Source organism: Malaclemys terrapin, chromosome 14, assembly GCF_027887155.1.
Source record: "Malaclemys terrapin pileata isolate rMalTer1 chromosome 14, rMalTer1.hap1, whole genome shotgun sequence".
Classification (NCBI taxonomy): domain Eukaryota; kingdom Metazoa; phylum Chordata; order Testudines; family Emydidae; genus Malaclemys; species Malaclemys terrapin.
In genome coordinates, this window is record NC_071518.1 from 42,148,108 (window position 1) to 42,219,015 (window position 70,908).

Genomic DNA, 70,908 nt, shown 5'->3' on the forward strand with positions numbered 1-70,908 from the left:
CCAGCGACCCAAGAATCACCAAAGTCCCAAAAGTCCGACAACCCCCCAAAGTCTCTGTCCCTGATCAGTGCAGCCCCAGAGTTCACAAGGGGGGGGGGGGGGTGAGCAGGGTGTTAAGGGGCACCTTACGTGATCCGAGGCCAACCGGCTGCTTCTTCGTGGGGTTCCACCCAGCCTTCACCACGAACTGCTCCACTCCACCCGCAGTCCCACTCCTGCCGTCCCACGAACTGCTCTGGCAGCCGCCCCGCTCCGCTCACCGACCTGTGAGCCGTGCCGCTCCGCGCCACCCCGCTCCGCTCCAGCCGTCCCTTGGGCCGCTCCCACAAGGCTCTGCTCTGCTAGCTGCTCCTCCAGCCGCTCCACTCACCGACCTGTGAGTCGCTCAGCGCCACTCCAACCGTCCCACAAGGCTCCACTCTGCTAGCTGCTCTGCCAGCCGCTTAGCATTATAGCTTCAGGCTCCCCCACTAGTTAACACCGCCTCAGTGATCTCAGCTCTTTTGTGATTTCAGCTCATAGTAGGGGAGCCCCAGTGCTAGTGCACCACTGGCCCAAAGTGAATTCAGTTCAGCAGTCTGTAACTAGACTTCTAATGGAATCAAAAGTTAGCTCTGATATTCAACAGTGGAGAGAGGAGGTAGTGCAATTGGTGTTTCAACCCCTCAGAGAGGGGCCCATCCCATCAGGTACAAATACCTGTCCCCATCCTCTCTCCCTTCACTGGGTTTTGTAACCCATGCCCCTTGTCAAGCACATGCTACTTAGGTAATGGTGAATGACTCACTCAGTCCTTCTGTCATACACAGTTCCACTGGCCTTGATTCACAGAATCAGGGTAACAAAACTTTATTCTTCCTGCCCCAATAACAGAGAAACTGGGGATCCCACACCAGCCAAAGTAACCACTTTGAGTTGCTGTTGTTTCCTGCCAGGCGAGTGGGTGTGCCTATGCAAACAAGATCAGCCCCTGGAGTTCTTTTCCACACTCGCCATAATTCACCACCAGATGTCAGGGTAGAGCTCATCCTGACTCTGCTTACATCAGTTTGATTCTATTTCACTGCACCCCCACCCCCAATGCTGTTATCTCCTCCCTTCCTTGGTGCAACAAGAGAACCCGGAAACCTTCCCTGAGTCGGTGACTGACCCCTAGCCCTTGATAGCCCCCCATCCACCCCCCCTTTTTTTTGGCGCCCTCCTCCCCTGCCTACAGCCTAGCGGGGAGGAGTGGTCAACCTGTTTCCCCTTTCCCTATCCCCCCCTCCAGTGTTTGCTCTCCCCCCGTCCTCCATTATGGCAGGGGATGAGGAGAGTGAGACCCCTCGGGCAAACCCTGCTACCCCTCCTCCACCCGTCCCACCATCTTCCCCCCCTAGCCTCTACCTCAACCGCCGCTGCCGAGCCACCTACTACCATCCCTGCTGGAGCGCCGGCAGCGGTGGGTAACGAGGTGACCTCCGCTGCTGCCACGTCCCTTGCCCCCTCTGACTCTGGGGGAGTCCCCCCAGCCGGCAGGAAGGGCCAGGGCACGAAGAAGGGTAAAGGCCCCGCTAGAAAAGCCAGGCCCTCCATGGCAGGGGGTGCCCCTACTGCCGCAGCCCCGCAACAGGCCGCAGCGTCCCTCCCTGCTGTTCCCTCCACCAGCTCTATGGGTGTCCCACCCCCAGCTCCCAGGGCATACGCCCAGGTAGCGGCAGCCCCCCCGCCTGCCGCTACGTCATCTTCCCCCATCCACCGTTTCTGCTACCATCTGTAGCGGCTGGGGCCCCTTCCCCACCGTGACCAGGAAGCATGGAGTCCGTTGCCTCGTGGTATCCACCTCGCCCCACGTGGAGACCTACGTGCGGGCATTGGCGAGGGTGGTGGGGCCTACAGCCATTGTGGCGGCCTCAAAGATGTACGGAAAGGTCGTCTTCTTCCTAGCATCGGAGGCCGCCGCCCAGGAGGCAGTGGAGAAAGGCCTGGTGGTGGGGGGCGTGTATGTCCCCCTGGAGCCGCTAGAAGACGTGGGCGCCCGACTGGTCCTGACTTCTGTCCCCCCCTTCCTTCCAAATGCCGCCCTGTTACCCGCCCTCTCTACCCTGGGGAGGCCGATCTCTGTGGTCAGCCCTCTCCCATTGGGCTGCAAAGATCCCGCCCTCCGTCACGTCCTCTCCTTCCGCCGGCAGGTACAGTTACAACTACCGCCGGCAGCACGTGACAGTGAGGCGCTCGAAGGGTCCTTCTTGGTCCCCTACCAGGGGGCCCGCTACCGGGTACATTATTCAACGGGGGAGGCCCGGTGCTACCTCTGCCGGGCGATGGGACACGTCCGGAGGGACTGCCCTTTGGCCTGGCATGGAGGAACATCCGGGACCCCCGAGCCCCAGCAGGGCGCCGGCCCCGTCATCGCCGGCGCCCCTAGCTGCCCGGCGCCCGAAGCCGCCCCTCCTCCTTTCCGGTCCACCAATTCTCCCGCTCGGGCCCAAGGGGTATCTCCCCCAGTGCGCCCAGACGAGCGAGAGGGCCCCGTCTCTGCCGCCTGCGATCTGGTGGGGCCTGTGGAGGAGGGTGAGGTAGGGATATCGCCGGGCATAGAAGAGGGCATGCCCCAGAGAGAATCCTCCTTCCTACATGCTGCCCCACCATTGCCTCCCCGAGTCCCTAAGCCTTCGCTCTTACTCCCTGACACAACTCCTGTTAGCCAGCCCCCGGATGATGCCATGGAGGGCTGGTCCTTAGTGCAGGGGAAGCGGGGCAAGCGGAAGGCTCGAGCTCCGCTCCTTCCATCTGATGCGGTAGCCCCCCGGAAGACCAGGAAGGGGGGAACCGATGCTGAGCCTTCCGCTTTGCCCCCGGTGGGTTTTGTCCACCATTGCCGGCTAGGGAAGACGTGGCAGCATCGGAGGAAATCACTACCCCTCCTCCGGTGTCTCTTCCTATGGAAACCCCTGATGGAGCCCCTCTCGCTCCCTTACAATCTGAAGCCCCTGCACGCACCAAGGCGAGCGTCGCTTCGGGTGCAGGAGGGGAGAGCCCTGGGGTGGTGGAAGGTGATCTCCCTTCCATTTATGAGGAGATCGAGGCCCTGGGTCTGACCCTGGTTACCCAGGGGGAGGACGACCCTCTGCCAGCGGGCCTCGATCTGAGCGACCTCGCCTCGGCCCCCCTTTCCCCGTATTCCGTCCCCTAACCCACTGCTTCCACTCCCGCCTCCGAGGAGCCCCTGGACTCTTCCACCATCCCAGCTGCAGATGGCACCCTGCTAGCGGCGGCCGAGCCTCTTGAGGCGATGGACAGTGCCACGCAACCGGGACCCGAGTCGCCAGGGGACTCTCTCATGGCTGAGGGACAGCCGACCTCCTTTCCGGGTGGGGGCCCCATCGTTGATTCTCCACCTACGGATGCCATGGCCTTACCATCTGCCTTGGAGCACGAGTCCGGCATCGCCGAGGGCCCACCTCCCTCCCTGCAAATCCCTGAGCCCCTTTGTGGGGTGCCACCCTCCCCACCCAGTGGCCTGGCTGCTGAGGCCCCCGATCCCACTATCGCCCCTTCCCTTCTCCCTATTCCTGACTCTGACCCTGCCCCTGTCACTGACTCCGCCCCTGTCCCCTCCACTTCCCATGATACTATTGCCGCCCCTGGTGCCATCTCCTTCCATATTCCAGAGGATGACCCCCAAGGAGCGGCCTTTGTTTTTCCCTGTCCCGACCTACTAGGGGCTGCTATTTTCCCTCCGCCGCCCCCCATAGAGCCAGGGGTTGCGGCGGGCCACGTGGCGCCAGCCCATCAGACGCCACGTCGAGGGTCTGCCCCCTGCTTGCCCATCTCGGTGGGCCACGGGGCTGTGACAGGGGCCCCGCTGGGGGATAGCCATAGATCAATAACCCCACCCCCCCATACGCTGAGAGAGGAGCTACGGGACTTCCTTGAGGACGTCCGTGGCTCCCGCAACAAGGTACAGCTTGCACTCCAGCGATGGGGGGATTTCCATCAGATCCTCCGTGCCGCGAGGGCCCTCATGGGGGAGGGTTAGAGGCCTGGGAGGCAGGCCGCCGCGGCCTACCAACGGGTCCGCCTCTTCCGTGACTCCTTAATCGCTTATGGGGTAGGTCACGGATTGTTGCGCGGCCCGACGGAGGCCGTGGGTGTCTGCTAGCGAGGATCCCTCCCAGCCCTCCTCATGGCACCGATCATCTTTGCAACATTAAACACCTGGGGCTGGAGGATGGGTCTCCGCAGGAACCAGGTGCTCTCCTTCCTTCTGGAGGGGGGGTACTCTGTGATTTTCCTGCAGGAGACCCATACGGATCCGGCCGCTGAAGCTAGCTGGCGGCTGGAGTTGGGGGACAGGGTCTATTTTAGCCTCCTCACAGTTCGTACGGCTGGAGTGGCGACCCTGTTCTCCCCCGACCTACGGCCTGAGGTGCTGGGGGTCACCGAGGCTGTGCCGGGCCGCCTGCTGCACCTCCGGGTCCGCATGGAAGGGCTTGTGGTTAATCTCGTCAACGTTTACGCCCCGACAGGTTGTGTTTTTATCAACAGGTTTCTGCCTTCCTCGGCACCTTGGAACCTCGCGAGTGCCTGGTCTTGGGCGGGGACTTTAACGCCACCCTTGAGGAACGGGACCGCTTGGGGACCGAGCAGCACTAGGCCGCCGCAGATGTCCTCCGGGAGATCGTCGAACATCACTCCCTGGTGGACGTCTGGCGCGACCACCACCCGGATGATGTTTCGACATTCACTTTTGTCCGGGTGGAGGTCCATCAGTCGTACCACTCCGGGTTGGACCGCTTCTATATGTCACGCTTCCATCTTTCCTGAGCCCACTCCTCCAGCGTCCCCCATAATTTTTTGGTCTCCAGGTCCTGTGGACCCCCCCTTAGGCTGGCGGGGATCCTGGATCCCAATAGGTCTGGTCACTGAGGGAACAGAAAACTACTCATCCAGTGACCAGTATATTTGCCCATTACCAGACTCCTGTACCCCACTGGTCTGGGTGTGTCACACCCTTTACAGGTAATAGGATTTTGGTGTCTCCTGCCAGGAGGGATTTTATAATATTGTATACAAGAGGGTTGTTACCCTTCCCTTTGTAACTTGCCCGTTACTAACACTCAGTGGGGGGGTTTTGGTTGCTCGCTCCCAGCACTAAAAGGGGAAGGGTCGATGGGAAATCAAGAGCCGAGACTGACAGTTCCCAGGAACAATGGAGAGAGGCCAATGCTCCAGGTCAGCCTGATTGACAGGGCAGGCAGCTAATCAGCATGACAGGAGGCCAGGGTGGGTCCCGTCCTCCGTGTGAGTTGGAATTGCCTGGGTCAGACTGAGTGGGGCCGAGCTAAGGAGAGAGCAGGGGCCCGAGCTGAGCTGGGGAGCAGAGCCGGGCCAGATCCAGAGGTGCAGCCACAGAGCCAGAGACCCGGCCCAGGGAGAGCAGATCCGGTGCTGGGAGCAGAGCTGCAGCCTTAGAGCCAGGTGTGGTGAGCAAGTGGGGCCAGCCAAGGGGGGACCTTGGGCAAAGGGCCCAGCACAGAAAGACACGCCCAGACAAGGGCCCTTGCAGGCCAGACCGGGAGGGGGACTGTAACCAGACAGGGGGCTGACGCTGGGAAGAAGGGTCCCACCACTCAAAGCCCGGAGGTGTGTGGCCACCACCACTGCAAGTGTCCAACCCGCAGCATCTCTGCAGCACAGCCAGGGCCTGAGAAGGAAATCTGGGACCTACAAGGAACAGACTGCGAAGTGCCCTGATGTCCAGAGACACTGGTTGTGATGTTCCCTGCCACAGAGTAGGGTGATGTGTTTTCCTTTAACCTTTCCCATTTTTCCTTGTTCTTTTCTTTAGATTAATTGTTAATTAAACAACTTGTATTTGTTTTAAATTGTATGGAATAATCAGTGGGTCAGGGAGGTGCCCAGTGCAGAGAGAGTACCCCGGAGTGGGGACACTCTAGTCCCTGTCCTAGGTGACCACAGCAGGGTTGGGGGTTGAGCACCCCAGGAATCCTGGGCCCAGCCTTGTTGGGGTTACGAGGACTCTGCCAGACAAGAGAGTGGAAGGGGAGTCCTCAAGGGCAGGGAGGCCTCTGGGTACAGGGAGTGGGATCGAGGACTCAGATCCTTTCGCTAGTCCACTTCACTGGGGTAGTGCAGAAGCCAGGAAAGTTCCCCACAATAGCGGGACCATTCCCCCGCTTACATCTTTATAGTTATGACAGAGCCAGTCACCCTCTGACAGTTTCCTTTCTCCTAAGCTAACCCTGGGGGTGTTCTTTTCTCCTCTCCCGCCACGCTCCTTCCCCACACTCTCCTTTGCCCTGTGCAGGCCCCACTGACGGTGGATGCGAGTGTCTGAGGGATCCCTACACACTCCGAGAAGGAGAACGGGGTCTTTGTGAGCTGGGAAGGGAAAGTTCTTCCCTGGTGAGACGCCCCCCGGCCACGCGATAGGAGCCCTGGGCCAGGTCATTCCAGTGACCATGCCATCAGCTGTGCCAGTGTCCTCAATAAACCCACTGTTCTAACGCAACAGCCTTGCCTGGCCTGGCCTCCACAGGCTGGTTTTGTACCATTTAGCCAGCCTGAAAGCTGGGCAAGCGCTAATCCCCCTATGCCCAGCAAAGCAGAAAGGCTGGACTCCGAACACCGCTGCTGTGCCGGTGCCAGGATCATGGCGAGTGAGATCAGGGCAGCTCAGCACCTGGAGGGCAGCAGGAGCCAGGTGGTCAGGAAGCTGGTTTCAAACTTTCTGCTGAAAGCGTCGGAGAGACAAAGCGGGCTGCAGGGAGCCAGCGAATGGCAGGGGTGGGGTTGGGGATGCCGCTAGAGAGCAAGTTGAGATGCCAGCTGCTGCAGGGGCAGCCCTAAGCGTATGGAGATCAGAGCCCGGGCTCAGTACTACGGCAGAGCCAGGGGGCTGGAGTGAGAGCGGGAGCTACGGGGTCTCTGAGACCTGCCCACGAAGGAGGGGCTGGCAACGCTGGGAGAACCATTCTCTGTCTAGTGCAGCTCGGCTCCTGCCCAGCAGTCTGTGGGGTTAGAGCTGCTCTCTTCCTGGCTACAGCTGGCTGCCAAGGACCTTGTGCCAATAATCGAGCGCCTCTCCGTTGTAACGTCTCTGCCCAGCGCCTCGCCCCTGACACCAGGCGGAGCGTCCATGCCAGGCAGGTCCTCGACCCCTGCACCACGGTGCAGCCCCTCTGGCTTGTCATGGAAAAAGTTACCCATGCATTGATTTTAGTTCACAGACTCAAACCTGAGGCCAGTTTATTGCAATACATACCAACGCGTTGGGGTAGCAGTCTGAAAACTAGCACAGTATGCAGGCTGCCTTTATTCCGTCAAACCGCAAGCATAGTACAAATAATACATCATTTATGTGAAAATAAGAGTAGGGGTCTGTCCCTTTTTCCCAGTAGCTCTGTCATTATTTACGAGAATTGGGTGCCTATTGGGTGGGGGGGGGTTCTTGGTGGTTTCTGACATGGGTAGTACTTGGCACCAGTTGTAGTGTTGTTCTCGTCAGGGTACATACTGTTTTTTCCGGGGTTCTATGGTTAAGGGCCTGGGGGTTTGTTACAGGACACCCAAAGATGATATAGGATTAGCTGGTTGGCAGATAGCTGGAACTATAGGGGAAGTTGACCTTTACTAGAAGCAATTTCTTCATATAGGCGGTTATTATGTTTTATAAACAAGCGGTTATCATGTTCTTACAGACAGGCAGTTATCATGTATTTCAGAAACAAGCAGTTATTCTGTTGCTAAGGCCTATTGCATTGCTTCCTTCCCCTCCCTCCTCTGGTCAACGCCCAGGACCGTATTTGGCAGGGAATTGTACAGCTTAATTTTGTTCAGGCCCTGGCCTGTACTGTTTTATGTAAAGGCCGTCTGTATAGTCAGCTTCTGTCCGAGGGCCTGAATTTGGGCCTTCGGTGTTACTTTGGTTGTCATAAAGAAGGCCACCCAGTTCTTCTTCCCCACAATTTCCCTCCTCTGATGCCATGTAGGCATCATTATTATAATTTGCTAAAGAGGCCATAGTGCAGTATTTAGGCTTAATTTCTTGTAAAAGGAGATCAGTGGACACGAGACTGGCAGTACCGGAGGGGTGGACACTAAGGTGACTAATTTCTGGGTCTGTAGGAAAGTATAGTGTTGTGTTGGGGGTATCGATGGGTGATTGAACCTGTAGCTGGGGTAAATGACACACCTTGTACAGGCAACAAAGGGTGGTAATTAATAAAACGCAACAGATTGCAACAATTAGACCAGCTAGTATTTTTAAGACTGAGGATGTGAAAAGGCTGGGCGAGGCTTGGGTGATTTCTTTAGAGGCAAAACAAAAAACGTCGTGGGAAGAACATAGGGGACCCACCCAGTAGGCAGTTTGGAATGCTTTGGCCTCTCTGTTGTATTCGACCTCTATTAGATGTATTTGGTCTTGGAGGTGAGATATGTTGGAGAGGAGGGAGATCAGAAAAGTCAAATTTAGGAAGCGATTCAGGATGAGGGAAGTCCAATCGAAAGTAAGGGGGATGGGTTACGTAGATTTGGGGATTAGCAGGCCATGTGATAAAGTGGCTACCCTGGGTAGTAGTTAAGTTAAGGTGAAAGGGAAGAGGGGTGTGGGGATTTGATGGCAGGGCACAACCATCCTTTTTGCTAAATAGGAGTTCTCCTCCTGGGGCCTTACCTACTGCTTCTCTTTCCCAACAAACTGTATTAAAGATGTTCAGTAATTCCCCAGGGTGTAACTCATGGAGACAAAACAACGGTGGGGGTTCCAAGGGCCATAAGGACCACAAGGTTGCGATTCCCACCAAGACGTGTTGAGCAGCGAAATCATGGGGAGTGGTGATAAAATGGCTAGGTTCATGGGGTGGCTTGACTTTCCATACCTGCCGGCCAATAACTCAGTCCCATAGACAGCCCACCCAGGGTCCCGGCAAAAGTAAGTGCACTGGGGCCCATGTGCCATTGACAGGCCCCGAGGCCTGGAAAGAGCATTTTGAGGAGTCGCAGGCCCACCCTGACAATGTCCACGTATGCCTCCATTTCCACAGCTCGGGTGGCACTCCTGCAGTAGTGTTAAGGGCTTTGGGCCATCGCTGACTGAGGACATTGCTCCGTATTTCTGCTAAGAGACCATTAAAGAAATCCTGCATCTGGCTACAAGCTGAATCCCATCCGGTGTCTTTTCCTATTAAAACGAGGGTGTTTATTAATTTTGTTAAGAGGGTTTGGGTTGTGGCTCCCAGTCCTGACAGGGCATGGAGGGTTTCTGTATTTGAGTGGGTGTTGGTTAACCCTGCCTCAGTAAGGCGGCCCGATGCCCTTTTCAAATTTCCCAGGCGTTGTTCATGGTCTTGGGCCTTGTTTATTGTCCAGATAGCGGCTGCTCCAGTTAGACCAGCAAGGCCCCTTTTAGACTTGCCGATACTTAATACAATTTTTGCTAGAAGTTTCTGGGCCACTGCACCAAGGGCGGAGATAATATGTCATTTGAAAACTGGATAAGGACAGCGTGAACTTAAGGGTCCCTAATGTGGCATTAATTACAGTTTATCAGTGTTTCAACACACTAACGCATTTTTCCCCTGTGAAGAATTATACCACATTTGTTGGCTAAACACCTTTACAAAGGGCAGAGAGGCACTAACATTAATGGTATAAGTAGGGGTATATTGCAATATGATACAGGCTAAATCGGAGGCTACTAATTGGCTAAGATTTAGAAAAATATTACTTTTCCCTCCCCACCCCAAGCCCGCCAAGGAGAAGAGGCTGAGGAACACCAAAAGTTTCATCTTCAGGTAGTTTTGGCTAGCTTCCGCAAGCTATTCTTCGAGATTTCGTAGTCTTAGTTCACTTAACTGTCCGGCAATGAGGCTGCAAGGGAGGGGTTACTAGCACAATCACCTTGCTTGGTTGGAGGCTTTATTATGTCCTCAGGTGGAGAGGTTGTTTTCTTAGCAAGATCCAAAGGCTCAGTGGGTTTGTCAGTGGACAAAGGAGAGGTTACCAGCTTTTCACCTTGTCCTTCACTTTTGTCGTCCAGAAGGAGCAACAACGATAGACCGATCAGTCGAAGAGCCATTTCAATGAGAAACATGGGTGGGTAGTCAATTCTCAGTACTTTACAGCAGTGTTGATAATTAACAGGACTTAATAAGAGTCCCTTAGCATGGGGCCAGGGCAGTTCTCTGCTGATGGACCTCTATGTAGACCCAGTCTCCTGGTTTCAGTGAGTGACAGGACTGCGGTATATAAAAAGACCTAACACATTTCGTTAGTGCCTGACTATTGTGTAACTTATTAAACGATTTTATCTGAGTCAGGGCCAGCAGGGCACTGCCGGTAGTCGCATCGGGCGATTCTGTTAGAAATTTATGAGAGCTGAGTTTGGTCTTTTGATTTAGAGTGGTTTTTAAAAGCATTTGGCCATATTGGTCAAGCTTCACATAACTTGTTACAATTTGTTTAGGTATGCCAAATGGTGATATAAAATTCCTAAACCAAGCTCCACAACAGCTTCGGCAAACCAAGAAACACCTTTGCCCAAACTGCTGCAGCAACTCGTCCAAGAACCCTTCCCATTTTCCTGGCTTTGTCTGCCCTGCTGCAGCCACAACTTTGGTTTTATTTAAAACAATTTAAATTTTGTAAAGCATTAAGTTACTTTAAAGATTAAATGCTAAATACCAAAATCAAACAACACTAGTTTACCTTGTTTGGCAAAAGTATTTTTTGGTTTGACAACCCCAAAGCAACACCAATTGATTTTAAACTTATAAAACAAAGATTGTACACACCAGGAGTGTTTTTTAGCAAATTTGAATAACTTGTTTATAGTTAAATGATTTCACTTAAATAATTCTTTTGCCTGGATTCCTTACAGACACTCCCAAAGGAATGGCTGCAAAGAAACCAAGAATTTTTTTTTCTTTTATAATACCTTCCTTTAACATTTATGTAGTGTTACTGCTTAATTTTTTTCCAGTAACTACAGAGTTAACTCTTTTACTTTCTTTCTTTTAACTTCCTTAAACTGCGGTTGCCTGCTTGTCTGGGCCCGATCCTTTTTTCTTGCTGGTTCACTTTTTTTTTTCCCCCATGGGCACAAGCATTGTTTTACTACCAATTCAGCAAGGAGGGTGGGGTTTTGGCCACTTAAGGTTGGTTTCTGAACACATTTTAGCAATTTTGTTTTTCAGCACCCCGTTTACTCATTCCACTGCCCCAGCACTTTGGGGATGGTGAGCGCGGTGGAAGTGCTGAGTGATCCTTAGTGCCTTGCAGACTTGCTGCATGATTTGCCCTGTGAAATGAGTAACCCGATCGCTATTGATAGAAAGGGGCAGTCCAAACAGGGGAATGAATTCATGTAGCAGTTTCTTTGCCACCGTCAGGGAGTCAGCTTTGGCACAGGGGTAGGCCTCAACCCACCCTGAAAATCTACAGACACACACCAAAATATATTCAAACGAGCAGCATTTAGGCATGCTGACAAAGTCAATTTGTATATTTACAAAAGGGCCCCATGGGGAGGGATGGGCTGCAGGCTTCATTTTCACAGGCTTTCCCACATTATGAGCAAGGCACACCGGGCTAGAGGGGGTATTCCCGAGTATTTTGGAAAAAGAAGGGCTTGTTAAACTTATAAAATGGTAGGCGATTCCATGTAACCTTGTGGCAGTCTGGTCCAGGTATACTGCAGGCCCTGGAAAGTAAAGGCAAACAGATACTGGCTTTCTGGGTGAATGGGGTTAGAGAAAAAGGCTGAGCATAGATCTACTACTGTGAAGTAGGTAGCTGAGGGGGAATGCAAGAGAGAATGGTTGCAGGGTTGGGCACAACCGGGAACAGGGGGTGGACTACTGCTCACAGGTCTTGAACAAAGCACCATTTCCCTGTTCCTGGTTTTTAGACGGGCAGGATTGGGGTATTACATTGACTACTAGTTTGAACAATAACCCCCTGTTGAATCAGGGATACCAAAACTGGTCTGATCCCCTCCTCAGCTGCTTTAGAAAGGGGGTATTGTGGGATCCTGGGAAGGGGCTTAGTCGGGTCTAACCGAATTTTAACAGGCTGCACCGATTCTATACAGCCCACTTGATTTGGATGATCCTCCCACAAAGCTGGGGGAACTTGGGCCAATATTTCTTTCTGTACTGGGGAGAGATCTGGGCTTGTTGTTTTGTCGGGGGAGTGTGCCTGCAGGACCCCCAAGACCTCGTGCTGTGCGGTTTCTGGAGCCTCCAGGAACACCCCTTTAGGAGTACAAAAGATAGAACAGTTTAATTTACATAACAGGTCCCTTCCCAGGAGGTTGACGGGGGAACAAGGGCTGAGGAGGAAGGCATGTTGTTCTGTCAAAGGGCCTATTGATATCAACAGTGGGGTTGACACAGGACGGGGGATAGGGACATTACCGACCCCTACTGCGTTAATAATTTCCCCAGATAAGGGAAGGGAGGGGAACTCCTCCACTCGCAGTGTGGACGGAGAAGCCCCGGTGTCAACTAAGCATTTTACCGGGGTTTTGTTAATGGTACAGGTAACATAAGGGCCAGATTGATCCAAGGGGATAGCTGGGGCAATAAGGTCACATGAGGTCTCACAGCAGTCCTATCTATAGTTCACCTGTGCGGGTGGTGGAGGTGCAGCCAACGGGCCCTCCCACTGCGGGGCCTGGGGCCTTCCTTGCTCTCGATAGTCCCATCGATCCCGATGGGGGCAGGCCCTTTTGATGTGTCCCTCCTCTCCACATCCATAGCAGTAAAAGGCTGGCGGGTGTCTGGGGGTTCCGCCTCCCTGTGGCATGGCAGCAGGGGTATTTCTCCCCTGGTGTTTCCTTCCCCATACCTATAGGGTTGAGTAGGCTCCTTCCAATTGTACTATTTCCTTTCTTGTACCTTGGGGTTTAAATTATTGATTTGAAGAGCCGTTAGGTGGGTCTCTGCTTCTTCCCTTTTTTTCTCGCTTTTGTGGTAATAATGTTGGGCTGCAGCTAGGATTTCCTTTAACCCATTCCTTCCCAACCCACTAGACCCAATTGTAATTGTTTACTAATTTTTTTGGGGGTGGAGATCCTGGACAAAAACGGCCACGATAGCTTGCTCTGCTTGGGTTTCAGCGTTATTAATGCCCGAGTATTTTTCAAAGACCGATTTTAACCGGTCCATATAATCAGCAGGGTTCTCCCCTTTACTTTGTTTACAAGTGTTTATTTTAGTCCAATCGGCCTTTGGTGGGCAGACCTTAAGAATAGCTTCTAACAATTTTCCTCTCATCTCGGCCAACTGTCCTCTATCTGGTTCCACTTTGTCTGTCCACTCCATTGTCTCATAAAGATGCCTTTGTGTTTCTCTGGGCATTACACTTCTCAGGAATTGGTCTAGGTCTCCCATAGTGGGGTTATAGCAATTAATAACAACCTCCAACTCCTCTTTAAAGCGGAGAGGGTCATCCCAAATTTTTGGGAATTTGAGGCCCAGAGTACACATATCTGTTGGGCTCCAAGGGGCATGAACCTCCGTTACCCCACCATCCATCACAGTGAGCTGTCTCAAGGGATAATTTTTCACCTCATGGGAGGTCCTGATTTTCCCATCTGGACTGGTTTTGAGCTTCCGAACAAGCTCCCTTCGAGCCTTACTTACATCTCCTAAGCTATCCTCCTCCATTTCTCTAAATTTACTAGGGCGAGCTTCCTCCCTCCTCCCTTTTGATTTGTCACGGCGGGCCACTTGCAGCCTAGTACAGTAGGCTGGGACAGGAGATATGCGCAGCATCTCAGCCAACTGGTCTGCTTGGTCGAAGATGCGCTGCATACATTTCTCCAATTCCCCCTTTTTGATTTAATTAAAAGTCCCTTCCTCCGGGAACTGCAAACTTGGATTATCCCTGGTATTCCAATTCCACTCCTTTAGAAATTTGCAGGTCAAGGGCCAATAGTTGACATACATATACGCGGCCAGAGTGCCCTTTTCCGGCACTGAGACCTGCTTGGATTGTGAGGTTCCCATGGTCAGATGGCTTTGCCCGAACAAACCCCCCTTTAACAGGTGCAGGTGAGCAGTCAAACAACCCCTCGCCTGGACCACCTACCGAGCCACAAAGGTAATCCAAACAAAACCCGCCACCCCCAAACAAGGGATGGCGTTCCCTTCCCCCCATCAGGGCCCCACATCAAGCCCGGCAGACTCGTAGTGTTCCTGTTGGTACTAGATGCAGCACCCCGACCGGGACCAACACAAAGGGCTCGATTCACCTCAATTCTATATACATATAGTGAAGGGGAGGATTAATTACACTGCTCTACAGCCAAAATGCTTCTGAAATAAATGTAGTCAAACTTTACTAATTCTGGGTCACTGAGAACAAAAATGATGCTTAAAATTGTTGATTGGCTCTAGTTTTCAAGTTATGCTATTGGGTCAGTATATACGACCCTTGACTTGGGAATAGCGGAGGATAAGTGAGTTATAAAGGGAAGGGATCTCAATTTAAACCAGAAATGACTAAAATACATCTTTGACTGGATCTATGAATAAATCTATGACTGGGTTTGGACAGTACTTGCTTTTTAGGCAAAACAATGAATGATGCAATCATTGCGTCATACATGATATGAATTGCATCATGTTATTCCTAGAAGTCATGGATGATGCAATCATAACAAAGCTTACATCACTCTGCTGAACAAATTGCCCTAGATCAGCTCTAGAAATCATACAGTGTCATGCTCTCTTATTTGTCAGTGTTTGATTTTGCGAAGGGACACATTTCTGGTTAGCCAAAGTGAGCAGAGATGCCTCGTACTTGTGTGAACAGTGCAGATAACTTCTGCTATGTTTGTGGTGAAGTGACTTTTGCATCACAAAAGCGCAGTATAACCACTATGGTTAAGAAAGCCTATCACCTTTATTTTGGCTGTAAAATTGGAGATCAGGACAAGAGGTGGGCCCCACACATATGCTGCAACACTTGTGCAACAAATCTTCACGAGTGGTTGAACAGGAAAAGGAAATCTATGCCTTTTGCAGTGCAATGATTTGGAGAGAGCCAACAGATCATACCAGCAATTGTTACTTCTTCATGGTGCCTCCAGTTGGGAAAGGTGTGTCAAAGAAGAAAAAGTGGACTGTGCATTAACCAAACATTCCATCAGCTATACGCCCAGTACCTCACGGAGAAGGACTGCCAGTTCCTGATGCACCAGAATCATTCTCACTTGAGTCAGAAGAGGAAGAGGATGAAACTTCTGGTCCTGAACCATCAATGTCACAGGACCCACATTTTCTCCCATCCTCCTCCTCCATCACTGCACATATTCAGGAATTGTTCCTGAGTAACCAAATCACACATTTCTTCCAAGCTTGTAATGCCTTTCCCCCGTAACCCACTCATCTACCAAATCTCTCATTTCATTTTACATAAGCCACATTACTCAATCCAGATCCCCTCTTAAGATTCCTGAATTTAACCCTGTTGGTTTCAGGTGTAACCTGAAACTGTTTCAAAACCAGTTCCTTAAATTTACCATAGTTTGAAGCATCATCAATAGGCATCTTATTGAATATGGCTGGAGCTCTGCCAGTCAATTTTGCTATCAATGTGGTCATCTTGTGATTTTCAGGGATCGCATGGAGGGTGCACAGTCTCTCAAAGGTGATGAAATATTTGGCAATATCACTGGATTCATCATACTGAGGACATAGTCGCTCCCATTTGTGGCTTTTTGGGGAAGTGGAGCTGAAGGGTTTTGTCTCTTCAACTCCATAACAGCCAGTTCGTGCTTCTGGGTCTCAATCTTGGCCTCCACAGCTCTCTTGTGGGCAGCTTCCTCCCTGGCTGTTTCTGCCTCCAGGGCCGGCTTTAGGCCGATTCAGCCGATTCGGCTGAATCGGGCCCCGCGCTAAGAGGGCCCCACGCCGCAGCTCTCCATCCCGCCCCCAGTTCACTTCCCCCTCATCCGCTCCCCTGAACGCTCCGCCCCCTGCTTCTCCCCCGCCCCTGCTTCCCGCGAATCAGAGGTTCGCGGGAAGTCTGAAAAGAAGCAGGGGCAGGCAGACAGGCTGGCAGCACCAGGTAAGCTGGGGTGGCGGGGGGCGCGAGAAGGGCTCCGGGGAGGCGTGGCGCGGCCCAGTCCAGCCCCGGCCAAGCAGCTCACTCTGGCCCCGGTTCTGGCCGAGTGCGCCAGCCCGGCCCCGGCCGAGCACCCCTGGCCTCAGCGATTCTGACCCGGCTCAGCTCCGGCCTGGCCCGGCCCCCGCGGCTCGGCTCCGGCTCGGCTCTGGCCCGGCCCCTGCAGCTTGGCTCCGGCCTGGCCCCTGAGGCCAGGCCTGGCTCCCCGGCCGAGCACCCCCGGCCTCAGCGGCTCTGACCTGGCTCGGCCCCGGCCCAGCCCCCGCGGCTCAGTCCTGGCCCGGCCCAGCGGCTTGGCTCGGCTCAGCTCTGGCCCCCGCGGCTCAGCTCCGGGCCGGACCCAAGCCCCGCAACCTTGGCCGGAGCTCCAGACGGAATGCAGCCCGATTCCTGGGGGCGGGGCTTGCTGCAAGCCCCACCCCCAGGAATCAGGCCCCGCTCTTTCTAAAGCCGGCCCTGTCTGCCTCCATAGCTCTCTTGTGGGCACCCTCCTCTGCATTGATGGAATTAAGACAATTAGAAATTATTCTCTTTTGCTTCCAATCTAGCCAGCTCTAATTTATTAGCTGCTTCACTGGTAGTCATTTTCCTGCTTTCTTGTGCTGGGCCACACCCCCTCTGCAGTTCACTGAAACTGGGATGCACTCAGCTCAGGGGCTTCTTAGTTAACAGATACTTTCCCAGTGCTCAGTGTTCAGCCTTTCTGGACAATTTGCAACTTGTGTAGTTCTAGCTTCTTCTGATCTTCACTCTTACTTATTTTGCTTCCTTTTCTGTCCCTACTTGCCTTTATTTAATAAAGCAACTGCTATTATACAGAAAAAACAGTTAAACAAGACTAGAATACTGCAGTAAGCCCTGGCCTCCTTTCCAGGCAAGGCCAACTCCCCAAGCCTCCTTATCCAGGTGAGGCCAACTCCTCAACATTCACACCAATGGGGGGGGATTTATACGGGAGGTCCTCTCACACCTCCCTTTCGGCAAAGAGCACCAGCCCGTCCTTTAAAGGAACAGGGTAGGATACCCTATTGCCTCCGTTACGGCGGGCAATTTCCAGGGACTTCCCCTCTCTCCGAGCAAGGGGAGGGAGCCCACGGCTCCAGAAGGAAGATCGGGGGTAAGGTTTCGGTCGCAGGTCAGCCATACAAAGGGTTAGGAAAGGCACGGTCCCCGCACACCCCTCCTCTGGCAGAGAGCACCAGCCCGTCTTCAGGGAACGGGATGAGATACTCCACTGCCCAGGAGTATGTGGGCAGTTTCCCGGGGCCTCCCTGCTCTCCGAGCAAGGAGGGGCTTCTCAGCACTTCAAGGGAAACAGGGGTAGGGTCACCTCATGGCCCACAGTCACCCAGCACACCTAATTCGGGATATCTGTTACGACATCTCTCACCACGACCAGCCTATTGCTGATGGGAGCCCTGCCACCCCCCTCGGCCGCTACGGGATTCCCTGGATTTCCGGCCTACCCAGGGTAGGATCCAGGGATTCCTTGGATTTCCGCCCTACTCACGGTAGGATCCACTTTTCCTGGGGTCACCTAGCAGCCGGTCAATCGTTCTCCGGGGGGACCAATCCCCGAAGGCTGAGCCACACGAAGCTAACTAACACAAAACAAACAAAACCCAAAACAGACAAGTTACAGAACGGACACATACAAAACGAACAGGCGTCAGGCAAATGAGTCTAGCCTCAAAAGGTTCGAATCACAGCGCGCCCTTACCTGAACCCAGACCCTACAGGCAGCTCCCCACCGAAGCCCAAATAGAGACAAGGGTCTCTTACCTGGCGCCTGGGATCGGTGTGGAAGCGGTCCGTGGTCCTCCGGTCCAGTGGGCCGTTGAGTGATCCTGGACGAGCTCCCACACTGTCGTGGAAAAAGTTATCCATGCATTGATTTTAGTTCACAGACTCAAGCCTGAGGCCAGTTTATTGCAATACATACCAACGCGTTGGGGTAGCAGTCCGAAAACTACCACAACCTAGCACAGCACGCAGGCTGCCTTTATTCCGTCAAACTGCAAGCATAGTACAAATAATATGTCATTTATGCGAAAATAAGAGTAGGGGTCTGTCCCTTTTTCTCGGTAGCTCCATCATTATTTAAGAGAATTGGGTGCCTATTGGGTGGGGGGGGGGTTCTTGGTGGTTTCTGACATGGGTAGTACTTGGCACCAGTTGTAGTGTTGTTCTCGTCAGGGTACATACTGTTTTTTCCGGGGTTCTATGGTTAAGGGCATGGGGGTTTGTTACAGGACGCCCAAAGATGATATATGATTAGCTGGTTGGCAGATAGCTGGAACTATAGGGGAAGTTGACCTTTACTAGAAGCAATTTCTTCATATAGGCGGTTATTATGTTTTATAAACAAGCGGTTATCATGTTCTTACAGACAGGCAGTTATCATGTATTTCAGAAACAAGCAGTTATTCTGTTGCTAAGGCCTATTGCATTGCTTCCTTCCCCTCCCTCCTCTGGTCAACGCCCAGGACCGTATTTGGCAGGGAATTGTACAGCTTAATTTTGTTCAGGCCCTGGCCTGTACTGTTTTATGTAAAGGCCGTCTGTATAGTCAGCTTCTGTCCGAGGGCCTGAATTTGGGCCTTCGGTGTTACTTTGGTTGTCATAAAGAAGGCCACCTAGTTCTTTTTCCCCACAGGCTTCTGGGCTGGGAACTAGACATTGGCACTGGCAGGTCTCCAGTAACCTGTGTTATTTGTCATGGGTTGAACGATACCCTGGGGCCTCCTTTTCCCAGTGAAGCTTGGCACCCACAGGCGTCAACCCTGAAGCTCCCATTGGTCATGGTTCCCGGCCAATGGGAGCTGTGGAGTTGGCACTTGGGTGGGGGCAGTTCATGGAGTCTCCCTGGCTGCCCAGGTGCCTAGGGGTCACAGGAACCTGGTAACCCTGATATTCTATGATTCCATGATGCATAGCAAATATACAAATAAGGTCTGGCTCATTCCACCTTTATCTCATCTCACCATTAGATGGCAGCACAAAGCTCATTCCCTCGAGCTACCTTTATATAACCTCAGGTGCAGGGGACGTGCGGGCTAGAACTAGCCCAGCTCTCACTGAGTAGAGGCACTGCCAGCTGGGGCAGAGGCAGGCGAGGGACCATGGCTGGCTTTAATGTCCGCAGCGTTCTGGTGACTGGGGCCAATCGGGGAATCGGCCTGGAGCTCGTCAAGCAGTTTCTGGAGAAATCAAACCCACCGGAGTGGGTCTTTGCGACCTGCCGGGACCCGGAGGGAGAGCGAGCGCAGGTGAGAACAGGGTGAGGTGAGATGGAGTTAGCTGTGCATGGTGGTGGGGAGGGAGGGGAATCTGAAGACGCCTTCGGCTCCGAGAGCAACGTGCCGGAGGAGGAGGGGATTGCAGACACAGCTCCAGCCTGAGGGTTGTAGCTACACCCGAGCTAGCTTTACCAGAGGTAGCTCGAGTACCAGAGCAGTGAGGATGCGGTAGCACAGGCTGGCCCTTGAGTAATTCCCCAGGGGTTCTGGGCCGGCTTGTACAGCGTATACCTGGTGTGATTGTGGTGTAAACATACCCAGTACTGCCGGCCTCAAGAGAGACAAAATCATGCGTCCGACCCCCAAAATCATGAACCTTTTTACAAAATCAGTTTTTTAGTCTGTCTTGTGACTTTGTAACTCCCTCTATTCCTCTGTCAACGTGCGCGTGGATCATTTCGGGTGGAAAAGTCTATCTTTAATGTGCACAAAATGCACGGCACTCCCTTACTGCTCCGATGGCAACTCCACTCCCCTTCTTCACACAGGGGAACGGCCATCCATTTCCTATGGCTGTGCTGAACCAGCAGCAACGCTTCTCTGCTCAGGCCTCCCCGGCACCACTTCCCTGACTTCCCCCTCCCTTGTCTGCCCCTGCCCCAGACCCTCTGTCTGCTCTAGGGCCATGCTTACATAGAGGCAGGGCTGCTCTATGTCCTCAGCCCCAAGGCTCTTGCACTGAGCTCTGCCCACAGGCCCACCCTGGAAAACTGCAGAATCAGCGTTGCTTCTTGTGTCATTGCCAAAATCCTCCCTCACAACCAGTTCATGAGAGCTGGCAACACTGCCACACTGCCTTCCCCTGGCTCCTGAGTGAGGACTCCCCTTCCCCACAACTGCCCCACGGTAGGGGAGCTGCCCCCCAACCCCATCCCTGTCTCTGCACCACTCCGCCTCACTCCTGCCCCCCATTCCCATATCATTCCTAAACCTGCTTCCTGCCCCCAGTGCCCTGCTCCTCTCCAGTGTCCTCATTCACAATGTCCCGGCTGCTCCTCGCAGTCCCTGTGCCCTGACCAGCCCCCGGCGTCACAGACTCCCAGAGTCCATGGAGGGAGAGGGCAGGGAGCACAGGTGCGTTACTGACAGGGAAATGGTTTGTGTCCCTGCCTCGATCGCACTGAGTTAGATGATGGTGTTTTCGATGCTCAGGAGACAGACAGACGCCTCCTACAGACCCAGAAAGCCAGAGCTGGGTGCTGCATGTGGGGGCTTTGCAGAGTCAAAGCAATAAGCTATTGATTCAGCCCCAGGTAGCAGCAGGGAGCTGGACTCTGCCCAGCCTGGCCATCGCCCAGGGGTGGCGGCTCTGTCAATAATCATCAACTTTATTGTTTTCCAGCAATTGAAGAACTTGGTGTCCAGGCATCCAAACCTGGTGATCATTGCACTAGGTGGGTGCCCTGCCCTGGTCCCAGAGTTGAGGTTCCCTTGCTCAGGTCATGTTGTTCCCCATTCCCTGTCCCCCTCCATATCCCTGTTCCCTGCCCTCCAGAGCTCAGTGGGGAGAACAGGACCAGAGTCAATAATCACTCGGAGCCCATTGACTCCTTACCCAGCCCCAGAGAAGCTGGGTGTGAGTGGGGAGCCCTGCAGCGGTCAGATAGCCCTGGGTGGGCTGGAAAAGCCCCAGGGCCACCATGTGCCAGGCCCCTCGTGTGACAGTCACTCCTGGGCAGCTCTGTCATGCATTCCCACCTCCGGGACGGAGCCTCATGCATCCAGCTGATCAGTTCTCTCACCTAGAATGAATTCAAAAATAGTTTTAGATTATTCCAGTTCTTTGTCCAATTTAGATCAACTACGCACATCTGAAGTATTCACTAATCACAATACATTTAGGTTTTTTTAAACCTACTAAGATTGTCCAAATAACTCATAATTATTTTTTATTATCATTATCCTTTCCTATTGTTGCCCCAGTACAACTCCACTTCTCTGGACCCAGCAGCAACTTTCCCCCCCAACTTCCATCCCCTCTCCTACCTCTCACTCCCACTGGAAGAAGCCCCCCGGCGCCTGGGTGAGGGGTGTGCTATGGGGTGACATGAGGGAGGACGAATCATGCTCCTGAACCCCGGCTCTGTCTCTTTAGAAGCTACAGACCCAGCCAGCATCAAGGCGGCAGCAGCCAGAGTCGAGGAGCATCTGAAAGACTCGGGGCTGAATCTGTTGATAAACAACGCTGGGATAGCGAGGCTGAACACACTAGAGTCTGAGACACCAGAGGACATGTCCCTGGTGTATGCAACCAACGTGACGGGGCCCCTGCTGGTGAGCCAGGTAAGGGCCCTGACAGAGGGCAGGTCGCTGGCTGCACTGGGGTTTGAGACAATTCCCTTCCCTTTGGCTCTGGTTACGGGATCAATGAGCCAATCCGGGCAGGACCCTCAGGTGGGGGAAGTTCCCATCCCACCTGAGAAATGGACCTGTAGGCCCAGATCAACAAGTAGCCTAGGTGTTGTGACACTCCCGAGAGAGCCAGGGGAAGAGTGATGCGATGCACAGACCCAGGTACGTTATAAGAACGGCCACACTGGGGCCCCTAGGAGCCTGTCTCACTTAGGGGCGCAGGGAACTTTTCCAGCAGAAATTCAGGCTCCCACAGGACGAGGTGGTGATAGTTTCCAGTGTATCCTTTCTACGTGACAAATAGTCCCCAGTGGAATCATTAGCAAGTGTGATGGAAAGGGGGTTGTCGGGGGCAGGAGTCCTTCCTGTGCCAATTGCATTTATTGCTGGTTAGCTTCAGTCTCATGTTCCCTGGTGTCTCTGGACCCTTCTCCATCTTCCTCTCCCTTCCCAGCAGCAGCCTAGCCTTCCTGAGGTGCGATTCACAGGACAGGCTAACTTTGCTGTGAAGTGAGTGCAGTGTGTGCTGAGCTGCAGCTCTGCGAGGGCACCAGCTGCTTTCTCTATCGCTCCCCAGCAGTGGCGGCTGCCTGGGCCCGGGGATGGCCCGGCCGAGCCGAGAACCTGTCTCAGCTGCAAGGGCAGCTCTCGGGACTCACTCTGAATCTCTGCTCCCGGACCCTTGGGAGCTCGTCCTCGGTTTCTTGGCTGAGAGGCAGGGGAAGAAAGGGATCTGTGTCAGGAGCACAGGGCAGTGTGAGGCGGGGACGCCCGGGCTGTCAGGCTGATGGGGCTGTTAGAGCCATTGCAGCAGGCAGGGTTTGTGTACCCGGAATGGCAGCTGGTCTAGCTGACCCTTGGCTGGAATGGGGTGAGAGGAGACTCGGCAATGGCTCTCCCCCGGCACTGACTCTCCTTGGCTGTCATAAGGGGTGTAGAGGTATGAGAGTGGGGGCGTGCGTCACATTTGGGTCCATGGGGCAGAATGGCCAAGCCTGGCTGCTCTGAGGTCTTTGTGCTCCATTCCCTTCCCTTCCAAATCAAACCATTTCACACAAGTTCAGCATCTCACTTATGACCTTTTCCCCAGCCCAGGGTCTGCTGCAGGGACCTGGCTACCCCTACAGGATTCCTGTCCACAACTCATGTGCCTGGGCCTCCAGCCGACCCTCTCTGCTCTCTTCTCCTTCCCAGCCTGCTCCCAGCAACACTGCACTCCCAACCCTAGCCTGAGTCACACATGAACCAGGCGCTCTCACGCTAACTAAGTATTGCTGGATCCAGTGAGGACCAAAGAATCATAGAATATCAGGGTTGGAAGAGATCTCAGGAGCTCATCTAGTCCCACCCCCTGCTCAAAGCAGGACCAATCCCCAACTAAATCATCCCAGCCAGGGCTTTGTCAATCCGGGTCTTAAAAACATCTAAGGATGGAGATTCCACCACCTCCCTAGGTAACCCATTCCAGTACTTCACCACCCTCCCAGTGAAATACTGTAGTTTTTCCCAATATCCAACCTAATCCTCCCCCACTGCAACTTGAGACCATTACTCCTTCTTCTGTCATCTGCTACCACTGAGAACAGCCGAGCTCCATCCTCTTTGGAAGCCCCCTTCAGGTAGTTGAAGGCTGCTATCAAATCCACCTTCACTCTTCTCTTCTGCAGACTAAGTATCAGAGGGGTAGCCGTTTTAGTCTGAAACTGTAAAAAGCAACTGAGGGTCCTGTGGCACCTTTAAGACTAACAGAAGTATTGGGAGCATAAGCTTCGTCGGTAAGAACCTCACTTCTTCAGATGCAAGTAATGGAAATTTCCAGAGGCAGGTATAAATCATTATGGAGATAACGAGGTTAGTTCAATCAGGGAGGGTGAGGTGCTCTGCTAGCAGTTGAGGTGTGAACACCAAGGGAGGAGAAACTGCTTCTGTAGTTGGATAGCCATTCACAGTCTTTGTTTAATCCTGATCTGATGGTGTCAAATTTGCAAATGAACTGGAGTTCAGCAGTTTCTCTTTGGAGTCTGGTCCTGAAGTTTTTTTTGCTGTAAGACGAAAACAAACAGCAAAAAAACTTCAGGACCAGACTCCAAAGAGAAACTGCTGAACTCCAGTTCATTTGCAAATTTGACACCATCAGATCAGGATTAAACAAAGACTGTGAATGGCTATCCAACTACAGAAGCAGTTTCTCCTCCCTTGATGTTCACACCTCAACTGCTAGCAGAGCACCTCACCCTCCCTGATTGAACTAACCTCGTTATCTCCATACTGATTTATACCTGCCTCTGGAAATTTCCATTACTTGCATCTGAAGAAGTGAGGTTCTTACCCAAGAAAGCTTATGCTCCCAATACTTCTGTTAGTCTTAAAGGTGCCACAGGACCCTCTGTTGCTTTCTGCAGACTAAATAACCCCAGTTCACTCAGCCTCTCCTCGTAAGTCATGTGCCCCAGCCGTCCCATCATCCAGATCATTGATGAAGATATTGAACAAAACCGGCCCCTGGGGCACTTCGCTTGATACCAGCTGCCAACTAGGCATCGAGCCAATGATCACTACCTGTTGAGCCCGATGCTCTAGCCAGCTTTCTATCCACCTTATAGTCCATTCATCCAATGCATACATCCCCTCTGGCTTCTGGGCTGGGAACTAGACATTGGCACTGGCAGGTCTCCAGTAACCTGTGTTATTTGTCATGGTTTGAATGATACCCTGGGGACTCCTTTTCCCAGTGAAGCTTGGCGCCCACAGGCGTCAACCCCGCAGTTCCGTTTGGTCATGGTCATGGTTCCCGGCCAATGGGAGCTGCAGAGTTGCACTTGGGCGGGGACAGTTCATGGAGTCTCCCTGGCTGCCCAGGTGCCTAGGGGTAGGGTTACCATTCGTCCGGATTTACCCGGACATGTCCTCCTTTTTGTGCTAAAAATAGCGTCCGGGGGGAATTTGTAAAGCACTCAAAATGTCCGGGATTTCCCCCCTCCCCCCCCCCCCCCCGGAAGAGCAGAGCGAGCGGCTGGGAGGGCTGCAGGAAAGTCCTGGGCTGGACTACGGAGCAGCTGTAGAGGAGCCGGATCCGCCCTGCATTCTCAGCAAGTGTATCAGCACAAAGTGCAGCCCTCCCCTTTTGCAACTGGGAGCGGTTTCTGCCATGCAGCGTAGCAAAACGGGAGCGAGAGCACTTTGTGCTGATACAAGGGCAGCTCTCCCCTGCAGCCTGGTCCGGCAGCACTGTGCAGGGCCAGGGACTGGGTTTTTGTGCTGGGGAGCACAGCCACGTGTCCGGCTGGCACAGAGCCCAACACCCTGTTCTGAGCAGCAGGGTAAGGGGGCCAGGGGGCAGGAGAAGGGGCAGGGAGGTTCTGGAGGGAGCAGTCAAGAAACGGGGGGGGGCTTTTTGGGGGGAGTGGAGAAAGTTTTGGGCAGTCTGGGTACAGGTAGGGGGTGGGGTTCTGGAGGGCAGTTAGGAGCAGGGGTCCCAGGAGGGGGCAGTCAGGGGACAAGGAGCGGAGGGGCGGGGGGCTGGGAGTTCTGGGGGGGAGCTGTCAGGGGGCAGGAGTGGGGAGAGGGATCGGAGCAGTCAGGGGACAGGGAGCAGAGGGGTTTAGATGGGTTGGGAGTTCTGGGGGGGGGCTGTCAGGGGGCAGGAGTCGGAGAGGGATCGGAGCAGTCAGGGGACAGGGAGCAGAGGGGTTTAGATGGGTTGGGAGTTCTGGGGGGGGGCTGTCAGGGGGCAGGAGTGCGGAGAGGGATCGGAGCAGTCAGGGGACAGGGAGCAGAGGGGTTTAGATGGGTTGGGAGTTCTGGGGGGGGCTGTCAAGGGGTGGGGAGTGGTTGGATGGGGCGTGGGAGTCCCAGGGGTCTGTCTGGGGGTGGGGGTGTGGATAAGGGTTGGGGCAGTCAGGGGACAAGAGGCAGGGAGGCTTAGATAGGGAGTGGAGTCCTGGGGGGCAGTTAGGGGCAGGGGTCCCAGGAGGGGGCAGTCAGGGGACAAGGAACGGGGGGAGGGTTGGGAGTTCTGGGGGGGGCGGGAAGTGGGAGGGGCAGGGGCAGGGCTAGGGCGGGGCTAGGGCGGGGCTCCTCCCGTCCTCTTTTTTGCTTGCTGAAATATGGTAACCCTACCTAGGGGTTGCAGGAACCTGGTAGCCATTTCTGTCAGCTGTGTGGAAGCATGGCAAGTAGGGAGCCCTCCGAGCCCCCACTGTGCTGTCGACTGGACTTTTAATGGCCCAGTCGCCAGTGCTGACCGGAGCCACCAGGGTCCCTTTTCAACCGGACGTTCCAGTCACCCGGTCTTCATCCCAGTTTCAGCTGGGCACAGCCCTATCTCCCTGAGGGACTGTCTTTCTGCTTCCCAGCACCTCCTTGCATCCCAACAGCTCTTGTTCTTCTCCCGTCCCCTCCAGCAGCCCCATTCCAGGCACTCGCAGATGGGGATACATACCTCGAACTCCTGGGCGTTGGTGATGGGGCGACAGACCGTGGGGTCGCTGCAGGAGCACACGCCACAGGAGGAGTGTGAGGAGCAAGGACAGAGGCCTATGGCAGTTCTCGCCTCTCCCTGCTACAGGCAGGTGGAGGGTCCATGGCTCCCCGGTCCACTCTTACCCGGCCAGGCTCCAGCTTCCAGCCTGGTCCGGGGGCCGGACCTGAGGGAGAAGAGGAAGAGCAGGGGACTGGGCCCATGGCAAAAAGTGAATGAGCCAGACCCGTCCACTTTCAAAAGTGGGAGGGCCACGGCCCCTTGGCCCTCTCTGTTCCGGTGCCACTGCCTCACAACCCGGGTTCCTTTCTCCTAAGCTGACCCTGGGGGTGCTCTTTTCTCCCCGTTGTCCAGGCGTTCCTGCCCTTGCTGAAGAAGGCTGCCCAGGGAAGCAACCAGAAAGGGCTGAGCTGTAGCAAGGCAGCCATTGTCAACATGTCCAGCGAGGCTGGCTCCATCCAGAATGTCTTTATCTGGCATGTGGGCCAAGCTATCTCCTATCGCTGCAGCAAGGTACAGGACGTGCTCAGTGTCACTCAGTGCTTTCCCCGTGTTCCCCACCCTCCTGCCCAGCCGTTCTAGCTTCCACCGCTGTGTCGGGTGGGACCAGCTGTTGTTCAGCTGCCGGGAATTCAGATCAGCTCCCGCAGTTCCCCTTCAGAGAGGAACCTTCCACCATGTGTGTATCCCACCAGGGAAATCCTCGTACTGGGAGGCGCATGGGGCTCCTCAGCACTAGACTAGCCAGTCTCAGCACAGACAGGAGAGGGCCACTATAGAGCTATTAATTATAGCCCTTCCTAGAGGCGAATATACCCAGTTGAGAGACTGTCACTAGGTTTAAATCGAGGGGACCAGATCCTCTGTTGTCCCCGGTGAAACCTGGAGGGGGGGGTAGAATCGATGCCACATTTACACTTCCCTCTGCCCCCCACATCATGCGTAACCTAGAGCAGCCTCAGCACTGCTCTAACTTGTACTCAGCTGTCACAGCCCCCCTGAAGCCACACAGTAGCTGTGGCTCATTGAAGTACAGCTACATCCCCTTCCTCATGGCCATGCCCCCGAGAGCACCTTGTTGTCCCCATCGAGCATCAGAGACTGCAGCTCACACCAGGGTCCTCACCCCCTTGTCTGTCTCTCCCTTCCCTGCCCTCAGGATCTGGGATCATTTCCTGTAGGGCTCATTCCCCTTCCCCATGTGCTGCAGTCTCTGCTCATGGTGTGTCTCGCCCACAGGCTGCTCTGAACATGCTCACCAAGTGCCAATCCTTGGGGTATGGAGGAGACGGGATCCTGAGCATCGCTGTCCATCCTGGCTGGGTGCAGACTGACATGGGGAACTCACTCTCCCCCGAGGTAGGTGCCTCTCTGGGAGAGGCCAGTCATAGCCTCATGTCATGGGCAGATGTTCATCGTAGGGGGAATGGTTACGCCGTAACCTGTCACCCCCTCCACTTCCGACCTGTATGGAGGAAAACTGTCATAATGAGCCTGTCATCGGCTCCCACCTCCTGGGGATTCAGCGCTGTGTTCTGGGCATTGATCCCCCTGCTGCCACTTCCTTGGTTCCTCCAGCTCCTGGCATCGCAAAGCAAATGTCAGCAGAGCTGCTGCCATGGGGAGCTGGGGGAGGTGGGAGCTGGTCATCATGGGCACCAGCATCAGGTGACAGTGACCTGGGTTGGCCCCTCATGGTTTTGGCTGTCCCCAAGGAGATCCTGGCCTCACCCATGGGCACTTAGCGGCCTGGACCAGCACCTGGCCAGATCTGATAGTTTCAAACAAATCTGAAGCCCAACTAGACCCAAACCAATCCAAGAACGTCAAGTTGTTTTGAAACCCGATCCGATCTGAACCTGACACTGCCCCTGAACCTGTGTCTATGCCACTGCTGCCACCTTGTCCTTGGGGCTCGGCCTGGTGGGGGCTTCCCCTTCAAACACCCCGTGCCAGCCACCCATCTCCAGCTGCCTCACGCCCGTGGGGTCAGCATGGCAGTGGCTGTATGCCCTGCTCATGCCAGCCACCACCGCCTCGCTGTGCAATGTGTGCTGCCGGGGGGACGGGCTGCCAGTAATCAGCACACTCGCTCCACAGCATGCACAGCGCGGTGAGGTGGTGGTGGCCAGCAGGAGCACAGAAATGCAGCCACCACCTCAGCAATCCCATGGCAGGAGAAGGTAACGAGAGACCACCAGACCCCAGCCAGAGTGTGTCAGGTTGTTTTCAGACCCCACCTGACCGAAATCCGACACCCTTCAGGTTCCAGTTTCGTTGCAAGTCTCTAGATCCCTTCCCCTGGGCCACCCCGGAGCCAATCCTGGTCTTTCCCATGGGCCCCTGGTGTCCTTGGCCGCCCCCAGGGCAAGTTCCTCCCCCTCACTCTCCTTTGCCCCATGCAGGCCCCGCTGACGGTGGATGCAAGTGTCCGAGGGATCCTGAATGTGCTCCCGACGCTCTCCGAGAAGGATAATGGGGCCTTTGTGAGCTGGGAAGGGAAAGTTCTTCCCTGGTGAGATGCCTCCCGGCCACGCAACAGGAGCCCTGGGCCAGCCCATTCCAGTGACCGTGCCGTCAGTTGTGCCTGTGTCCTCAGTAAACCCACTGTTCTAACGCAGCAGCCCTGCCTGAGCCCTGCCTGGCCTGACAACCACAGGCTACGCCACAGGTGGGGCTGCCTTGTGGGGGGCAGCTCCATGTGATGGTTTTCACTGGGGAGACCCTTACGGATTCCTCCCACCACAGCCAAAGCCCAGAGCTGGTCTGCGTGGGAGGAGCTGGGGGCGGGCTGGATGGAGAAGGGTGAGTGGGTCGCTGGCTGGGAGGGCGAGCTGGGGGTGGCTTTTGTGGCCACCAGGCATGGGGAAAAATACCAGGTCGTTCAGGTCCCCAGGGTACATCCTGCGGGAGGGTTCCTCTCAGGCCATCTGCAGCTGGGTTTCAAGAGTGTCTGGAGGGGACCCAGGAGTTGTTATGGGGTCTCCTTGTCCCACGTCCTGAACCTCTGATTAAGTCACAACCCCCCATCTGGGGAGAGCGTCTGCATGGGGATCCTGCTCCAGCTCCCCACCCAGCATCAGGGGACAGTGACTTGGGTTGGCCCCTCATGGTTTCAGCTGGACCCAGGGAGATCCTGGCCTCACCCATGGGCACCTAGCGGCCTGGACCAGCAGCTGACCAGATCTGATAGTTTCGGCCAAATTTTAAGCCCAACTAGACCCGCACCAGTCCAAGAACATCAAGTTGTTTTGAAACCAGATCCGATCTGAACCTGACACTGCCCCTGAACCTGTGTCTATGCCTCTGCTGCCACCTTGTTCTTGGGGCTCAGCCTGGTGGGGGCTTCCCCTTCAAACACCCCATCCCAGCCACCCATCTCCAGCTGTCTCACTCATAGACTCAGGCTCATAAACTTTAAGGTCAGAAGGAACCATTATGATCATCTAGTCTGACCCCTGCACAACGCAGGCCACAGAATCTCACCCATCCACTCCTATAACAAACCCCTAACCTATGTCCTCCAGCAAGTGACCCGTGCCCTACGCTGCAGAGGAAGGCGAAAAACCTCCAGGGCCTTGGCCAATCTGCCCTGGAGGAAAATTCCTTCCCGACTCCAAATATGGCGATCAGCTAAACCCTGAGCACGTGGGCAAGACTCACCACCCAGACACCCAGGACTCACCAGCTTGGAACAGACACCACACTGAGCAATCACTGCCGCAGGGAAGAGATCCCAGGGAGACCCTACAGGACGTTACACACACCCCTTCCCCCACACTAGTGCAGTGTATTGAGTTAGCCAGGCTGAGATATACAGGCTGATGCTCTGTAACCTGATCTGAGATGGCCCTACCCCCCAAACAGCACAGAGGGCACTGGGAAGGGGGCAGCCAGTAGCCTCTGGTTATATCATCTCTTTCTCTTCATGGGGCGAGGGACCCCTTGGGGATGGGAGAGTTCTCCCTGCCTGAGCCCATTGGTTGGGGAAGGGCAGTGCCCTGGGGGTTGGGGGGGTGTCACACGTTCCCTGGGCGTGAGAAGGAGAGCCTGGAGGATCTGCGCGCGCACACACACACACACACACACACACACCCGTGTGGCCCCAGAGGGGTTGGTTTGCTCATGGAGCTTGAGTGGGCTTTAAGCACAGGGTGAGACCAGCCAGGAGAGGCACAGGGGTGCTGAAACAAGGGGGCCCAAGGTGGGGGGAGAGATAGCTCAGTGGTTTGAGCATTGGCTTGCTAAACCTAGGGTTGTGAGTTCAATCCTTGAGGGAGCCACTTAGGGATCTGGGGCAAAAACAGTACTTGGTCCTGCTAGTGAAGGCAGGGGGCTGGACTCGATGACCTTGCAAGGTCCCTTCCAGTTCTAGGAGATAGGATATCTCCATTTATTATTTGCCATGGCCCTCCCACTTTTGGAAGTCCACTTTGTGCTGTGGGCCCTGCCCTCTGTCCCTCTTCTTCCGGCCGAGGCCCTGACCAGGCCAGAAGCTGGAGCCTGAGCAGCTGTGGGGAGCTGCAGACCCTCCAACTGCCTGGAGTAGAGGGTCCATGGCTACCCACAGCTTCCCAGGCAGCTCTTATCATGGTCCAGTTGCGGCTCTTCGGCCCCGAGCCCCCATCCCCATGCCAGGCTGGAACCAGAGCTGGGTCCAGGTATGAGTGACGCAGCCATCTGAGGGGAGCCGCAGACCCATCACCTACCCTGAGCCTCCCCACCCCAGGCAGGTGGAGGGACCTGATCTCCTCAGCATGGCTCCAGCTTGGTCAGGGGGCGGGGCCTTGGGAGGAAGAGGAGGAGTAGGGGTGGGGCCATGAGGGGGGCAGGGCCTTGTGACCGCCACTTTTAGGAAGAATCCATCTCCTCTGGAGAGGCACCAACACAAAAGAGAGGGACTTCCCCACAGGCCTACAGGGGGGACTCAGCCCTTCTGGGAGACGAGGGGACCTGCTCTGCACTTGGCGGGAAAGAGCCAAACCAGAGGCGGGAGGGAAGAGGCAATTCTTGAATTAGTCCTAAGTGGAGCACAGGATCTGGTCCGAGGCTAGGTCTACAATATGGGGAGGGGGGGGTCGACCTAAGATACGCAACTTCAGCTATGTGAATAGCATAGCTGAAGTTGCGTATTTTAGGTCGACTTACCTGGCTGTGAGGATGATGGTGAATCGACCGCTGCCGTGCCGCCGTCGACTCCACTTCCGCCTCTTGCCGCGGTGGATTTCTGGAGTCGACAGCAGAGCCATCGGGGATCGATTTTATCGCGTCTTCACTAGACACAATAAGTCGATCCCCAATAGATCGATTGCTACCCGCCGAAGACGTGCCCCAAGAGGTGCATATAGCTGAACTGCTCAGTAGTAGCAACCATAATATAATTTAATTTAACATCCTTTGTGGGGGGAGAGGGGCAGAGGTACAGGCACAAAAGGGAAAAGCCTGCAAGCTGCATGGAAACCTTTTAAAAACGCCATAATAAAGGGTCAGATTAAAAAACATAGTAAGAGAACCAAATATGTGCCACCATGGTACACAGCAAGGTAAAAGAAGTGGTTAGAGGTAAAAAGGCATCCCTTCAAAATTTAAGGAGAAATCCTACTCAGAGAAATAGAAAGGAGCCTAAACTCTGGCAAGCGAAGTGTAAAAGCAGCCATAGCAGGCCAGAGAGAATTTGAAGTGCAACTAGCAAAAGACTCAGAAACTAACAGCAATTTTTTTTAAAAGTACATCAAAAGCAGGAAGCTGCCAAGCAATCAGTGGAACCCCTGGAAGATGAAGATGCTAAAGGAGCACTCAGAGAAGATAAGGCCATTGCAGAGAAGTAAATGAATTCTTTGCATCGGTTGTCACTGCAGAGGATGTGAGGGAGATTCCCACATCTGGTCTTATCTTTTTAAGAGACAAATCTGAAGAACTGCCCCAGATCGAGATTGTGGAAGAAATTGATAAATTATGCAGTAATAAGACTTCAGGAAGAGGTAATATTCTCCCAAGAGTTCGAAGGAACTCAAATATGAAATTGTAGAACTAGTAACTGTGGTATTTAACTGATCATTTAAATCAGCTTCTATATCAGGTGACTGGGGAATAGCTAATTTGACAATTTTTAAAAAAGGCTCCAGAGGGAATCCTGGCAAATACAGGCTGATTAGCCTAACTTCAATACCATGGAAATCGGTTGAAACGATAGTAAAGAACAGAATGATCAGACACAGAGATGAACACAATTTGCTGGGGAATAGTCAACATGGCTTTAGTAAAGGGAAATCATGCCTCACCAATTTTTAGAATTTTTTGAGGGGATCAACAAGCATGTGGACCAGGGTGATCCAGTGGATGGAGTGTACTTGGAGCGTCCATGACAGGTAGGACCCACAACTGTGCGTCTCCTCACCCTGTGTGGTTTCTAACTGTGCGACCCTACCGTTGCGATCCGGTGGAGGGTGTCAGCGCTGCAGATCCCTGCCTGGAACAACTCCAGTGCCAATGTGCCACAAGCTGCTGAAAGCCACCCCCAGGTGCCCCTTGGAGAGAGGAGAATGAGATCAGCCACTCTGAGTGTCAGCCTGCCCACATTCTGACAGATTAACAGGAGCCTGAAAACCCTGCCCAGGCTGCAGATCGCCCCCTGAACACAGCCAACTCCCACGGCTTCCTGGCTACCTCCTCATGTCCCCAGTTCACCTCCTTTTCTGTACCTCAAAGCCCCATCCCTTCTGCTCACCCTGCTCCTGAGAACGTAGCCAGCGAGCACCTCCCACCCCTGCAGGCAGGATCCGCTCAGCTCCTGCTTTCTCCCTGCAGGGCAATATCAGCAGCGCTCTGGTGACTGGGGCCAGACATTTCAAAGCACAACCATTGGCCTCATTCCACTGTAGCAAAACGTAGAGGAGGGGGAGGAGTACTGAGGAATCTCAGAGCAACCATATGGCCTAGGGGAGAGACCACTCAACTGGGGCTGTTCCTGGCTCTCTCTCCCACTGACCTGCTGGGTGATCTTGGGCAGGTCACTTCGCCCCTCCGTACCTCAGCTTCCCCATCTGTAACCCAGGGAGAATGATATCGAGTTTGTTGAGATTGACCAATGGAAAGCACAATGTAAAAGCTAGGTCTTTTGTAATAGCCTAGCCATAGTAGAATATCAACTGTAACCCCACATGAGACCTACACCTGTGTAGATGACCACTAACTCATACAACAAAACATTTCTTTCAGTGAAAAAGACAAAACTAAGACATTTGCTGACAAAAATTGTCATTAATGCAGCGTTAAATTTGCCCGGAAGTATCGCTTGTCCTTCCAGAACATCTAGTTTAGAAAAACTGAAACCTCTGCAAAACGAAGGTTGAACAGCCACATAACCTTAACTCTGCCCTCTTTGAGTGATGAGCTAATAGGCCCATAGTGCACACACTCGACATCCACCTCTGCAGATAGTGCATGTCCCTTGGGGAATAGGGCACAGGACAAGTGGAGCACTGAATCAAATGCCGCCTTGTTATGAAGGTAGAACTCGTTCAGCACAAATCACCAATAACCAGGAACTATCCACCCCTGTTCTACACTCAAACACTGAGCCTACTCCCCAGAAACAACCCCATACTTGTTAAAAACTTTATAACCCCTTTTATAGCCCTTCACCCTTAGTCACGGGTGTGACATGTTGGGTCACAGAAACCCCTTTGGGACTGCCACCTGATGTGCTGGGACCACCTCTGAGACCGTTTTCCCTGTCAGCTTGGGACTTCAATACCCTGCCTTGTTGTGCCAGACATGGTGGCCTGCTACAAACACAGACCCAGGTCTGAACCATGTCCCCCAAAAGCTGCAGGCTTAACTGAAAACAGCTTAAGAAGTGCTCCTGTCTCTAGCACCCAGATACCCAGTTCCCAATGGGATCCAAACACCAAATACATCCGTTTTACTCTGTATAAAGCTTATACAGGGTAAACTCAGAACTTGTTCACCCTCTATAACACTGATGGAGAGATATGCACAGCTGTTTGATCCCCCAGGATTTAATTACTTACTCTGGGTTAATTAATAAGTAAAAAGTGATTTTATTGAACATAAAAAGTAGGATTTAAGTGGTTCCAAGTAGTAACAGACAGAATAAATAAGTTACCAAGCGAAATAAAATAAAACATGCAAGTCTAAGCCTAATACAGTAGGAAACTAAATGCAGGTAAATCGTAGGAAACTAAATGCGGGTAAATCTCACCCTCAGAGATGTTCCAATAAGCTTCTTTTACAGACTAGACTTCCTCCTAGTCTGGGTCCAGCAATCACTCACCCCCTGTAGTTACTGGCCTTTGTTCCAGTTTCTTTCAGGCATCTCTTTGGGTTGGAGAGGCTATCTTCGGAGTCAGCTGAAGACAAAATGGAGAGGCTTTCAGGGGCTTTTATATCCTCTCTCTTGTGCAACATCACAGCCAGAAGATGGGGTCTCAAGCCACCTGGGCAAGTCACATGTCTGCTTGATTCAGCTTTTTGCAGGCCAATGCCACTGTTTACTTGTTATTTGAATGTTCCCAGGAAAGCTCAATTGTGTTCATCAATTTAACAAAGAAATTGATATGCACCAGGCTTGTTATCCCGAGTTTCTGACATGTTTCAAACCATACACACTGCTTCAGGTAGAATAAACAAACAAAGTTATTAACTATAAAGATAGATTTTAAGTGATTATAAGTCAAAGCATGACAAGTCTGATTTGGGCAAATGAAATAAAAGCAAAACACATTCTAAGCTGAACTTAACACTTTCAGTGCCTTTACAAACTTAGATGCTTCTCACCACAGGCTGGCTGGTTCCCCTTCAGCCAGGCTCTCCCCTTTGATCAGCGCTTCAGTCGCTTGGTGGTGATGTCTGTAGATGGAGGCGGAAGAGAGAAAAAGAGCATGGCAAACATCTCCCCCTTTTATCATATTCTTTCTTCCCTCTTGGCTTTGCCCCCCCCATTCAAGGTCAGGTGAGCATTACCTCATCGCAGTACCAAACTGTCCAAAGGAAGGGGGGTGACTCACTCAAGAGTCCAACAGATCCTTTGTTGCTGCCTAGGCAAGTGTCCTTTGTTCCTATGAGGCTGAGCTGGGTTTGTCCCATACTTGCCCTGATGAGGTGTGAACTGCCCCTCTGCTCTTGGAGAGTTTTGCCTGGGCTGTTTTAAGCCATGAGGACACATTTTCAGCTTCATAACTATATATATGAAATTACAACCTGTAACATCACTATAACAACAACGCTCAGTGCATCACGAGCCTTCCGAAGACACCTGACATGACAAACTTTGCATTGGATGCCACACAATCATTTTTATAAGGATGAACATGGGAGTGTAGTGTGTTCCCACGAGGTACAGAACGTTACAGACTGCAACCATCCAAGAAATGGACCCAGAGCCCCTAGTGCTGCCCCAGTGGGGTGTGAACCAAGAGTCCATTTCCCTAGTGAAAAGATGGTGAGGGGTCTTCACAGTATCCTTCCTCTGACAAATAGTCCCTCAAGATGACAAGCACGTATAGAGAGAAGGGGGTTCTCAGGGGCAGGGTTACCTCCTGTGCCAAGTTTCAGAGTAGCAGCTGTGTTAGTCTGTATCCGCAAAAAGAAGAACAGGAGTACTTGTGGCACCTTAGAGACTAACAAATTTATTAGAGCATAAGCTTTCGTGGACTACAGCCCACTTCTTCGGATGCATATAGAATGGAACATATATTGAGGAGATATATATACACACATACAGAGAGCATAAACAGGTGGGAGTTGTCTTACCAACTCTGAGAGGCCAATTAATTAAGAGAAAAAAAACTTTGAAGTGATAATCAAGCTAGCCCAGTCAGACAGTTTGATAAGAAGTGTGAGAATACTTACAAGAGGAGATAGATTCAATGTTTGTAATGGCTCAGCCATTCCCAGTCCTTATTCAAACCGGAGTTGATTGTGTCTAGTTTGCATATCAATTCTAGCTCAGCAGTCTCTCGTTGGAGTCTGTTTTTGAAGTTTTTCTGTTGTAATATAGCCACCCGCAGGTCTGTCACTGAATGACCAGACAGGTTAAAGTGTTCTCCCACTGGTTTTTGAGTATTTTGATTCCTGATGTCAGATTTGTGTCCATTAATTCTTTTGTGTAGAGACTGTCCGGTTTGGCCAATGTACATGGCAGAGGGGCATTGCTGGCACATGATGGCATATATCACATTGGTAGATGTGCAGGTGAACGAGCCCCTGATGGTATGGCTGATGTGATTAGGTCCTATGATGATGTCACTTGAATAGATATGTGGACAGAGTTGGCATCGGGGTTTGTTACAAGGATAGGTTCCTGGGTTAATGGTTTTGTTCAGTGATGTGTGGTTGCTGGTGAGTATTTGCTTTAGGTTGGGGGGTTGTCTGTAAGCGAGGACAGGTCTGTCTCCCAAGATCTGTGAGAGTAAAGGATCATCTTTCAGGATAGGTTGTAGATCTCTGATGATGCACTGGAGAGGTTTTAGTTGGGGGCTGAAGGTGACAGCTAGTGGTGTTCTGTTATTTTCTTTGTTGGGCCTGTCTTGTAGGAGGTGACTTCTGGGTACTCGTCTGGCTCTGTCAATCTGTGATTTCACTTCAGCAGGTGGGTATTGTAGTTTTAAGAATGCTTGATAGAGATCTTGTAGGTGCTTGTCTCTATCCGAGGGATTGGAGCAAATGCGGTTATATCTTAGAGCTTGGCTGTAGACAATGGATCGTGTGGTGTGTCCTGGATGGAAGCTGGAGGCATGTAGGTAAGTGTAGCGGTCAGTAGGTTTCCGGTATAGGGTGGTATTTATGTGACCATCGCTTATTAGCACAGTAGTGTCCAGGAAATGGACCGCTTGTGTGGATTGATCTAGGCTGAGGTTGATGGTGGGATGGAAATTATTGAAATCATGGTGAAATTCCTCAAGGGCTTCTTTTCCATGGGTCCAGATGATGAAGATGTCATCAATGTAGCGCAAGTAGAGTAGGGGCGTTAGGGGACGAGAGCTAAGGAAGTGTTGTTCTAAGTCAGCCATAAAAATGTTGGCATACTGTGGGGCTATGCGGGTACCCATAGCAGTGCTGCTGACTTGAAGGTATATATTGTCCCCAAATGTGAAATAGGTGTGGGTGAGGACAAAATCACAAAGTTCAGCCACCAGGTTAGCTGTGATATTATCAGGGATACTGTTCCTGATAGCTTGTAGTCCATCTTTGTGTGGAATATTGGTGTAGAGGGCTTCTACGTCCATAGTGGCCAGGATGGTGTTTTCTGGAAGATCACCAATGGATTGTAGTTTCCTCAGGAAGTCAGTGGTGTCTCGAAGATAGCTGGGAGTGCTGGTAGTGTAGGGTCTGAGGAGAGAGTCTACATAACCAGACAAGCCTGATGTTAGGGTGCCAATGCCTGAGATGATGGGGCGTCCAGGATATCCAGGTTTATGGATCTTGGGTAGCAAATAGAATACCCCTGGTCGGGGTTCTAGGCATGTGTCTGTACAGATTTGTTCCTGTGCTTTGTCAGGGAGTTTTTTTAGCAGATGGTGTAGTTTCTTTAGGTAATCCTCAGTGGGATCAGAGGATAATGGCCTGTAGAATGTGGTGTTAGAGAGCTGTCTAGCAGCCTCCTGGTCATATTCCAATTTATTCATGATGACGACAGCACCTCCTTTGTCAGCCTTTTTGATTATGATGTCAGGGTTGTTTCTGAGGCTGTAGATGGCGTTGTGTTCTGCATGGCTGAGGTTATGTGGCAAGTGATGTTGCTTTTCCACAATTTCAGCCTTTGCACGTTGACGGAAGCAATCTATGTAGAAATCCAGTCTGTTGTTTCGACCGTCCGGAGGAGTCCACGCAGAATCCTTTTTTTTGTAGTGCTGGTGGGGAGGATTCTGTGGGTTAGTATGCTGTTCAGAGGTATGTTGGAAATATTCTTTGAGTCGGAGACGTCGAAAGTAGGATTCTAGGTCACCACAGAACTGTATCATATTCATGGGTCTGGAGGGACAAAAGGAGAGGCCCCAAGCTGAGGCATTACAGCAAGCTAGAACAGAACAGAGAGAAGCCTTATCACTGGCTAAGGCAGTGATAGACCAACAGACAGCAGAAGCTAAGAAACCCCCTACTATTTATGTCCCACGGGACCAGAAGGTCACAGAGTTTGGTGGCTTCCCGACAAGACCAGGAGACATTACGGTAGAAGAGTGGGTCAAGTCTGTGAAGGCAGCTCTGGTGTGCTAAGAGTACCTGAAGAAGATCATGTAGACTTCATAGAGGAACACCTCAAGGGCCAGGCCAAGGCCACAGTAAAGTTCATGGCAGTGGCGGACAAAAAAAATGTGGAAAAGGTATTTGAACTCCTCCTAGAAGTGTATGGGGACAAGGTACCTATTGGAACCCGACTAAAGGAGTTCTTTGAGAGAAAGCAGGAGCCCGGTGAAACTATCCGGGCATATGCATATGACCTCCAGGAGAAAATGAGCAGAGTGGAGCGGCGAGACCCTCAGCAAGTTGCAGACCCAGATACCGTTCTGAAAGAGCAGTTAGTGCTGGGGCTCCAGGATGATTCCCTCCGCCGTGAAATGAAAAGGAGGTTTAAGGAAGAGCCCAGTAAGAAGTTCCATGAACTCATGCAGGCTGCCATGATGTGGTCAGAAGAAGAGGAAGTTCCTGTGGCAGAGACAGCCAAGCCTAATCCCCATACACGAAGTGACGGCCTTGTGAATGCAGCTGCTGGGGGGAAAAGCCCTGCCCCAAACACAGCTAACATTGGAAAGCTTAAGTGAAGCTGTCCAAAAACTAGCGGTCCAGCAGGGGGAGATGCTGAAAGTGATGACTGAGGTGATGAAAGGAAAAACTCCCACTAATATGCCAAGATATCCAAGGGCCCCAGGATCCCGAAGATCTCCACTGAAGGACGAGCTGGGAAGATACATTTGTTATACTTGCGAAAGGCCAGGACATACTAGCTGAGATTGTACACTGAGAAGGAGACTGGAGTCCCAGGCGCCTGAAATTCAAGAGGCACCGGGAGCAAGCAGCCAACCATCAGAAAGCCAAGTGGGGACTGAAGGGTTTCTACAGCTGTCCCTAGGAAAAGGGCAGTGTGTCAGCAGCGAGAAAAAGGACCCTGATGATGTTAGTGTATTCAACGACTTCTGTGGCCGAGCTTTCGGGGACTGCTTGACAGTGGATATAACCAGAGCAGGGGTGAGAACCCGCTGTTTGATAGACACTGGCTCAGAAGTCACCACTATTTCTGAATCATATTTCCGAAACTACTTAAAAGAGAGAGATCTGACCATGTATAATACCCGATTTGTACAGCTAACGGCAGCTAATGGACTTGCCATCCCTGTGGTGGGGTGTCTTGAAGCTGATGTAAGGTACATGGGTCGAACAATCCCTGGGAAATGCATCTTTATCCTAAAGGACATAGCTTCAGGAAAGACTTTAATGGAGAACAGAGTACCGGGAATTCTAGGGATGAATATTATAAGAGAGCTGAAAGAATTACTGTTGGTAAGAGAAGGAACCCTGGAGATGAACCATCACGGGCAGCCTAGGAAGGACGCTACACTGAAGCGGGTACTAGCCCAAGTGGAGAGACATGGACGTTTCCCGGGTCCAATGGGACAAATTGGCTATGTTAAGGTGGCAGGGAGACAGAAGGTGGTTATACCTCCCTGGAGTGAGAAGATTATTGATGGGCGCTGCCGGGTGCCAAGCGACTTTGACGGATACAGAGTGCTTGTTGAGCCAACACCTGGGGCCAGTCTCCCTAATGGGCTTCTGGTTGCAAATGTACTTGCTAATGCCAGCAAAGGAAAAGTGCCAGTCAGGTTGTTAAACTCAAGTAAGAAGGCCATAAAATTGTGCCCCTGAACCAGGGTGGCAGAGGTACACTGTCCTGAAGGAGTGGTGCCCCCAGTGGGGGTGGCCTTGGAAGAAAATGGGGATGAGCTGCGGGTGACAGAAGTAAAAAAAGGCACACAGGTTATCACATCGCAAGCGGCACCTGATGGAGAGCTACCCATTCCAGTCCAAGTGGACCTCCAACAGCTAACCCCTACACAGGTTGGCCGTTTGCGGGCACTACTGGAGAAACATCAAGAGGTCTTTTCCAGGGATGAGCGGGACTTTGGTTACACCACCACAGTGACATACCAAATAGCCACTGGAGATGCTGTCCCAATAAAACAGAGACACCGGCGGATCTCACCACGAGTGTTCCAGGAGGTAAAAAAAACACATTCTGGACCTAGTGACTCAAGGTGTCCTTAAAGAAAGCCACAGTCCGTGGGCATCACCCGCAGTGATTGTAATAAAAAAAGATGGTGGGGTGCGATTTTGCTGTGACTACAGGAAACTGAATGAGGTAACGCACAAGGATGCCTACCCGCTACCCCGGGTGGAAGAGTCACTAGATGCATAGGAAGTACAAGAGTGTTTTCAACCCTCGATTTAACTTCTGGTTATTTCCAGGTTGCAGTGGAAGAACGAGACTGGGAAAAGACAGCAGTGACTACTCCGTTTGGGCTGTTTGAATGGACACGTATGCCATTCGGCTTGTGTAATGCACCTGCTACATTCCAGAGACTAATGGAGGGGGTGTTAGGAGACTATATCTTAGACACTTTGCTGATATACCTGGACGATGTTATTGTGTTTTCCAAGGATTTTGAGAGTCATATGGAAAAATTGGACTTGGTTTTCACACGATTGAAGGAACATGGATTGAAGCTGAAGCCGAGTAAGTGCTGCCTCCTACGTGAAAAAGTTAAATTCTTGGGCCATGTGATTTCAAAGGATGGAATCCAGGTAGATGAAGAGAAGACCAGGGCGCTGGAAAATTGGCCGGTCCCCAAGAATGCCAAGCAAGTGCGGCAGGCTCTAGATTTCATGAGCTATTATAACAACAAAGAGTCTGGTGGCACCTTAAAGACTAACAGATTTTAAGGTGCCACCAGACTCTTTGTTGTTTTTGTAGATACAGACTAACACGGCTACCCCCTGATACATGAGCTATTATAGACAATTTGTTCCAAAGTTTGCGCACATTGCTGCACCGCTATATGGACTAGTGGGCCAACCTGCCCAAAGGAAGGGAAGGAACCAATGTTTTGTGTGGGATGATGTCTGTCAGACAGCTTTTGACAAATTAAGACATCGGCTGATGTCACCACCTGTGCTTGCATATCCTGACTTTAGCCTGCCATTTATAGTGACAACGGACAGGAGCCTGCACGGCCTAGGTGCGTTGCTCAGCCAGAAGCAAGAGGGGGTTGAGCGTGTGATCGCATATGCGAGCCGAGGGCTGAGGAGGTCAGAAAGAAATGACAAAAACTACAGTGCTTTTAAACTAGAACTGTTGGCCTTGAAGTGGGCTATCACTGAAAAATTTAAGGATTATTTAGTGTACTCTAAATTCACGGTAATCTCAGACCACAATCCACTCCGAAAGCTGGCAACGGCTAATTTAGGTGCAATTGAACACCGCTGGGTGGCCCAACTCGCTGAGTTCACTTTTGAAGTACAGTATAAACCTGGAAGGCAGAACATCAATGCTGACACCCTGTCTAGATTGCCTCTGGAGGAGGAATCAGAAGAGGGAGAGGAGAAAGACTTCCTAGTCATTCCTGCAGATGTCGTGCGTACGTGTTTGTGGCTAGAGAATCCAAAGCCCGAGGACGAAGTGACGGTAAAGGATGCAGTACAAAACCTGGTAAAAGGGGAGAGCTCAATAATCTCGGGGTACTCATGGGAGGAGATTCAAACTCTGCAACGAGAAGGTGATGTTGAACCTGTCTTAGTGACAGTCATGAGCCGGACGAGGCCAGACTGGAGATTTGGGGCCAGATACCCCCTATCTAAGAAGCTAGCCAGACAGTGGGAATGACTTAGATTACATCGTGGAGTGCTGTTCCGGGTAACATATCATCCCCGAGATGGTGAAGAAGTGTGGCAGTTAGTGGTGCCTGTGTCACTCCGCCGTCAAGTTTATGAAGCCAGGCATGATCATGGGGGGCATTTTGGAGACAGGAGCACTCTGGAGGTAATGAGGAGAAACTATTACTGGCCCACGATGGGTAGCGACATGCAAGTGTGGATCCGTCAGTGCAAACGGTGTGCCTTAGCCAAGGATGTGTTTCCTCCCAACCGAGCCCCTTTGACCTGTACTAATGTGACTGCCCCAATGGAGGTCCTAGCGATGGATTACACACGGCTAGAGAGATCTTCAGAGGGGTATGAGAACATACTGGTTCTCACGGACATGTTCACCCGATTCACTGTTGCAGTTCTGACTAGAAACCAGACAGCGCAGACAACGGCTGAAGCCCTCATAAAACACTGGTTTGTGTACTATGGTTGTCCGGCACGGTTACACTCGGATCAGGGGAGGAATTTTGAATCAGAGGTGATATCTGAATTGTGTAAACTGTATGGCATAGCCAAAAGCCGAACAACACCCTATCACCTGCAAGGAAACGCTCAGTGCGAGAGATTTAACTGGACAATACATGACATGCTAAGAACGCTCCCGCCAGAAAAGAAGCGAGCCTGGCAGGAACATCTCCCTGAGCTGGTGTTGGCCTATAACAGCCATGTCCATTCGTCGACAGGTTACGCTCCTTTTTATCTCATGTCTGGGAGGGATCCCAGGTTGCCATTGGATATTCTAGACAGAGAGGGCCCTGAGGAGGATGAGGTGACCAATTTGGATGACTGGGTCAAAGGTCACCATGACAGGCTGAAGATAGCCTGTGATGTTGCTCTCAATAGAACTAAAGACACAGCCCGAAGTAGGAAAAGGACTTATGATCGCAAGTCCAGTGGGGCTCTCATCAGGCCTGGTGACCGTGTACTAGTTTGTAACCATAGACACCGGGGGCGTAATAAAATACAGGACAAATGGGAGTCAAATCCCCACATTGTAGTCGCTCACAACAATCCCGAGCTACCAGTTTACACCATCCGGCCTGAACGAGGAGGTCCTGAGAGAGTAGTACATAGGGACCAGTTGAAACATTGCACCCTTAGTCCAGACAGGGACCATAGGAGGCGTAGATCAGTACACCCTGAGGAGGCTGAAACCACTTGGGAAATGGTTCTAGTCCCACAAACCGAATATAGAGAGGGACAGAGTGGGGCAAACCCAAATCCTAACGAGAATGGCCAGATCCTTCAAACTGACCCAGTATTACCCGAGGATAGGGAAATAGAAAATATGGGTAACGAACCACCAGTCTTAAGAAGGTCCCAGAGGGCTAATAAGGGTGTACTTCCTGTTACCCTGTTTCCCCGAAAATAAGACAGTGTCTTATATTAATTTTTGCTCCCAAAGATGCGCTAGGTCTTATTTTCAGGGGATGTCTTATTTTTCAGAAATGAAAAATGCCTTATTATCGGTGGATGCCTTATTATCGGGGAGGTCTTATTATCGGGGGGATGCCTTATATTACAACGAGAGGCAAAACTGTAAGTAGGCCTTATTTTCGGAGGATGTCTTATTTTCGGGGAAACAGGGTAGACTTAGAGATAATTATGTTATTGATTCTATGTAGTGTTTTAATGAATATTGTTATGTATGGTATTAAGAAGCAGATGTGGAATGTTAGATATGTTAGATATGTTAAATGTTCTTTTGGTAATTGTTAATGGGTTTTTAATATAATATGATGTGGGTATATGTTGTTATTATGGGGCCCGTATGTACTGGTGTGAATATTGTAGCTGTGGCAGAATTTTAGCAAGGGGGAATGTAAGGGGACTGTTGTCCCTTACTAACACTCAGTGGGGGTGTTTGGTTGCTAGCTCCCAGCACTAAAAGGGGAGGGGTCGATGGGAAATCAGGACCCTGAGACTGACAGTCCCCAGGAACAATGGGGAGAGGCCAATGCTCCAGGTCAGCCTGATTGACAGGGCGGGCAGCTAATCAGCATGACAGGAGGCCAGGGTGGGTCCCGTCCTCCATGTGCGTTGGAATTACCTGGGTCAGACTGAGTGGGGCCGAGCTAAGGAGAGAGCAGGGGCCCAAGCTGAGCTGGAGAGCAGAACTGTGCCAGATCCAGAGGGGCCGGAGGCGCAGCCGAGGGAGAGCAGATCCTGTGCTGGGAGCAGAGCTGCAGCCACAGAGCCAGAGACGCAGGCCAGGGAGAGCAGATCCGGTGCTAGGAGCAGAGCTGCAGCCACAGAGCCAGGTGTGGTGAGCAAGTGGGGCCAGCCAAGGGGGGACCTTGGGCAAAGGGCCCAGCACAGAAAGACACCCCCAGACAAGGGCCCTTGCAGGCCAGACCGGGAGGGGGACCTTAACCCTACGGGGGGCTGACGCTGGGAAGAAGGGTCCCACCACTCAAAGCCCGGAGGTGTGTGGCCACCACCATTGCAAGTGTCCAACCCGCAGCGTCTCTGCAGCACGGCCAGGGCCTGAGAAGGAGGCCTGGGACCTACAAGGAGCAGACTGTGACCTGCCCTGATGTTTCAGAGACACTGTTTGTGATGTTCCCTGCCACAGAGCGGGATGATGTGTTTTCCTTTAACCTTTCCCATTTTTCCTTGTTCTTTTCTTTAGATTGTTAATTAAACAACTTGTATTTGCTTTAAATTGTATGGGGGACACCCTAGCCCCTGTCCTAGGTGACCACAGCAGGGTTGGGGGTCGAGCCCCCCAGGAATCCTGGGCCCAGCCTTGTTGGGGTTACGAGGACTCAGCCAGACAGGAGAGTGGAAGGGGAGCCCTCAAGGGCAGGGAGGCCTCTGGGTAAAGGAAGTGGGAGCGGGGACTCAGATCCTTTCGCTAGCCCACCTCACCAGGGTAGTGCAGAAGTCAGGAAAGTTCCCCACAATAGCGGGACCATTCCCCCGCTTACATAAGTAAGAGACAGGATCTTGTATTGTATCTATGTTAAGGAGATTAGAGGAATGTTGAGGGCCTGAAGCCCCAATGTGAATTGTTTTAGTTATAAGATTTAGCAAGGCTTGATTTACAATGTATTCTGCTGAATATAAAATACTGCTGTCTGGATACCTTTGAAGGTTTCTGTAAGAGATTGTTTGTGTGAATGAGGAATGCCTGATCAGGAAAAGATAAGGTGTGAAAGCCATCACAAATGTCCAGATGGTCAAGAAAAAGTGAGAGACTTGGAAAGACCAGGAAACAATCAGAAAACATCCATTGTATCCAATGCTAAACATGTTAGCAGCATTGATGACCTCAGAGGTGAGGCAGGCACCCCTGAAGGCGAGACAACAAATAGGAGATAACGATGGGAAGCCCGACAAGAACCATCAAATGATAACACAACTTAAGGACTAATGATTACAGGATAACATTGCAAAATGCATGGACTCAAATGGAAATTTACAACTATAAAGCTGGGGTGTTTTGCCATGGAACTCTGGGTTCAGTCCTGCAAAGCCTTGGAGCATCGGATCGTGACCGACACGAGCCCAGCTCCACACTCGTGCTCCATCTAACTGGCCATTAGATTGTCTCGACAGACTGGTAACTATGAACATCAACTGGCAGGACTGTGTGTGTGTGTGTGTGTGTGTGTGTGTGTGTGTGTGTGTGTGTGTGTGTGTGTGTGAGAGAGAGAGAGAGAGAGACTGAAAAGCATATGCTAACTTGTATTTTCAATAAATGCGGCGTATTTGCCTTTTCCCTGAAAAGATCCCGTGTGCTTTGTATGAGCATAACAGAGGGGGATTGGGTGCAGCTAGCCCAGCTCTCACTGAGCAGAGGCACTGCCAGCTGGGACACAGGCAGGCGAGGGACCCTGGCTGGCTTTAATGTCCGCAGCGTTCTGGTGACTGGGACGAATTGAGGAGTCAGCCTGGAGCGGGTCAAGCAGTTTGTGGGGAAATTAAACCCGCCAGAGTGGGTCTTTGTGACCTACCAGGACACAGAGGGAGCACAGGTCAGAATGGGATGAGGTGAGACAGAACGAACTGTGCGTCCAGGAGGAATCTGAGCAAGGAGCTGACGTAACTGCAGCCAGAGGATCTCAGACACTGACCAGCCTTTGGTTTTGTAGATACACCCACGACAACTTTCATCTCGTAGCTGAAGCAGGACAACTGTTAAATTGTGGCTGAGTGCACTGTATTTGCAGGGCTAACTGCACACGTAGTTTCCAAGGGGTTCAGGCTGCATCTTTGTAACTTATACATGATTGCGGTATAGACCTGTGACATACCAGGACACAATCCAGAGCAGAGGGGGGCTTGTCACCCTTGCCCTGCAACCTTGGTGCCTATACCTATTGGGTTCCGGGAAGTGGGCGGGCGTAAGCCCGCCCACTGCTAAAGGATCTCCCCCCAGCCTAAGGGGAGGATCCACAGGACCTGGAACTCAAATAATTACGGGGGACAACTAATGTAAAAACAGGGACAGGAGTGTGGTCAAAGGGTCAAAAGAAGAGAACCAGACGGGGACACCGAGCAGAGAACCCCGGACAGCGCCCACTGCTCCTCAAAGGCGTCAAGGAAGCCAGTGGACGCCGCCCAGAGGAACTCTGCCCGGATACGTGAACGGACAGAGGATCGGAAACAGGCCCCACAGTCACAGGAACCTCCATCGGCCAACCTCCTCTCCCTGGTTTTATAGATGGCCTGTTTAGCCAGTGCCAAGAGGAAGTTGACCAGGAAGTCCCGCGACTTTGTGGGGCCACGGATAGGGAGTGCATAAATGAGAAGGTGAGGGGAAAAGTGTAACCAAAAACGTAACATAATATCGGTGAGGAGCCGGTGTAGGGGCTGCAACCTGGCACACTCTAAGTAAACATGAGCCAGGGTCTCCCTCACGCCGCAGAAAGGACAGGTGTCCGGGACAGGGGTAAACCGCGCCAAGTACACGCCCGTGCTCACGGCCCCATGAAAGAGCCGCCAGCTGATATCCCCGGCGGGCCTCGGGACCAGAGTGGAATAGAGGCTGGCCCACCGGGGCTTCTCACCCTCGACAGGTGGCAGGAGGTCCCGCCACTTTGTATCGGGGCGGGACATGAGGGTGAGGAAGTGAAGAGTGTGCAGCACGAGCGTGTATAGATGATTCCTTGGCGCGGTCAGGAAACGAACCGGTTGCAAGTCATGCAGCCGGCTCACGGAAAAGGGGCGGGGGGGCAGGTTGGGTCCACGGGGCAGGGGCCCGATGAAAAGGTCCGGAGGGCCAGGGGTGGAGGGTGGGCGGGGGGTGCCCTCGTGCAGGATCTGGTCGAGGCAAACCCGAGCAGCGGGCGGCAAAGCAGCCCTCACTTCCTGAAGTATGCGCTGGGGAGTACAAGGCCTGGAGAGCCCCATGCGCCGAGCAAGCGTCAGGGGATCCAGCCAGTCTCCCCGGTCATAGTCCAGGAGGTCTCCGACTCTAGTGACTTCTGCCAGGACCAACCTCTGGCGCACCGCGGGGGACTCCGCCACCTGCACACGGAGCTGGGGATTGTGTAGCAGGGGCTCCGCGAGGAGATCTACCCCCCCGGTGGCCGCCACGGACCTGGTTGCTGAGAACAGTTTCCAGGTCCGGAGGAGGTCCTGGTAGAATACCGGCAGCCCGGAGAGGTCTCGCGGAAGACCTCTCGGGTCGAGATAAAAGAGCTGCCGGTCGTATCGGAGCCCTCGGAAGCGGTGCAGGAAGGCGTGCGCCAATACGCTCCACGCCGGATTACCTGCACCATAAAGGAGCCTCTGCAGGGCCTGGAGGCGGAAGACATGGACCTGAGTGTGGAGGCACTTCAGGCCCTGCCCTCCCTCCTCCAGGGGCAGATGGAGGACCCCTGCAGAGACCCAGTGCAGTCCTGGCCAAAAGAACTCCAGAATCACCCTCCGGAGGTCGGCCAGGAAGCCCGGGGCCGGGACCAGGGTGTTGAGACGGTACCAGAGCATGGACAGGACTAGTTGATTGAGTACCAGTGCCCTCCCGCGAAGGGAGAGGCACCGGAGTAGTCCTGTCCATTTCCGGAGTCGTTCCGTCACCCTGCCCTGTAAACCTTGCCAGTTCTCCGGCGGGGACGGATGCATGGCAGAAAGGTAAACGCCGAGATAGAGCAGCGGACCTGCGCTCCACCGGATGGCCTGAAGCGCGGGTGGGAGGGAGCTCGCCTGCCACCCAGCCCCTACCACCAGGCCAGAGCTCTTGACCCAGTTGACCCGGGCGGAGGAAGCCGCCGAGTACATGGTCTGGCAAGCCTCCACCCGCACCAAGTCGCCCGGGTCCTGGACCACGAGGAGCACATCGTCGGCATACGCCGACAGGACCAGCCGCAGCTCCGGTTCCCGAAGCACCAACCCCGTCAACCTCTTGCGGAGGAGACAGAGGAAGGGCTCGATCGCCAGAGCGTACAGCTGGCCCGAGAGGGGGCACCCCTGCCGCACTCCCCGCCCGAAGCTGACCGGCTCGGTCAGGGTCCAGTTGAGCTTGACCAGACACTCTGCGGAGGCGTACAGCACCTGGAGAAAACCCACAAACTGGGGTCCGAAGCCGAACGCCTGCAGAGTGCCCAGGAGATACCCGTGGTCCACCCTGTCGAACGCCTTCTCCTGATCCAGGGACAGGAGGGCGAACGACAGACCATCCCTACACCCAAGTTCCAGAAGATCCCGGACCAAGTAGAGGTTATCAAAAATGCTACGGCCCGGGACGGTGTAGGTCTGGTCTGGGTGGATCACGTCCTCCAGCACGGACCCCAGCCGCAGCGAGATGGCCTTGGCTACGATTTTGTAGTCCGTGCTGAGGAGCGAGACGGGACGCCAATTCCGTAAGTCACGGAGGTCCCCCTTCTTCGGCAATAAGGTGAGCACGGCTCGCCTGCACGAAAGAGCGAGGACCCCGCTCCGCAAGGCCTCGGCCCAGATGGTGACAAGGTCCGGGCCGAGGACGTCCCAGAACACGCGGTAGAACTCCACGGTCAGCCCGTCCATGCCCGGAGATTTATTGGTGGGCATGCGGCGGAGGGCTTCCGAGAACTCGGCCAGAGAGAGAGGCGACTCCAGCCGGTCCCGGTCGCCCGCGCTGACCGTTGGGAGTCCGTCCCAGAGCACTCTGCAAGCGGTAGGGTCGGTCGGATCAGGGAGAAAAGGTGTGCGTAGAAGGCCCTGGCCCTCTGGCACATCTCCACCGGATCCGTAAGGGGGGTGCCGTCCTCTGCTAGAAGGCAGGTGACGTGCTTCTTGGCCCCCCTCCTTTTCTCCAGGGCGTAGAAGAAGCGGGAGCCGCGATCCATCTCCCGAAGGAGGCGGATGCGGGATCGAACAAAAGCACCCTGGGCCCGATGATCGTCGAGGGCCCGGAGCTCCTCCCGCTTCTCCCGGCACGCTCCGCAAAGGGATGGATCCTCAGGGCTGGCGGCCAGACGCCTCTCTAGCTCCAAGACCTCCCGTTCCAACTGCTCTATCGCCGCATCCCTCCGTCGGCTGGCGCCCCGGGTGTAATCACGGCAGAAGAGCCGGGCGCGCACCTTTCCTAGGTCCCACCATCGCCGCGCCGAGGGAAAGGCACGCCGCTGCCCTCGCCAGACCAGCCAGAACTCCCGGAAGGACGCCACGAAGCCCACATCCTCCAACAAGCTATTATTAAAGTGCCAATAGGCCGGCCCCGGCCTCTCCCCACATAGAGAGGCCGTCACGGTGACTAAATGGTGATCGGAAAAGGGGGCCGGCCGCACGGCGGAGGAGTGGGCCCGTGAGAGATGGAGACGTGACAAGTAAATGCGGTCCAACCGGGAGTGGCACGACCGATGGGCTTCCACCCGGACGTAGGTGAACGTGGAGACGTCGTCCGGGTGGTGGTCGCGCCAGACGTCCACCAGGGAATGACGTTCTACAATCTCCCGGAGGACGTCCGCGGCGGCCGGGCACTGCTCAGTCCCCGAGTGGTCCCGCTCCTCGAGGGTAGCGTTGAAGTCCCCGCCCAGGACCAGGCACTCACGAGGATCCAAGGAGCCGAGGAAGGCGGATGCCTGCTGATAGAAAGGCAGCCGCTCCGGGCCCGATGTCGGGGCATAGACGTTGACAAGATTGACCACAAGCCCCTCCATACGGACCCGGAGGTGCAGCAGGCGGCCCAGCACAACCTCGGCAACCCCCAGCACCTCGGGCCGTAGGTCGGGAGAGAACAGGGTAGCCACTCCAGCCGTACGAGCTGTGAGATGGCTAAAATAGACCTTGTCCCCCCACTCCAGCCGCCAGCTGTCTTCGGCGGCCGGATCCGTGTGGGTCTCCTGCAGGAAAATCACAGAGTACCCCCCTTCCCGAAGGAAGGAGAGCACCTGGCACCTGCGGAGACCCACCCTACAGCCCCGGGTGTTCAATGTTGCAAAAGAGATAGGTGGCATGAGGAGGGCTGGCAGGGACGCTCGCGGCCCCCATTGGGCCGCGCAGCAAACCGTGACCCACCCCGAAGGTGAGCAAGGAGTCACGGAAGCTGCGGACCCGCTGGTAAGCCGCAGCACCCTGCTTCCCGGTCCTTTTACCCTCCCCCATGAGGGCCCTCGTGGCCCGGAGGATCTGGTGGAAATCCCCCCATCGCTGGAGAGCGAGCGGCACCTTATTGCGGGAGCCACGCACATCTTCTAAAAACTCCCGCAGCTCTTCTCGCAGCATATGGGGGGGTGGGGTCACTGGCTGCAGATCATCCCCCAGTGGGGCCCCTGGCTCGGCCCCGTGGCCCACTGAGACGGGCAGGCAAGGGGCGGACCCTCGACGTGGCGCCCAATGGACCGGCGCCACACGGTCCGTCTCAGACCCCGGCTTAATGGGGGGCGGCGGCGGAGGGAGAAGAGCAGCCCCTAGTGGGTCGGGACTGGGGAACACAAAGGCCGCTCCCTGGGGGTCACCCTCTGGGAAAGAGAAAGACACATCCCCAGAGGCGGCAATGGCATCGTGGGAGGTGGAGGGGACAGGGCTGGGGTCAGGAGTAGGGGTAGGGCCGGGGGCAGGAGTAGGGTCGGGAAGAGGGACAGAGGCGGGATCCTGGGCCCCAGGAGCTGGACAGCTGGAAGGTAGCTCCTCTCGGTCGGGCCCAGGGGTCTGAGGGTTAGGGAGGGGGTCCCCAGGGATGCCGGGCTCAGGCTCTACGGCAGATGGAACAGCCACGGCAGCAGGTGGTGAACAATCTGCAATGGGGCCCCCACTCGGGAAGGAACTCGGTTGCCCCACACCAACAAGGGATACCCCTGGTAACTCGAGTCCCGGCCGCGAGGCACCGGCCGTCGCCTGAAGAGGCTCGGCGGCCGTCAGCGATGTGTCACCCGCAGCCGGGCAGGGCAAGGAGTCCAGGGGTTCCTCGAAGGCAGGAGCAGCGGTCAGGGGAACAGGAGACGCAGAAGGGGGGGTTGAGGTGAGAGCGGCTAGATCAAGGCCCGCTGGCAGAGGGTCGTCCTCCCCCTGGGTGACCGGGGTCAGACCCAGGGCCTCGATCTCCTCATAGATAGAGGGTAGCTCACCTCCCACCACCCCGGGATCATCCCCGCTAACACCCGAGGCGACGCTTGCCTCGAGCATCGCAGAGGGTATAGGTGGTAAGGGGGTAGGAGGGGCCGCAACGTGGGCCTCCGCGAGGAAGGACCGCGGAGAATGGATGGCGGCATCCTCCGGTGCTGCCACAGCTTCCCCAACCGGCAACGGTAGATGTAATGCGCCCGCGGGCAAAGCGGAAGGCTCAGCAGCGGAGCCCCCCTTCCTGGTTTTCCGGGGGGCCTCCGCACCGGATGGCAGGAGTGGAGCTCGAGCCTTCCGCTTGCCCCGCTTTCCCTGTACTAGGGTCCAGCCCTCCATGGCATCGTCTGCGGGCTGGGTGACAGGGATTGGGTCGGGGGGCAGAGATGACGGCTTGAGGACCTGAGGAGGTAACAATGGGGTAGTAGGAGGGGGGGCAGAATCCCCCTGGGGAGGGCCCTCTCTCGTGCCCGGCAATACCCCCACCGCACCCTCCTCTACAGGCCCCGCCACAGTGCACATAGCAGAGACGGGGCTCTCTCGCTCATCTGGGCATGGTGGGGGAGATACCCCTTGAGCCCGAGCGGGAGCAGTGGTGGTCCGAGAAGAAGGAGGGGCGGCTCCGGGTACCGGGCAACTAGGAGCGCCAGCAATGGTGGGGCTGGCACTCTGCCGGGGCTCGGGGGTCCCGGACGCTCCTCCGTGCCGGGCCAAGGGGCAGTCCCTCCGGACGTGCCCTATTGCCCGGCAGAGGTAGCACCGGGCCTCCCCCGTAGAATAGTACACCCGGCAATGGGTCCCCCGATAGGGGACCAAGAAAGACCCCTCAAGCGCCTCTCCAGCACGTGCCGCCGGCGGCAGTTGGAGCTGCACGTGCCGGCGGAACGAGAGGACGTGACGGAGGGCGGGGTCCTTGCAGCCTAGCGAGAGAGGGCGAACGATGGAAATAGGTTTCCCCAAGGTGGAAAGGGCGGGCAGCAGGGCGACATTGGGAAGGTAAGGAGGAACAGAGGTAAGGACCACACGGACACCCAGGTCTTCTAGCGGCTCCAGGGGGACGAATACGCCCCCCACTGCCAGGCCTTTCTCCACCGCCTCTTGGACGGCGGCCTCCGAGGCAAGGAAAAAGACAACCTTGCCATACATTTTGGAGGCCGCCACGATGGCCGCGGGCCCCACCACCCTCGCCAACGCCCGCACGTAGGTCTCCACGTGCGGCGAGGCGGGCACCTGGAGGCAACGGATGCCATGCCTCCTAGTCAAGGTGGGGAAGGGGCCCAGGCCACTATAGTTGGAAGCGGAGGCGGTGGATGGGCGAGATGGCATACTGGTGGCCGCTGCCACCTGGGCATACGCCCTAGGGGCTGGGGGAGGGGCACCCGCAGAGCTGGTGGAGGGAGCAGCGGGAAGGATTGTTGCGGCCGGTGGCAGGGCCGCAGCAGTGGAGGCAGCCCCTGCCATGGAGGGCCCAGTCTTTTTAGCGGGGCCCTTTCCCTTTTTCTTGCCCTGGCCTTTCCTGCCGGCTGGGGCAGCTCCCCCATAATTGGAGGGAGCTAGGGACGTGGCAGCAGCGGAGGTCACCCCGTCGCCTGCCGCTGCCAACGCCGCAGCGGTGGCAGGTGGCTCGGCAGCGGAAGTTGAGGTAGAGGCTAAGGGGACAGGCGGGGGAGGGGTGGCGGGGCCTACTTGGGGGGGCTCGCCCGCCGTGTTCCCCTCCATATTAAGCAGGGAGGGAGGGAAAAACACACTGGAGAAAAAAAAAAGGAGGGGGGGCGGCTAAAGGAAAGGCAGGTCAACCACTCCTCCTCACTAGGCTGCAGGCAGGGGAGGAGGGCACCGAAACGCAGGGAGATGCGGGAATATCAAGGGCTGAGGGGGGACAGTCACCGACACCGGCTCCTCTAGTTACACTAAGGGAGGGAAGGTCACAATAACAGAAGGGGGTGCAGTGAATAACCAAAATGTGATGGGGGGCACAAGCGCACGGGAGGGGGCATGGGCACACGAGGGGAAAGGTCAATCAGGGCAAGGGGGGCGCAAGGGAGCAACGAGGCTGGGAATGGGGCAGAGGAACCAAAGGGCTAACCGCAGGGCTGGGGTGGGACAACGAAACCAAACTACAGAGGGAAAGGGGCGGGGCAGGCAAACAAACTGAAGCTGGGGAAGGGCAAAAGGCTACAGAGGGCAAAGGGGGTAGGCAGCAAAGGGCAAAGCTGGGGGGCCTGTTGCAAAAGGGGAAGGGGTCAGTCCGGGGGGGGTAGGTGCGCCCACGAGCGCTTGCGAAAAGTCAATGTGCGGGCCGCCTGCCCGCCGCTGCAGGCCCAAACGCTGTCAGCAGGGCGTGGCAGGCCAGGAAAGCAGCAGAGTCCCAGAGGCAGGAGCGGAGGCAGATGGAAAATGGGCTGTGGGGTTGGTGGTGGAGGGGGCAACGGTGGTGGTGGGGGTTTGGGGGGGGGACACACAGATGGACCAGGGGGCAGGCTCCACGCCACACCCCCTGTGTCCCCACAAACACAGTCTAGACCCCCACCACTAAAGCACAGTTCGAAAATTACTCAGTCCAAAACAGCCCCCTCCACAGTGGTCTCCAGAGTCTCATGGGCTCCCCCAGCAGCAGATGGACCGCGCAGTCCTCTTCCTCCACCTCCAGGCTCCAGCAGCTCCCCAGGACACGCACAGCACCGGCGGCAGCAGTAGTAGCTCTGGCAGCCAGGCAGGAAGGACCCCCACAGGTGGTAGTGCTGATGGTGAAGGTGGGGGTCTTAGCTTCTCCCTCCAAAGATGGTGGGGAGGGGGGGCTGGCCGGCAAGGCCCCCCCACCCCTGACTCAGGAGCAGTGGTAGCAGCAGCAACAGCAGTCTAGGGAGGGAGCTCTAGCCAGCAGCAGCAGCAGCAGCCCAGGGAGTAAGGGAGAGCTCCAACTAGCAGGGCAGGTGGAGAGGAGAAGGAGAAGGAGGGAGAGCTCCAGCCAAGAGGGCAGCTACAGAGGATACTGAGCACGCTCTGTAGAGGGGTGGACACCCGCTCCTGCCTGGAAGGGCTTGAAAGCAGCCCTGGAGAGGGCTGCAGCTCTAAAAGCTGGGCTGATTGGGGAAGCGGTCGCAGCTGGGCCACACCCCGATCAGGCCACAGCTGGCCTGTATAAGAGGCTGGGAGCCAGGAGCTCACCCCTCTCTCTCTGCATTCAGAGAGAGAAGGGCCTGGCTGCAGGAGCTAGAGACAGGGTACCTGAAGGGAGCAGGGCTGGGGAAAGGCAGAGGAGCTGGGGAGCTCTAGCCTGGAAAGCCCCAGGCTGAGGCCTAGCAGAGGGCCCATGGGTACTGGGGGTTGCGGAGGGCAGCCCAGGGGTAGGCCAAGGCAGCAGGTCCAAACTCAAGCTGGCCTGTGATGAGTGGCACTTACACTGCAGTCTGCCCCAGGGCATGGGGGCTAGTTGGTGACTGGCAGTAGCCCACGACTGAGGCAAGGTGGGGCTAGAGGGTTGGGGGTTCCCCTGGGTAGGGAGACCCTGAGAGAAAGAGGGGTTACTGCCAGGGGGCAGCACCTGGAGAAAGGGGCACTGGGGTCCTGGGAGGGACACGGGGGCCAGCGGTAAGGTGAATTACCGGCCTGCAGAGGGCACTCCGGAGCTGGGATGAGCTAATTCCCATGGATGACCAGCAGGAGGCGCCGCAGGGGTGAGTCCCACACCCCTACAGTGCTTCACAATGCCCTGCTGTGGTAACTCCCACCGGGCTGCTCACAAACAGCCTTCGAAGATGCAAGCCACACCCTGAGGGTCTGTGTGAAACTGCACCTACCTGCTACACTCTGGCTCTCACCAGCCTTGGTTATACAGCAGGGTGACGCCTTCATACCCCCAGTCCCAGATCTTCCCCCAGAAATGAATGTGCTATACTGCCCAGCCCTCTCCTGGACACTACAGATATATGGTGAATGCCTGGCTGCGAAGATGGTGTCGCCAGGAGGGCTTTGGCTTCCTAGACCACGGGATGCTATTCGAGGAAGGACTGCTAGGCAGAGATGGCGTTCACCTTTCGAGGAGAGGAAAGACCCTATTCGGACACAGACTGGCTAACCTAGTGAGGAGGGCAAAGCCCACAGGTAAGTGGGGAACATGGAGACCGGGGAGATGGGTCGGAAACGAGAGGGAGTGTGGGCTATATTGGCAGAGAGAAAGGAGGGTCAGGACAAAACTGGGAGGAAAGATCAAACCAGTATCTTAGATGCCTATATACAAATGCGAGAAGTATGGGGAATAAGCAGGAAGAACTGGAAGTGCTAATAAATAAATACAACTATGACATTGTTGGCATCACTGAAACTTGGTGGGATAATACACATGATTGGAATGTTGGTGTGGATGGGTACAGCTTGCTCAGGAAGGATAGACAGGGGAAAAAGGGAGGAGGTGTTGCCTTATATATTAAAAATGTACACACTTGGACTGAGGTAGAGATGGACATAGGAGACGGAAGTGTTGAGAGTCTCTGGGTTAGGCTAAAAGGGGAAAAAAACAAGGGAGATGTCATGCTAGGAGTCTACTACAGGCCACCTAACCAGGTGGAAGAGGTGGATGAGGCTTTTTTCAAGCAACTAACAAAATCATCCAAAGCCCAAGATTTGGTGGTGATGGGGGACTTCAACTATCCGGATATATGTTGGGAAAATAACACAGCGGGGCACAGACTATCCAACAAATTCTTGGACTGCATTGGAGACAACTTTTTATTTCAGAAGGTTGAAAAAGCTACTTGGGGGGAAGCTGTTCTAGACTTGATTTTAACAAATAGGGAGGAATTCGTTGAGAATGTGAAAGTAGAAGGCAGCCTGGGTGAAAGTGATCATGAAATCATAGAGTTTGCAACTCTAAGGAAGGGTAGAAGGGAGAACAGCAAAATAGAGACAATGGATTTCAGGAAGGCAGATTTTGGGAAGCTCAGAGAGCTGATAGGTAAGGTCCCATGGGAATCAAGACTGAGGGGAAAAACAACTGAGGAGAGTTGGCAGTTTTTCAAAGGGACACTATTAAGGGCCCAAAAGCAAGCTATTCCGCTGGTTAGGAAAGATAGAAAATGTGGCAAAAGACCACCTTGGCTTAACCACGAGATCTTGCACGATCTAAAAAATAAAAAGGAGTCATATAAAAAATGGAAACTAGGACAGATTACAAAGGATGAATATAGGCAAACAACACAGGAATGCAGGGGCAAGATTAGAAAGGCAAAGGCACAAAATGAGCTCAAACTAGCTACGGGAATAAAAGGAAACAAGAAGACTTTTTATCAATACATTAGAAGCAAGAGGAAGACCAAAGACAGGGTAGGCCCACTGCTTAGTGAAGAGGGAGTAACAGTAACAGGAAACTTGGAAATGGCAGAGATGCTTAATGACTTCTTTGTTTCGGTCTTCACCGAGAAGTCTGAAGGAATGCCTAACATAGTGAATGCTAATGGGAAGGGGGTAGGTTTAGCGGATAAAATAAAAAAAGAACAAGTTAAAAATCACTTAGAAAAGTTAGATGCCTGCAAGTCACCCGGGCCTGATGAAATGCATCCTAGAATACTCAAGGAGCTAATAGAGGAGGTATCTGAGCCTCTAGCTATTATCTTTGGAAAGTCATGGGAGACAGGAGAGATTCCAGAAGACTGGAAAAGGGCAAATATAGTGCCCATCTATAAAAAGGGAAATAAAAACAACCCAGGAAACTACAGACCAGTTAGTTTAACTTCTGTGCCAGGGAAGATAATGGGGCAAGTAATTAAGGAAATCATCTGCAAACACTTGGAAGGCGGTTAGGTGATAGGCAACAGCCAGCATGGATTTGTGAAGAACAAATCATGTCAAACCAATCTGATAGCTTTCTTTGATAGGATAACGAGCCTTGTGGATAAGGGTGAAACGGTGGATGTGGTATACCTAGACTTTAGTAAGGCATTTGATACGGTCTCGCATGATATTCTTATTGATAAACTAGGCAAATACAATTTAGATGGGGCTACTATAAGGTGGGTGCATAACTGGCTGGATAACCGTACTCAGAGAGTTGTTATTAATGGTTCCCAATCCTGCTGGAAAGGCGTAACGAGTGGGGTACCGCAGGGGTCTGTTTTGGGACCGGCTCTGTTCAATATCTTCATCAACGACTTAGATATTGGCATAGAAAGTACGCTTATTAAGTTTGCGGATGATACCAAACTGGGAGGGATTGCAACTACTTTGGAGGACAGGGTCATAATTCAAAATGATCTGGACAAATTGGAGAAATGGGCTGAGGTAAACAGGATGAAGTTTAACAAAGACAAATGCAAAGTGCTCCACTTAGGAAGAAAAAATCAATTTCACACATACAGAATGGGAAAAGACTGTCTAGGAAGGAGTATGGCAGAAAGGGATCTAGGGGTTATAGTGGACCACAAGCTAAATATGAGTCAACAGTGTGATGCTGTTGCAAAAAAAGCAAACATGATTCTGGGATGTATTAACAAGTGTGTTGTGAGCAAGACACGAGAAGTCATTCTTCCGCTCTACTCTGCTCTGATTAGGCCTCAGCTGGAGTATTGTGTCCAGTTCTGGGCGCCGCATGTTAAAAAAGATGTGGAGAAATTGGTAAGGGTCCAAAGAAGAGCAACAAGAATGATTAAAGGTCTTGAGAACATGACCTATGAAGGAAGGCTGAAAGAATTGGGTTTGTTTAGTTTGGAAAAGAGAAGACTGAGAGGGGACATGATAGCAGTTTTCAGGTATCTAAAAGGGTGTCATAAGGAGGAGGGAGAGAACTTGTTCACCTTAGCCTCTAAGGATAGAACCAGAAACAATGGGTTTAAACTGCAGCAAGGGAGGTCTAGGTTGGACATTAGGAAAAAGTTCCTAACTGTCAGGGTGGTTAAACACTGGAACAAATTGCCTAGGGAGGTTGTGGAATCTCCGTCTCTGGAGATATTTAAGAGTAGGTTAGATAAATGTCTATCAGGGATGGTCTAGACAGTATTTGGTCCTGCCATGCGGGCAGGGGACTGGACTCGATGACCTCTCGAGGTCCCTTCCAGTCCTATAATCTATGAATCTATGAATCTATGGTCTGGTATTTCTTTAAGGGAATAATATGCCATTATATTACCTTAAATAGTTATCCAAACACTCCAATTTAAACACACTGAATTAGATAAACCAGTAAAACAAATATATTAGCTACAAACAGAGAGAGATTTGAAGTGAGTTCAAGTAATAACGCATGAAAGCTGTGTTGCCAACTTCTGTGTGGGCAGGGCTGTGGGGTTTGGAACACTGCTCTCTATGCCTTGTGCAGGCGGGAGGAGGTGCTGAGCAGCCCATGATCCATATTCCCCATATTCTCCTCTTTCCCTGACTTGCTGTAAATGTCATGTTCAGGGAGCACAGAGAGAAGTTCGATAAACGGGTACCCAGAAATCACCTACTACAGGACAGGCCCAACAAGGACAATAACAGAACACCACTGGCCATCACATACAGCCCCCAGCTAAAACCTCTCCAGCGCATTATCCACGACCTACAACCTATCCTGGAAAATGATCCCTCACTCTCACAGACCTTGGGAGGCAGGCCAGTCCTTGCTTACAGACAACCCCCCAACCTGAAGCAAATACTCACCAGCAACTACACACCACACCACAGAAACACCAACCCAGGAACCTATCCCTGTAGCAAACCTCGTTGCCTACTCTGTCCCCATGTCTACTCTGGCAACAGCATCAGAGGACCCAACCACATCAGCCACACCATCAGGGGCTCATTCACCTGCACATCCACTAATGTCATATATGCCATCATGTGCCAGCAATGCCCCTCTGCCATGTACATTGGCCAAACCGGACAGTCCCTCCGCAAAAGAATAAATGGACACAAATCGGACATCAGGAATGGTAACATACACAAGCCAGTAAGTGAACACTTCAATCTCCCTGGTCATTCTATCACAGATTTAAAAGTCACTGTCATTGAACAAAAAAACTTCAGAAACAGACTTCAAAGAGAAACAGCAGAACTAAAATTCATTTGCAAATTCAACACCATTAATCTGGGCTTGAATAGGGATTGGGAGTGGCTGGCTCACTACAGAAGCAGCTTTTCCTCTCCTGGAATTGACACCTCCTCATCTATTATTGGGAGTGGACTACATCCACCCTGATTGAATTGGCCTTGTCAACACTAGTTCACCACTTGTGAAGTAACTCCCTGCTCTCCATGTGTCTGTATATAATGCCTGCATCTGTAGCTTTCACTCTATGCATCCGAAGAAGTGAGGTTTATACTCACGAAAGCTTATGCCCAAATTAATCTGTTAGTCTTTAAGGTGCCACCAGACTCTTTGTTGTTTTTGATAAAAACATTAATACTCTTGCTGGAAGGTTGCAACATAACATGACTTTATTTCTTAGAATCCAGAAAGCAGGCTGCTCCCTAAGGCAGAGAGGCACAACTCTCCCTGCCTCACCCTAGGCTGGCACTTCGCAGACTACTTGTTGAAGACCCAGCCCCCATGCTTCCTGCTAGCCCATAAGCAGGACCAGGAAACCCCTTATACTTAGAGTGATAGCTTCTCATTTTAACAGTTTTTAATACACTGTGATAAACAGTGGGTGGCTCCAGGTACAGAATGAACTCTGTTTGATCCAGTCCCTAGATAGGGTGAAGATCTCTCCATGCCTCTCAGTCCCTCCCTTCTCCCCTCCCCCAAGTAAATAATAGCCAGTGAGTCCGTACGTACCTTGGCCACCTGGATCGGCCAAACCACATTGGTAGTGAACACGGATATCATCTCCTCCAGCTGCACTGACTGCAGCGTGGCATGGCAGTTGACTGCTGCATTATTAATGAGCAGGTTCAGGCCCTTCACATTCAGCTGTGACTCCACCTCCTTCACTTCTGCTCTCATGCTGGCCAAGCTCACCGCATCTGCCAGGAAATCAAGGGGGAGCAGAGGAGACAGATCAGCCATTCCATGGGCACTGGGGCCAAGAGTGAGGCCCAGGCAGCAGCCAGAGCCAATGTGAAGACAGCAAGAGCAAAGTGACACAGGCTGAGCTAGCGGGACTCCCACTCCCTGGATGGGGGGAGCCAGGGAGTTGGGTCGGAGATGTGTGCAGGGTCTCTCCGTCAGGGGAATTAGACTGAGGTCTGGTCTACACTACGAGTTTAGGTCGACTTTAGCAGCGTTAAATCGAATTAAGCCTGGACACGTTCACACGACGAAGCCCTTTCTTTTGACTTAAAGGGCCCTTTAAACCAGTTTCTTTACTCCACCTCCGACGAGGGGATTAGCGATAAAATCGGCCTTAGCGGGTCGGAATTGGGGCAGAATTCGACGTTATTGGCCTCCGGGAGCTATCCCACAGTGCTTCATTGTGACCGCTCTGGACAGCACTCTCAACTCAGATGCACTGACTAGGTAGACAGGAAAAGCCCTGTGAACATTTGAATTTCATTTCCTGTTTGCTCAGCGTGGAGAGCACAGGTGACCACACAGAGCTCATCAGCACAGGTAACCGTGATGGAGTCCCAGGATCACAAAAGAGCTCCATCATGGACCGAACGGGAGGTACGGGATCTGCTCGCCATATGGGGAGATGAATCAGTGCTAGCTGAACTCCGAAACAGTAAACGAAATGGCAAAATATAAGAAAAGGTCTCCAAGGCCATGAAGGACAGAGGCCATAACAGGGACGCACAGCAGTGCCGCATGAAAATTAAGGAGCTACGGCAAGCCTACCACAAAGCCAGAGAAGCAAACGGAAGGTCCGGGGCAGAGCCGCAAACTTGCTGCTTCTACGTGTAGCTGCATGCCATGCTAGGGGGTGCAGCCACCACTACCCCAACTGTGTGCTATGACTCCCTCATTGGAGAAACACACAGGAAGAGGGTTCGGGAAACGAGGAAGATGAGGATGGAGGTAATGTAGATAGCTCACAGCAGCAAGGAAGTGGAGAGTCCGGTTTCCCCAACAGCCAGGATATGTTTGTCACCCTGGACCTGGAACCAGTAACCCCCGAACTCACCCAAGGCGTGCTCCCAGACCCTGAGGGCACACAGGGGACCTCTGGTGAGTGTACCTTTGTAAATATTACACACGGTTTAAAAGCAAGCGTGTTTAATGATTAATGATTAATTTGCCCTGGCAATTGCGGCCAGTACAGCTACTGGAAAAGTCTGTTAACGTGTGTGGGGATGGAGCGGAAATCCTCCAGGGACATCTCCAGAAAGCTCTCCTTCATGTACTCCCAAAGCCTTTGCAAAAGGTTTCTGGGGAGGGCTGCCTTATCCTGTCCGCCATGGTAGGACACTTTACCACGCCAGGCCAGTAGCACGTAGTCTGGAATCATTGCATAACAAAGCATGGCAGCATATGGTCCCGGTGTTTGCTGGCATGCAGACAACATCCGTTCCTTATCGCTCTTTGTTATCCTCAGGAGAGTGATATCATTCACGGTCACCTGGTTGAAATGGGGCGATTTTATTAAGGGGACATTCTGAGGTGCCCGTTCCTGCTCTGCTGAAAAGAAATGTTCCCCGCTGCTAGCCACGCGGTGTGGGAGGGGTGAAGTGATCATCCCAGAGAATTGGGTGTGCGGGGGGAGGAGGGTTAGTTGGGTTTGTGCTGCATGTTAACCCGGAAACCGCAGCCCCTCCTTTTACATTGCAAACCCATTTTAAATGGCCAACCCAATTCATGCTTAATATGGGAAATGAGGGCTCTGCTGTTTGAAACCATTCCCACATGTTATGAAGGTTAAAAAAGCCAAAAGACTGTGGCTTACCATGGCTGCCTGCAAGCCGAAATCTGTTGCCTGGCACTGCGTGAGTGATCTCTCACACCAAACTGGCAGGCCCTCACTGTGAGAGGAAAAATGCGACCTTGTAACGAAAGCACATGTGCTGTGTAATGTGAACAGCAAAATTTAACGTGAAAGAGTGTACCCTGTGCTTTCTAAAATGTGTCTTTTTTAACCACCTCTCCCTTCTCCTCCACCAGCTGCAAATGTTTCTCCTTCACAGAGGCTAGTGAAGATTAGAAAGAGAAAACAGAGGACGCGGGACGATATGTTCACGGAGCTCCAGATGTCCTCCCACGCTGACAGAGCACAGCAGAATGCGTGGAGTCAGTCAATGTCAGACTACAGAAAAGCACAATATGAACCAGAGGAGAGGTGGCGGGCTGAATCGCAGGATGAACAGAGCAAGTTGCGGGCTGAAGATGATAGGTGGCATCAGCTTGCAGACAGAAGGCAAGAGTCGATGCTCCGGCTGCTGGAGCATCAAACTGATATGCTCCAGCGTATGGTTGAGCTGCAGGAAAGGCAGCAGAAGCAGAGACCGCCGCTACAGCCCCTGTGTAACCAACAGTCCTCCTCCCCAAGTTCCATAGCCTCCTCACCCAGACGCCCAAGAACACGGTGGGGGGGCCTCCGGCCACCCAGTCACTCCACCCCAGATGATTGCATGAGCATCAGAAGGCTGGCATTCAATAAGAGTTAAAGTTTTAAACTGCAGTGTGTCCTTTTCCTTCCCTCCTCCCCCACCCATCCCGGGCTACCTTGGCAATTATCCCCCTAGTTGTGTGATGAATTAATAAAGAATGCATGAATGTGAAGTAACAATGACTTTATTGCCTCTGCAAGCGGTGCTCGAAGTGGGGAGGGTAGGGTGGGGTGGTTGGTTTACAGGGAAGTAGAGTGAACCAGGTGGGGGGATGGAGGGTTCATCAAGGAGAAACAAACAGAAGTTTCACACCGTAGCCTGGCCAGTCACAAAACTCATTTTCAAAGCTTCTCTGATGCGCACCACGCCCTGCTGTGCTCCTCTAACTGCCCTGGTGTCTGGCTGCGTGTAATCAGCGGCCAGGCGATTTGCCTCAACCTCCCACCCCACCATAAATGTCTCCCCCTTACTCTCACAGATATTGTGGAGCGCACAGCAAGCAGCAATAACAATGGGGATATTCTTTTCGCTGAGGTCTGAGCGAGTCAGTAAGCTGCGCCAGCGCGCTTTTAAACGTCCAAATGCACATTCCACCACCATTCGGCACTTGCTCAGCCTATAGTTGAACAGGTCCTGACTCCTGTCCAGGCTGCCTGTGTACGGCTTCATGAGCCATGGCATTAAGGGGTAGGCTGGGTCCCCAAGGATCATGATAGGCATTTCAACATCCCCCAACGGTTACTTTCTGGTCTGGGAAGAAAGTCCCTTCCTCCAGCTTTCGAAACAGAGCAGAGTGCCTGAAGACGCGAGCATCATGTACCTTTCCCGGCCATCCCACGTTGATGTTGGTGAAACGTCCCTTGTGATCCATCAGGGCTTGCAGAAGCATTGAAAAGTACTCCTTGCGGTTTATGTACTCGGTGGCTTGGTGCTCCGGTGCCAAGATAGGGATATGGGTTCCGTCTATTGCCCCACCACTGTTTGGGAATCCCATTGCAGCAAAGCCATCCACTATGGCCTGCACATTTCCCAGAGTCACTGCCCTTGATATCACCAGGTCTTTCATTGCCCTGGCAACTTGGATCACAGCAGCCCCCACAGTAGATTTGCCCACTCCAAATTGATTCCCAACTGACTGGTAGCTGTCTGGCGTTGCAAGCTTCCACAGGGCTATCGCCACTCGCTTCTCAACTGTGGGGGCTGCTCTCATCCTGGTATTCTGGTGCTTCAGGGCAGGGGAAAGCAAGTCACAAAGTTCCATGAAAGTGCCTTTACGCATGCGAAAGTTTCGCAGCCACTGGGAATCGTCCCACACCTGCAGCACAATGCGGTCCCACCAGTCTGTGCTTGTTTCCGGGGCCCAGAATCGGCGTTCCACGGCATGAACCTGTCCCAGTAACACCATGATTTCCACATTGCTGGGGCCTGTGCCTTGTGAGGGGTCTATGTCCATGTCAATTTCCTCATCACTCTCGTCGCCGTGCTGCAATCGCCTCCTCGGCTGGTCCTGGTTTTGCTTTGGCATGTCCTGGCTCTGCATATACTCCAGGACAAAGCGCGTGGTGTTCATAGTGCTCATAATTGCCGTGGTGATCTGAGCGGGCTCCATGATCCCGGTGCTAGCTATGACGCCTGGTCTGAAAAAAGGTGCAAAACTAGTATCTGACAGACCAGGGGAAGGAGGGAGGGAGGGGCGAGTGATGACATGGCGTACAGGTACAGGGAATTAAAATCAAGAAAGGTGGCTGTGCATCAGCGAGAAACACAAACAACTGTCACACAGAATGCCCCCCCCAAAGATTGAACTCAAAACCCTGGGTTTAGCAGGCCGTTGATTTCACAGAGGGAGGGGGAAGCTAATGAATACAGAACAAATCTATTTTTACATCTTAAGCTGGCAGCCGACGGTGCAGCATGACTGATAGCCTCTGCAGTACGATGATGATGGATACCAGTCGTAATATACCATCTTCTACCAAAAGGCAAGGGGCTGGTGCAATGCAGCCCTATGGCTGCCAGCCCCACGTCTGCCAGCACCCAGATCGCCCTCGGCCTCTTCTGGGTGCTTAGCAGAAAATACTGGGCAATTGGCAGAAAATAGCATACTACAACTGATAGCCATCATCATCAAGACAGTTTGATAGAACTGAGCATGTCTGCCCAGTTGCCCATGATTGACAGCCACTGCAGTACGATGATGACGGATACCAATCGTAATATACCATCTTCTACCAAAAGGCAAGGGGCTGGTGCAATGCAGCCCTACGGCTGCCAGCCCCACGGCTACCAGTCATGCTGCACCGTCTATCGCCAAAAGGCAGTTAGCTGCTGCTGCTGCTGTGTAGCAATGCAGTCCCACGTCTGCCGGCACCCAGATGACATATGGTGATGGTGAGCTGATCTGAGCGGGCTCCATGTTTGCCGTGGTATGTTGTCTGCACAGGTAACCCAGGTAAAAAGGCACGAATCGATTGTCTGCCGGTGCTCTGATGGAGGGGGAGGGGCCTGACGACATGTACCCAGAACCCCCCACGACACTGTTTTGCATCATTCAGGCATTGGGATCTCAACTCAGAATTCCAATGGGCGGCGGAGACTGCGGGAACTGTGGGATAGCTACCCATAGTGCAATGCTCCGGAAGTCGACGCTAGCCTTGGTACTGTGGACGCGGTCCGCCGACTAGAGCACTTAGAGCATTTTATGTGGGGACACACACAATCGGCTGTATACAACCGATTTCTATCAAACCGGCTTCTATAAATTCGACCTAATTTCGTCGTGTAGACATACCCTGAGATGAACAGAGACTGGCTCAGCAGCAGCAGGGTGCGAGATGGAACTAATGTGGGGACTGTTGTTGGTGTGTATGTGGGGAATTGCATGACCAGGGTACAAAACAACGGCCTTACTCATTGCCCCACAACTGGCTCCTTGGAAAATTCCAGCCTCAGGCTCTGTCTGCACGTAAAACACAGCCCCACGGTGGTGTCTCTGCACAGACACTCACTCCAGCGACGGGTGGGGCTTTCCCGCAGGCGGAGCTAATCCACCTCCCACCGAGGCAGTAGCTACATTGCCAGAAGAATTCTTCCGTTGACATAGCGCTGTCTACACGGGCGGTGGGTTGCTTAACTCGGTCGCTCAGAGGTGTAGATTTTTCACAGCCCTGAGCGACGTGTCTGGGTCGCTCTAATTCTCTGGTGTCGACCGACCCTTAGTTACTAACCCTTTAAAAAATAAACAAACAGAATTGGTGATGGTGTGATGCTGGCAGACCAGGTGCCAGGTGCCAGCTCACCCTAAAGCCCCAGGCCTTGCTTAGCAATGCATAGCTGGAAGCCAGGACAAGTCACTTGTGTGTTAGTATAGATCAAAGTGATAGTTATATGTCTAGGAGTGTATTTTGTGTCTAAACTTCATGAACTAGGGGCTGTTGCATGCATTGTCATAATGCTATAGCAAACACTGGCATCGTACATACCCCTGTAACTAAATAACCCATCAAAGGAGAAAGAGGCCTTGTGGGAGGCAAATGAAGAAAAGTGCTCATTTCAAAGCAAGCTGTCATTATGTGGGATGGTTGGAGATCAAAGCCTTTACATCTGCTCCTCAATCCTTCCTCAAAGGAAAGCCCATGTGGGGAGTGACCCTGTCAGTTTGTTTTCTGGGAGCAGAAGCTATACATGTGGGTTCAGGGAAAGCTCCTTTATCTCTGGACTGTCTGGTCTCTCACAGGGAAGGGTCCCAGACACAAAGCAGAGATTCCCACAGACAATCTGGGTTCCCTGAAAAGGCTTTTGGGGACCTGAAAGTTTATTACATCTCTGCCGCCATTTGGAATTACAGATTGTGACTCACCTGTCCATACATTTTTCCTGCTTTAACCTCCCATAACTCTCCTTTCCTTTTCTTAGCTACTACGCCTCTTGTGCGTTTACTATAGAATTGGCTACCAGCATTGTCTTTGGTGTGAGACCGAGGTACCAAGTGACTGGTCTGGGAGCAGCCTGAACGTGGTGTGATGTTTGGTGTAAGTGACCATTTGTCACTAGTTTGTGGGGTGACGAGATAGACTGGGGAGTCTAAGGAGGTGTCTATGACTCCTTGGTACGACTCCATGGTGATCCAGGAGTTCCCATTTGGTACCCGCTTGGTGAATCTAATTGTTGAGCACCCCACCAGATCAGGGTCCTGGCCCTGTGTCTCACAGACTGCCCTGAGGTAGGAATGTGGGCATGAGCCGCTCCAGACAGCGTAACAGACAATACAAGTTATTTTCTTCCAGGAGTATTGTTATACCAACAAAAACTAGCTGGATCTTATTAAAGGGGACAAGATAAAGATGCCACATTTATTATGATAACAATTTGATTTATGACCAATAACTAATATCTTAATCCTTATACACACAAATTATACCTAATACCTACACACACACACACACATCCATCAGATGTTCTGCAGCTGCTGCATAGTTACCAGTCCTGCTTGAGTCTGTGGCTTGAGTTTGCAGCTTGGGTTCGTAGCTTGTGGCGGTAACTGGCCAGGAAAGCCGGGCACAAGGATGAGCTGGGTCTCTGTTGGGCATGCACCGATGCCCTTCCATGTTGGCAGCAGAATGTTACCCTCCTCCAAAGTTTTCCATCTCACCCATCCTTTTTGTAGGCTTACCTTTTCTTTTTAGGGTGGATTCTTCTTACTTTGTTAGGGCTCTTGTCTGCATCTTTAGCCGTTGGTGTTTGAACTCTATTTAATCAGGACGGGCTGGGGCTGGAGGTTGATTCCATCATCCATACATACCTCATTCACACATCTAAACTAAACTAATAAGATTACAGCAGGGTTTGCAAAAATGAAGGTTGCAGCAAGCCCTTACAAAATGGAGTAAGCGTTTTAAAATGGGGTTTGAATTACAATATGGCAAACAGTGAACAGAAGTTACACTGTAGGCAAGTGTAATAAATAGTGAACAGAAGTTACAATACTGAAACAGTGCAAGTCTCAGTGATTTAAGCAGGAATTGGATTGATAGTGAAACTTTCAAAGGCAGCTGACAGAACAGCTATGGCTCTTAACAAGCATCTTAATTATTAATTAGCCAGTTATTGGGGTAATCGGTTTTATGAATGAATATTGTTTCATTCATAAAACTTTACTTATGAAGTTACATTAATAAAGTGAACAATTAAAAACAATTCCATTCATCAGTTCTACAGTATTGAGTGAGGAAGAGGGTAATGGGTCTGAGGGCTCCTCCACAGAAGAAAGCTGCACCAGTTTAACTGAAGGTGGGAATTTAAATGGATTAAGCTATGTCTGCACTATGCAGCCTATACCAGCAGAGCTATGTTGCTGCAGTTATGCTGGCATAATCCTGTAGTGTAGACGCAACCTGCACTGATAGATGGGGGTTTTCCAGCAGTGTAGGAGCATCACCTCCCTGAATGATGTTAGCACATCAATGGAAGCATTCTTCCATCGCCATAGCTGTGTCTACAGTGGGGGTTAGGTAGGCATAGTGACATCTGTCAGGGATGCGGTCTTTCATCCCCCTGACTGACGTAGCTATGGCCACCTACCTTTTATGTGTAGCCCAATCAATCCTTAAACTCATGCAAAGCTCTGTGTGGATGCTCTGACTTTGGTTTCAGAGCAGTTTATTGCAATTTGGTTGAAGTGAAACTGAAATCAGGGTGTCCACACAGGTGTTTTCATGGGTTTCAATTCACACTGCAGGAATTTGCTTGGTGTTGTAGTCTAATCTGAGTGCTATAATATGTGCTGGTTAATGGAGGAATCCAGGCCTTAAAGAGTAGCTTGGGTTGGGGCGCTGGAACAGGGGGAGTCTGGGGGCTATGCCATCCCACTTTTTACCATCCGTAAGGGTGAGCAATGGAGCGGGAGAAGGGAGCAGAGAGGAGCAAGCGTGGGGCAGGATCTTGTGGGGGGAAGAGGCCGTGCGGGAGTGGGGCCTCGGTGGAAGCGGTGGTGCAAGGGTGGGTGTGATGCTCTGTACCTCGGGGGGACACCCTAAATCCCCATGTTCATCTTTATAATATGATTGTGTGGTATCCAATGCAAAGTTGGTCATGTTGGGGGTCTTTGGAAGGCTCATGATGCACTGAGCATGGTTGTTACATGTTATAGTAAGGTTATAGGTTATAATTTCATGTGTATAGTTATGAGGCTGAAAATGTGTCCTAATGGCTTAAACAAGCCCAGGCAAAACTCTCCAAGAGCAGAGAGGCAGTTCACACCTGGTCAGGGCATGGACTCACAGGTACAATGGACACTGGCTTAGGCAGCAACAAAGGAATCTGTTCAACCCTCGAGGAAGTCACCCCCTTCCTTTGGGCAGTTTGGAACTACGATGAGGCAATGCTCACCTGACTCTGAAGGGGGGGGGGCAAAGCCAAGAGGGAAGAAAGGACATGATAAAAGGGAGAGACATTTGCCATGCTGTCTCTCTCTCTTCCACCTACATCTACAGACACCACCACTACCAAGCAACCAAAGAGCTGATCAAAGGGGAGAGCCTGGCTGAAGAGCAACCAGCCAGCCTGTGGTGAGAAGCATCTAAGTTTGTAAGGGCAATGAAAGTGTAAAGATCAGCTTAGAATGAGTTTTGCTTTTATTTCATTTGACCAAATCATAGAATCATAGAATATCAGGGTTGGAAGGGACCTCAAGAGGTCATCTAGTCGAACCAACTGCTCAAAGCAGGACCAATTCCCAACTAAATAATCCCAGCCAGGGCTTTGTCAAGCCGGGCCTTAAAAACCTCCAAGGAAGGAGACTTCACCACCTCCCTAGGTAACGCATTCCAGTGCTTCACCACCCTCCTAGTGAAATAGTGTTTCCTAATATCCAACCTGGACCTCCCCCACTGCAACTTGAGACCATTACACCTTGTTCTGTCATCTGCCACCACTGAGAACAGCCGAGCTCCATCCTCTTTGGAACCCCCTTTAGGTAGTCAAAGGCTGCTATCAAATCCCCCCTCATTCTTCTCTTCTGGAGACTAAACAATCCCAGTTCCCTCAGCCTCTCCTCATAAGTCATGTGCTCCAGACCCCTAATCATTTTTGTTGCCCTCCGCTGGACTCTTTCCATTTTTTCCACATCCTTGTAGTGTGGGGCCCAAAACTGGTCACAGTATTCGAAATGAGGCCTCACCAATGTCGAATAAAGGGAAACAATCACGATCCTTGATCTGCTGGCAATGCCCCTACTTATACAGCCCAAAATGCCGTTAGCCTTCTTGGCAACAAGAGCACACTGTTGACTCATATCCAGCTTCTCGTCCACTGTGACCCCTAGGTCCTTTTCTGCAGAACTGCTACCTAGCCGTTCGGTCCCTAGTCTGTAGCAGTGCATGGGATTCTTCCGTCCTAAGTGCAGGACTCTGTTGAACCTCATCAGATTTCTTTTAGCCCAATCCTCTAATTTGTCTAGGTCCCTCTGTATCCGATCCCTACCCTCTAGTGTATCTACCACGCCTCCTAGTTTAGTGTCATCTGCAAACTTGCTGAGAGTGCAGTCCACACCATCCTCCAGATCATTAATAAAGATATTAAACAAAACCGGCCTCAGGACCGACCCCTGGGGCACTCCACTTGATACCAGCTGCCAACTAGACATTGAGCCATTGATCACTACCCGTTGAGCCTGAAAATCTAGCCAGCTTTCTATACACCTTATAGTCCATTCATCCAATCCACACTTTTTTAACTTGCTGGCAAGAATACTGTGGG

At 52.8% G+C, this 70,908-nt stretch overlaps 1 protein-coding gene across 2 annotated transcripts; it reads left to right on the top strand.

Moving 5' to 3' along the window:
- The first annotated feature begins 19,141 nt into the window (after positions 1-19,141).
- LOC128848805 (C-factor-like) lies at positions 19,142-28,897 on the top strand. Of its 2 annotated transcripts, XM_054048975.1 has the most exons (6): positions 19,149-19,412; positions 20,785-20,836; positions 21,538-21,725; positions 26,629-26,787; positions 27,514-27,633; positions 28,680-28,897. In XM_054048975.1, the coding sequence occupies exons 1-6, from the start codon at positions 19,266-19,268 to the stop codon at positions 28,791-28,793; spliced, it is 780 nt and encodes a 259-aa protein (XP_053904950.1). In that variant the 5' UTR covers positions 19,149-19,265; the 3' UTR covers positions 28,794-28,897. The 2 variants fall into 2 exon arrangements, with proteins under 2 accessions (XP_053904951.1, XP_053904950.1); XM_054048976.1 differs by lacking the exon at positions 27,514-27,633 and having other exon boundaries at positions 19,142-19,412.
- The last annotated feature ends 42,011 nt before the right edge of the window (positions 28,898-70,908 follow it).

Coding starts and splice junctions, on each gene's coding strand:
- LOC128848805 (XM_054048975.1), top strand. CDS start 19,266: ATGGCTGGCTTTAATGTCCGCAGCGTTCTGGTGACTGGGGCCAATCGG. Junction 20,837..21,537: donor CCTGGTGATCATTGCACTAG/GTGGGTGCCCTG, acceptor CTGTCTCTTTAG/AAGCTACAGACCCAGCCAGC. Junction 27,634..28,679: donor GGAACTCACTCTCCCCCGAG/GTAGGTGCCTCT, acceptor TGCCCCATGCAG/GCCCCGCTGACGGTGGATGC.